Below are 72,089 nucleotides of genomic sequence, written 5' to 3' on the forward strand. Positions count from 1 at the left end.
ATGGTTGAATTGGAGTTTAAGGTTTGTATTTTAGGTAGTTAAATTTTATTTTTTTATTTTAATTTTATATATTACATGAATTTATATATTAATAAAAAAACTATTTCGTAATAAAATATGTTGTGTCATAGGAAAAGTCATGTCATTCTAGAGTGATCAAAATATGAGCAATTAAACAGTTGGATGATTAAATTGAAAAGTATTAAACTTTAGTGATCAAAATACAAATGAGAAGATAGATGAGTGACTAATGGTGTAGTTTACCAAATTTAAAATTCAGTTGTTTTAAAAATTAATTAAACCATACAAATTTGAGGTAAAGACTTAATTCCACTAATTTTAAAACTGGCAATATCCTAAAAAACAATTATACCAAAAATTTTTGGAAGGACAAGAACTTAATTATAATAGTTTCAAAACTACCGATGGTCTAAAATGTAATTAGACCAACAAAGTTTGGAGCATTGCCTCTCCCACCCATAGTTAACTGGTGGCTGATATAGTTTATCCTACAATATAAAACTCTATAGTTTGGAGCATTGCCTCTCCCACCTATAGTTAGGTGGCGACTGATATAGTTTATCCTACAATATAAAACTTTTTAGTTTTACATATATTTAAGATCATTGAATGAGTAAAAATAGATGGGAGGGTTTGACTCATTGTTTCCCCCCAGTGAATATCTTCTCATTTTCTACTGTTAATCTTAACCATCTATTTTTCTTTTTATTTTTTTCTAGTGAATATCTTCTCATTTTCTTTAATTATTTTTTTCTTTTTATTTTATATATTACATGAATTTATATACTAATAAAAAACTATTTCTGTCGACATTAGTTTTCGTCCGAGTGACGTTTATTTTATATATACATTATAAATATTATAATAATAAATATTATTATATATTATTGTAGTATTATATTAATTATTAAAATTTTACAGGCCCAAGTATAAAGCCCAAATTACAACTCGAAGGTCCAAATAAAAGATACAAACCGAAGCCCGATTATAACCAGACCCGGTTTAGGCCTAGACTTGACCCGAACAGCCCAACAGGCCCAGGAGCGTACTCAACTCAGCTAGAGTTTCCTACATGCATTTCCAGCGCCGCACAGATCCAAGCTGTCAGATCAGAGGAAGATCCAAAGGCCAGCAATGAACCAATAAAACACTAGGGTACTCATTGAAACCCTAGGGTTATTCTGGCTCCGCCATAGAGATGATGATGCCTCCGTCGATGAACTCTCCAACCGGAGCGTGCCACGATGATGCCATATCATCTCATATCGAAGCAAGATCTGGGTGCATTTAATGCACCTAGTCTCTCCACCGTACAACTCACCACCCCTAGGGTGAGTCACCACCATAGCTCTGGTGACTCACCGGGGTTCATCATTTTAACCAGTCCGAAGGATGGTTCGACGAAGGCTATAAATAGCCCAATCCTGTAAAGGAAACATGTAACACCCCCAACCCGTATCCGACCCGGATCCGAGTCTGAAGTGTCACATTGACTTTTCAAAACCTTTACTTATATAAAATAGTAAGTAATTTAAAATTTATTATTACATATAACTTCTTCAAAACCTTTACCGAACTCTTCATAGCTTATACAATATATTATTTTGAATACATGCCAACTAGAACTTTATATATTAAAATACATATTATTCACCTTTCTTATGATCTGACATTTGGTAAGGAGAACTGACCTGTCTTGCTCCACATTGCTCTTTACTCTTCTCACTTCGGTAACCTACGTGTGAAACAATCACACGCTAAGTCTATGACTTAGTGAGGCAATAAACATAAAATATAGACTATATCTTGTAATCATGCATGAACAATTACTACTATCACTCATACTCTTATTCATGTAACAAATCCCTATCACACATATGCAATATATCATTACATATAAGAACATATACACACATATATTCATCACTCATCATTTCCATCATTAGCCTTATTTCATTATCAATATTATTATCGTTTATATCACTTAATACATATCCTCTTATACCTAGCATTTTAACCAACATTTGACTCATTTAATCATACAATCCACATATCATCATATAAATCATATAATATCATTCATAGCACAAAAGCATACAAGTCGCATGTAATATATTTGTTGTTATTTCTTTATTAGCCCATGTACACATGTGAGATCTATAGATATGTGAGTCTATAGAGGTTGTGCACTAATGCTGTCACCACAACTCGTATAAATGCACTGAAGTGCCACGTAGAATTGCACCGTAGTGCCACATAGAAATGCATCGAAGTGCCATATAAGATTGTCCCTAAGGTCCACGTAGAAAATTCCTTAAGAATCATATACATATGCCAAGGATCAAGTATGTGTCTCAAAAGACCTCACACATGTTCCAAAGAATACATATATGTCCCGAAGGACCACGTAGACCCTCGACTCTTGGCATGCCAACTATACCCTAGCTCTCATGACACATAACATGGGCATCATCATTTATGTCATTTCACATTTTCACATAAACACGTAGTTCATTTTCACATAGCACGTAGATTATGTCACATAAGTTGAATCACATATACGTATAAACACATAAATCACTTTCACATTTCTTGTCACATTGCTTATATCTTATTGTTTTATCTTATCATATATATATATATATATAGTTATTCACATGTTCATATAATTTCTTATCATATCATATATTTTATATCATCATAACATAGCATATATTCACATCAACCATGAAAAACATATACAATAACATGTCAACACATACCATAACATATAACTCAGACACTCATAACAAACACATGTTCATGTTCATACTTCATGCACAATACTATAGAAAATAGACTTGTCGCAAGTCTTATTTCCCATTAAACATTATATATAAAATAATGTGCACTCACCTTGGCCTCAATAAGTTCTAATCCATTTTTATAGTTCCCTCTCTTGCGATCGAATCACAACTTGACAATCGGCCCGAGACTTGCTCGTGCTCGATATCTATATAATCATACATTGATACATATTAGTATCCAATTGATATACACTAATCTATCATTTCTTAGACCAAAAGAAAGGTATAATTCTATTTCCCTTGAAGTGCATCGATGCACTACCCATGCATCGATACACAAATCACCTTCGATGTTTTCATTTTAAGGGGGTGCATCGATGCACTCCTTATGCATCGATGCACTAATTGCATTCGATATTTCCATTTTTAATGGGTGCATCGATGCACTTCCTGTGCATCGATACGCACTTAACAATTTCTGTAAATTTACCCTTGATGCATTGGTGCACATTGAATGTGCATCGATGCACATAGCCCAGAATTTCAATTTATGCCCAAAAATCCACTCTTTTCAGCTTAATTACTTCATATATCATCCCCTTTCTTATTCTTAACTTACATACTCATATTCAAACTCATTTCTATTCATTAATCAACTTTTTAACATCAAAATCCTATTCTCCATATGTAATTCAAGATTTACACTAAATTTTCAACATGTTCCAAATCCACTTATAACACTTCATATTCCTTAATTTAACCATTGACAAGTCAAATTCAACTTCAAAATCTATTAACTCCTTCTATTTCACTAATTTACTTAAAAACTCTTCATATTCAATCCTTCATAACTCATCCATTTTTAAGTTTCAACATACTTTAATCTCTAAATAATCTTTCTTAGCACCCCAAGAATCAAAACTAAGCTTAAACCTCAAGAATTAACCAACTGAAATTAAACTTACCTTTGTCATGGAGCTTACGAGAAGAGAAGAGGAAGGAGATAACCCAAGCTCCAAACTTTTCTTTTCTTCTCACCCTTTCCACGTGTTTTTTATAACCTTAAAAGAAAGATAAAAATCTTTCTGGTCAAATGACCATTTTACCCTTTATTTCCTTTAATAATTACTAAATAACCTTCATCATATTTCCAATAAATCATCGAAATATTCAATTATCCTACTTTAATCACCAATTTCTAAAATTTATAATTTGGTCACTAACCCAGTATTGAGGATGTTACAAAACCACAACAACGAGCAAGCAAGCCAAGACAGTAACACAAACCATATAAATCATAAAATAGAGAGAGAGAATGAAGCCTTACAGTCATCAGAAATCTCATGCGCCACCGGAGAAGCCGAGTTTCGAAGGTATATTTCCTTAGATCTAATGCGATCTATAGTGTTTTGGGGAAAAAGGTTGCTAGAATTGTGTTTAGGAGAAAAGGGGGAGTGATTTGGTGTAATTAGTTGATATCCGACCACTGTGAGTGGTTATCGGCGGTGGTGGTTGACGACGGTAAACGGTTGCCGGCCGGGGATGAATTCCCTCCAGCGAGGGAATTCTAGAGAGATGTGAGAGCTTTTCTCTCTAAAGAGAGAGAAGCAAATAAGAGAAATGAGAAGCTTTAGTATTTTAGGCCTAATTCGGCCTATATATATCCCTCCCCAAATGATGTCGTTTAGGGGAGGGACCTGAGCGTAAATACGGGTATAGGTAAATGGTTCCCGGGGTCTTTGTAATTTTGTAAATGTTCAATTTAGTCATTAAGGCATGTTTCCGTATATTTTAATTTAGTTTTCAAGTTTTATTATCTTTTATTTTAGACATTAATCATATATACATATGTTTTAAGGTAAATAATGCATTTAGTCCTTATATTTTTAATTATTTATATTCCAATACTACATTAGTAATTAGGTTAAATTACATAATTAGTACATAATTTTGATATTATTTCGAATAAAGTTGATTAATTTTACTATTTTATTTTTTAATCACTATTTATTAATTATAGGATTAATTATTATAGTACTTTTATTAGATTAATCTAATCTATATAATTATGATATTTTATATTATAATAAGATTAATAATATTTATATTAAATATTATTTAGCAATCATTTATATTAAATTATTTGTAAATTATTTAAACAAATTTATAAATTTTATTGCAAAGACAAACTAATTAATAAATATCGGTACTAATTTTGGGCGTTATGGGGATACTAATCCTTTTCCATACGTAATCGACTCCCGAACTCATTTTTTTGGTAAGTAGACCCGAGTTATATTATTTTAATATTATTCTTAGGAACTTTTATTAAAACAATATGACATTTTGGTGACCAATCTCACCAAATTAAAAGATTGGTGACCAATCTCACCAAATTAAAAGATTGGTAGCGACTCTACAACTTGGTGTTTTATATGTTTCATGGAGGATAAACACTTACTTTTTCGAGACTAGTTACACCGTTCGGGGTGTACCATTTGCACTCTCCGTCGTCGGGTAGAGAAACGTCTCGACAGCTTGGCGACTCCGCTGGGGATTTTTTTTTAAAAAATGAGAGTCCGGCCACCAATTTATTAATTATTCGTCATTATAGTAAATAATAAATTTGTTTTAATTATTTTTATTATTTTACTAACCTATTGGTTTTATGTGTACAAATTTAATTTTGAGTCATTAGAATAGAATAATATCTTTTATATATTGTTTCATTTTATGCTTTTCCTCAGCCACTATGCACTGCAATCATGACATGAGCTAAAACCCCGCTCTTATCCCGTTTAAGTGAATGAGAAACTACTCCCTCGTGTGGTTTTCACCTCCGTATGGGATAGGGGACCATTCTTTGAGCTCACACCTTATGTTCCTCATGTGGGTTTCACCTCCGTACGGACATAAGGAAGTGTGTTCCTTCGAATTGAACTTAATCCGAAAGTCTGTAATGGACTAGGATTGAGGGCTTGGCAGTCCAAGGGGATACCAACAAAGGACAATTCATTGAACCTTTTACCCTAGAACCAAAACCCAACATATAGTAAAACTTAGAACTTAAGTTCAGGCAGAACCTAACCCGATTAAGTTTTTTAAGATGAGCATACAAGGAAAAGCATGTTGAGTCTTTTATTTATTTAGTATTATTTTGAATAAATACATGTGAACTAGAAATCATATGGATAGGTTTGTTGTTTTAAATAAAAACATGGAACTAGATTGCATGAAATAAGGGTTTAATTATTTATTAATTTTATGCTTTTATGCTTTTCTGCATTTTGCATTTTCATATCATGGTGTTGATTCATGACTGATTTCATATAGAGAGCTGGAAATATGGAACAAAGAGTTCAATATGAAGTAGAAGACAATGCAGTTGTTTTAAGATGGTCTGAGTAGTCTCAACTTGTCAAGGGAAATAACCTATCACCTGGATACGTGTCAGATTCGGTCAAATATACACATATCAACGTTCACCAAAATAATCTGGGTGAGTTGAAAGAAATCTGAGAAAAGTGGGAAGCAGCAGACAAGCATCTATTTTATCAGCTATATGGTGGCATTGGTTATCTTTTGGATATTCCTATTGACCGACTTCTGTTTAGAACTCTATCGCAGTTTTGGAACCTGCCTACAGTTGCTTCATCTTTGGCAAAGTAGATTTGACACCCACTATAGAAGAATATCGAGCTCTTATTCGCTGTCCAAGAATCTACGAAGACAAGGTATATATCAAGTCACCTAATACTGCTCCTTTTAAGAAGAAAGTGCTTTTATTGACCGGGATGAGTAAAGAATGGGCCACAAGAAATATTAAGAGGAAGGGTGATAGTGAATGTATTACTTGGACTTCCTTGAAAGAAGTAATCTACCACCATCCAGAAAAAAAACATATTGATATGTTGGCTTTAGGAATCTATGGATTAATTAATTTCCCAAAGATTCTGGGTCATGTGGATATATCAACTGTAGGCCTGTTTGAAAGATTGAACATGAATGCAGATCCTGTTCCTGCTATATTAGCTGAAACATTCCGTTCCTTGAATTCTTGCAGATGGGAGGGAGAGGGACGTTTTATAGGCTGTGCACCCCTATTATTGGTATAGATTCTGAATCATTTTAAACATGAAGAAAGATCTCCTAGATAGATATTTCTAGATGGCTTCTCACCTTTACAAGATTTCCTTTCTCGCAAATGGCTTAAGGTTATAATGAAGAAAAATGGATGAACATCTTTCGAAATCTCAAAGATAATGACGTATTATGGTGAGCCTCATGGAATACTTCATCAAACATAACGTATAAGTTTGGAGAACACGATTGGGTTCCCTTTCCTGGCATATGGGGTTCTGTAGGATATGCACCTTTGATGGTCTCCAGACAATATGGATCAAGGCAGTTTATTCCTACAACATCTAGTTTATCCGAATTAGAATTTGCATTCAGAAGCGATCAGTACAAGGAAAAAACCAGAAAGGTTGCGGAGGCCTGGAAATGCATTCATCGAGTAAATTTATTTACATTCAGTCAAAACTCTTACCCGAATACGAACAATGGAGAATCAATGAAAACATTCCAGTGGTTAATTTCGAGAATGTTCAACCTGTCAAAGAACATTTGAGAATTATACCATCTCCATTAGAGCTGGTAAAACAAGATTTTGAGATCAAAATAAAGCAGTAGAGAAAAACTCTGCAAAAGCTGGAAGAAGAAGTATACCACAAAGAAATTGAGATAGACATCCATAAAGGGAGAGCAAATCAAGTTTGCAGGGTCAAAAAATAGCTCAGGATAGTTTTCAATGATCTCCAGTCAACTTATCAACGGGTGGTAAAGACTCAGATCACCGAAGGATCAAGCAAACAAGAGTCAACAGGTCTGAAGAGAAAAGTTGAAGAAGGTAAAGAGGAACTCAAACAAAGTAAACACCAGACCAAGATGTTTGCTAAAGAAAAGGAGGCATTAGAGCAAAAGCTATTGGAAAATCAATCTCAAAACCAGAGACTAAAAAGCAAGATCGAAAGGTTGGAAACTGCATTACGAAGTTAAGAAAGTAACTCAGAAATTAAGAATCTAAGGAAGCAAGTAAATGAGTTGGAAACCAAAGTCCAAGATCTTTAGAGAAAGGAAAATAAACTCCTTATTGTTCCATACGAAGGAATTTTGCAATGGCGCTACCGTTGGGAACATGCTCAATGGAAAGTCAAACAAAGAGACGACCTCATTGTAAAGTATCTGGAGAAGATTCAGGGAGTAGCACAATATTTAGAGGACTTGTGATATGAAGCTACCACTTTGAGTGAATAATTAGAACTAGGAATCGAAGAATCTCATAATGTCTTTGTGTTACTTGAACATATACAACAGTTAGGAGAAGCTGCACAGATGTATTTGTAATATGTACTATATTTTAAAGCTTTGTAATAAAACTTTGTTTTAATATAAAAGCTATTCTGAAAAAATCATGATATCAACACCTTGCATTTACATATTGAGCATGAACATTTTGACATCATAGTCATTAAAAATGTTTTCTTCTTTTTTGAAGAATACTGAACCCCCTAAGCATCCATATAATACCCGAAAAAGGGAAATGGACGATAAGATCACTCAAATTGAAAGGAACCATCTCTAGATGCAAGAGAATTTCAAGAAAATTCAGGAAGAAATGCATGAACAGTTGATGAAATCCCAGAGTGAAATGATGGAAAAATTTTCATGTATGTTAAAAAGGAGAAGCATGGATCAAATAAATGCCCCAGCATATCCTCCAGGCTTTACACCAAAAGAAGATCGCCTAAAAGCTAAAGTGATTGAGGAGCCTTTATACCCTCCGGATCATACAACCTCTCATGTTAAAGTCCAATCCGGAGCATTTACTCAAACAGGGAGGATAAACATAAATTTACCTAGTGCTTCCATAAACCAACAAAAAGTTGAGAATGTTCCATATTTTGATCAGGAAGGAAAGAAAGAGTCAAACAAACAATTGGAACAACTAATGGAAGAAGTTAGGGTAATAAAGGAAGGCTCTAATGTATATGGAATTGAAGCCAAGGAATTGAGTTTGGTACCTGATTTGGTATTACCACCCAAGTTCAAAATCCCAGACTTTGAAAAGTTTGATGGTATGAAATGTCCTTCTATCCATATAACGATGTTTTGTAGGAAACTGACGGGTTATATAGGGAATGATCAACTACTGATCCATTGTTTCCAAGAAAGCTTAACAGGTTCAGCCATCCAATGGTATAACCAATTAAGTAGAGCTCATATTAAATCTTGGAAAGATTTGGCTAAATCCTTTTTGGAACAATATAAGCATGTGAAGGATATAAGCCCTAATCGAATGGTACTGCAGAACATGGAAAATAAATTCAATGAAAGTTTCAGGCAATATGCCCAAAGATGAAGGGACATAGCTATACAAGTATATCCACCCATGGAAGAAGAAGAAACAAATGTTCTTTTTGTGAACACTTTGAAAGCTCCTTTATTTACTCACCTCATAGGGAATTCTTTCAAAAGCTTTGTTGACATAGTTACAGCAGGTGAGATGATTAAAATGGCGGTTAAGAGCGGGAAACTTGAAAGTGGTGAATCTAGTAAGAAGCCATTTATGAAAAAGAAAGAAAGTGAGGTAAATGATGCAAGGAAATATGAGTCCAATAATATCACAGTTTCTCAACCTCAGGATATTGGATCTTCTATACAAAATTTCGCCAAACAAGGGACAAGGGAACCAAGGGTGAAAAAAGAGAAATTTAAGTTTGACCCAATTCCGATGACCTACAAAGAGTTATACCAGATATTATATGACAATCATATAATATCACCTTATCATGTATCACCCATACAACCCCCATATCATAAGTGGTACAATGATGACTTGCAATGTGAATATCATGCGGGAGCTCGTGGACATTCTATCGAAAACTGCATCGCATTCAAAAGAATTATTCAAAGTCTGAGAACAAAGAATATCATAAATTTTGGTGATAAAGAGCAACCAAATGTGGCTCAAAACCCATTACCAAATCATGGAGGAACAGGGATCAATGCAGTTATAGAGGAAAAAGGAAAACAGGTGATAAGGCAAGCCAGTGAAATAAAATCACCTATGTTATGGGTATGGAATCAAATGATCAAAGTTGGTTTGTTAAAATCTGATATGTCAGCAGAACAATTAAGTTGTGGAAATATATGTCATTATCATGGTTATGAAGGACATGTTATACAACAATGCTAAGATTTTTGGGTTTTGGTACAAAAAATGATTGATGAAAAGGAGATGGAATTTTTCAAGGAAATATCAGAAGAAGAAATGGATATTTGTGCATCTGAGGGATCATCTAAAGAGGTTTATAACTCTAAGAATCCTTTAATTATTACACCAAGGACTCATACACCAGATAAGAAAACTCTAAAGGTGGTTATCACTTTACCATCCCTATTTCCTTATAAAGATGAGAAGCAAGTTCCATAGAATTATGAATGCCAAATAAAGGAAACAATTGGAGGAAATGAAGAAGTAGATGAAGTTGGACATTTTACTAGAAGTGGGAGATGTTATTATAAGGAATCTGAAAAGCAAGGTCCAGTTGATAAAGAAAAAAAGGTTGAGATATAGTTAAAAGAGGATTAAAATGTCATCAATGAACCTGTAACTGAAAATGAACCTATAGAACTTTTGAAATTTCTCAAGCACAGTGAATAAAATATTGTTGAACAGTCGCACAAATTGCTGGCTCGTATATCAGTTTTAGCACTTTTAATAAGCTCTGAAGCACATCGTAATGCTTTGCTAAAAGTGTTAAATCAAACTTTTGTACCAAAGGAATTGCCTGTAAACAAATTGGATAGGCTGATTGCAAATATGCAGGCTGATAATTTACTTTATTTTTCTGAAGATGAAATTCCTTCTGAAATGAATGGTAGCCCTAAAGCTCTGCATATTACAGTTAAGTGCAAGAGACATATTTTATCTCAAGTGTTAGTAGATAATGGCTCGGCTTTGAATGTAATGTCATTAGTGAATCTGAAGAAATTACCAATTGATAACACACTTATGAGAAGTAGTTAGAGCATTGTCTGAGCTTTTGATGGAACCAAGAAGGAGGTATTAGGAAAAATCGATATTCCCTTAACTATTGGTCCGACTACATATGAGATAGAATTCCTTGTAATGGATATTATTCCCACTTACAATTGTTTATTGGGAAGACCCTGGATTCATCATTTCTAATTGTACAAAAATGAGACTCTGATTGACCCTAGGAAAAAGAGCAAAAACAGGAAAAAGGATTAGGAAACTATTTGCAAGGATCATTGAATCTAGTTTTTCCTATTTTCAAGAAAGATCGATTTGGTTTGGGATATCAGCCAATAATAAAAGAGATACAGAAGGGTATTAGAAAGAATCAAGAACTGAGAAGAGCAAAGTTAGCTGGGAAAGATCTCACATGGGAACCAATGATCTTTCCACCATTAAATGATACTTTGGTGTCTGGGGGACTTTTCAAAGGAATCAATAGAGTGAAAGGGTGATTGTTGAAAATGTTTTGAAAGAAATGAGTATCAATGTCATATATTTTCAAGAAAGATCGATTTGGTTTGGGATATCAGCCAATAATAAAAGAGATACAGAAGGGTATTAGAAAGAATCAAGAACTGAGAAGAGCAAAGTTAGCTGGGAAAGATCTCACATGGGAACCAATGATCTTTCCACCATTAAATGATACCTTTGTGTCTGGGGGACGTACTTTTCAAAGGAATCAATAGAGTGAAAGGGTGATTGTTGAAAATGTTTTGAAAGAAATGAGTATCAATGTCATAATATTTTTTAGAGTAATACACCAAAACTTTCATTGTTTCCTATACACTGGGGCAATAGTTTGATTTTGTGTAAAGGGTTAACTATGTGTTTTTGTTTTTTAATAAAAGATGCATTAGTTCTAAATGGCAATCATTTTTAAATGCATTTTCATGATTATATGTATATACTCTTGTTTATTTTTTTCTTTCAGGAACTCAAATATCAATGACATAGATGCTAATGAACTTGGCCCGGAAGTTGAGTTTGAGTAGCCTGTGTGTCTTGAGGAAGTCGAGGATTATGGTGAAGGGTATGATTTACTCTTTGAGCTGTTAATAATGGTAGAAAAAGAGGATAAACAAATTCTACCTCATAAGGAACCTATTGAGATCTTAAATTTAAGGTCTAATATGAATAAGAAGGAGATAAAAATTAGTAGCGCTTTATCTAATAAAGGGCGACGGGATTTGATTGAATTATTGCAAGAATACAAGGATGTATTTGCTTGGTCATACAAGGACATGCCAGACTTAGATACAGAATTGGTAGTACATAAGTTTCCAATAAGATCAAAATATAAAACTGTACAACAAAAGCTGTGAAGAATGAAACCCAAAATTCTACTCAAGATCAAGGAAGAAGTAAAAAAGCAATTCGATGTTGTATTTCTTAAGGTAGCCAAGTACCCTGAATTGGTAGCAAATATTATCATTGTAACAAAAAAGGATTGTAAAGTCTATGTGTGTTGATTACTGATATCTTAATAGAGCCAGTCCAATGGATAATTTTCCTTCGCCATACATAGATATATTAGTTGACAATAATACTGCTAAGAATTCTTTATTCTTATTTATGGATGGTTTCTCTGGCTATAATTTAATCAGAATGTACCTGAGGATATGGAGAAGATAATGTTTGTCACCTTATGGGGAACATTTTATTATAAAGTGATGCCATTTGGACTTAAGAATGCAGGAGCAATATATCAAAGGGATATGGTAACATTATTTCACAACATGATGTAAAAAGAAATAGAAGTTTATGTCGATGATATGATTATTAAAGCCATGTCCGAAGAAGAGCATACAATGGTTAGACAAATCATGAGATTTGAATACTATTGGTCAACTATGGAAACGGACTGCATTATTTATGCCCGAAAGTGTCACAAGTGTCAAATCTATAGAGATAGGAAGCATACTCCTCCTCATCCATTGCATGTAATGACATCTCCTTGGCCATTCTCTATGTGGGGTATAGATGTTATTGGACAAATTTTTCCCAAAGCTTCAAATGGTCGTCGCTTTATTTTGGTAACGATAGAGTATTTTACCAAATGGGTAGAGGCAGCTTCTTATGCGAACATTACTCAGGCCGCAGTCTGTAAATTCTTGAAAAAAGAGATCATTTGTCGATATGGTCTGCCAGAGAGAATTATTACCGACAGTGCTTTGAATCTGAACAACAAAAATGATGAAAATTAGTTTGTGAACAATTCAAGATAAAGCATCATAACTCCACCACTTATCGCCCAAAGATGAATAGAGCAGTTGAGGCAGCCAATAAGAATATCAAGAGGCTTATAGAGAATATGACTGAAACTTATAAAGATTGGCACGAGAAACTACCATTTGCTCTATTAGCTTATCGGACTTCAGTACGAACATCGACTGGGGCAACTCCTTTTTCATTAACCTATGTGATGAAAGCAGTCTTACCAATTGAGGTAGAAATTCCTTCATTACAGGTTCTATCATAAGTAAAGTTACTTGAGGTAGAATGGGTACAAACCAGATATGACCAGTTGAATTTGATTGAAGAAAAAAGGATGAAAGCAATTTATCATGGTCAGATGTACCAAAAGAGGATGATACGAGCACATGATAAGAAAGTTTGCCTTCGAGAATTTTACGAAGGGGATCTTGTGCTCAGAAGGATTTTACCTTTTCAAAAGGATCACCGAGGAAAGTGGATGCCAAATTGGGAAGGACCTTATGTTGTAAAAAAGATTTTTTCTAGAGGAGCGTTAGTCCTTACTGAAATAGATGGACCTAAATTACCCTACCTAGTAAATTCAAATGCAGTTAAAAGATATTTTGCATAGAAGGAAGGGATGATTTGAAGAATTCCATACCTTCATCATAATTTCGAGATCCTTTTGACAGAAGCTACACTCAAATCACTTTGCAGTATGCCAGTTCAAAAGCATTTATGTTGTTGGTGTTTGAAGATACCTACCTTGTCTTTTACAAATAAAGTTTTCCATGTAAATTCTTTGCATGAATAAAAAATATTTTCTTTTTGCAAAGCATCTTGATTTGAAATTTTAAAACATGTAGTTTAATTTGAAGTACATAAAATCATGGTGTATTACTATACAAAAAGTCTTTGAAGAATACTGATATTCTGAGGCTAACAATAATTCTAACATATGATGACATTATACATGAAACATTGAAGCATATAAGGTTTCAGATACTTGATGATGATCTGAAATGTTTGTTATCAAGAGAATGATTGTCATTTGTAGTGGTGGAATTCAAGAAGAACAAAGACATGTTTGGATTCAACCAAAAATGATCAAGATAAAATGATTATGTTTGTTGCACCTATGATAAGCTTGAGTTAAGAGTGGATAGCAAAAATGGGTCCTCATTCAAGAAAAATAAAACACCTTGAAACTTTGCAATTGCACACATTTTAGGCATAAATAGGATCATGACATTTCTAAATGCATGATAATAAGCACAAAGTAACATTTGCAAGTTTTTTCCAGAAATTTGATCAATCCCGAAATTTGATTTCCACGGAAGAGTAGTGGAAGAAAATCAACCTTGAGTCTGATCTTCACGGAAGAGTAGTGAAACAGATTCTTTAATTAAGTCAATCCGATCTCTACGGAAGAGTAGTGGAAACAAGCAATGCAATCAAGCCTTCACAAAAGAGTAGTGAAGCAATTCAAATTCATTCTTCACAAAAGAGTAGTGAAGCAATGCAAATTCATCCTTCACAAAAGAGTAGTGAAGCAAGATCATATCAAAAGTTTGATCTCCACGGAAGAGTAGTGAAACGGATTTTTATCAAATAAAAAGTTACTCGACAAAAACTTCTTGTCTTTTTATCTTTGATTTATTCTTGTTAACACAAAAATAAGCAAAGAGGGGCATCTGTCGACATTAGTTTTTGTCCGAGTGACGTTTATTTTATATATAGGTTATAAATATTATAATAATAAATATTATTATATATTATTATAGTATTATATTAATTAATACAATTTTACAGGCTCAAGTATGAAGCCCAAATTAAAACTCGAAGGCCCAAATAAAAGATACAACCTAAAGCCCGATTATAACCAGACCCGGTGCAGATCCAGACCTGGTTCAAGCCTAAAATTGACCCCGAACAGCCCAATAGGCTCAGGAGCATACTCAACTCAGCTAGGTTTTCCTACATGCATTTCTAGCGCCGCACAGATCCCAGCCGTCGGATCAGAGGCAGATCCAAAGGCCAGTAATGAACCAGTAAAACCTTAGGGTATTCATTGAAACACTAGGGCTATTCTGGCGCCGCCATAGAGATGATGATGCATCCGCCGATGAACTTTCCAACCGGAGTGTGCCACGATGATGCCATATCATATCACCCCTAGGTTGAGTCACCACCGTAGCTCTGGTGACTCACCGATGTTCATCCTTTTAACTAGTATGAATGATGGTTTAACGAAGGCTATAAATATCCTGATCCTATAAAGAAAACCACAATAACGAGCAAGCAAGCCAAGGTAGAAACTTAAACCATATAAATCATTAAACAAAGAGAGAGAAGGAAGCCTTACAGTCATCGAAAATCTCATGCGCCATCGGAGAAGCCAAGTTTCAAAGGTATATTTCCTTAGATCTTATGCGATCTAGAGTGTTTTGGGGAAAAAGGTTGCTAGATTTGTGTTTAGGAGAAAAGGGGGAGTGATTTGGTGTAATTAGTTGATATCTGACCACCGTGAGTGGTGGTCGACAGTGGTGGTTAACGACGGCGATCGGTTGCTGACCGAGGACAAATTTCCTCTGGAGAGGGAATTCTATAGAGATGTGAGAACTTCTTTCTCTAAAGAGAGAGAAGCAAATAAGAGAAATGAGAAGCTTTAGAATTTTAGGCCTAATTCGGCCTATATATCCCTCCCCGAACGATGTCGTTTAGGGGAAGGACCTGAGCGTAAATACGGGTATGGGTAAATGGTTCCCGAGGTCTTTGTAATTTTGTAAACGTTCAATTTAGTCATTAAGGCATATGTTTTAAGGTAAATAATGCATTTAGACCTTATATTTGTAATTATTTATATTTCAATCCTACATTAGTAATTAGGTTAAATTACATAATTAGGATATAATTTTGATATTATTTCGAATAAGGTTGATTAATTTTATGATTTTATTTTTTAATCACTATTTATTAATTATAGGATTAATTATTATAGTACTTTTATTAGATTAATCTAATATATATAATTATAATATTTTATATTATAATAAGAATACTAATATTTATATTAAATATTATATAGTAATCATTTATATTAAATTATTTTTAAATTATTTAAAAAAATTTATAAATTTTATTGCAAAGATAAACTAATTAATAAATACCGGTACCAATTTTGGGCGTTGTGGGGATGCTAATCCTTTCCTATACGTAACCGACTCCAGAACTCATTTTTCTGGTAAGCAGACCCAAGTTGTTTTGTTTTAATATTATTCTTAGGAATCTTTATTAAAATAATATGACATTTTGGTGACCAATCTCACCAAATTAAAAGATTGGTGGCGACTCTATAATTTGGTGTTTTATCTGATTCATGGAGGATAAACACTTACTTTTTCGAGACTAGATACACCGTTCGGGGTGTACTATTTGCACTCTCCATCGCCGAGCAGAGAAACGTCTCGACAATTTCGTAATAAAATATGTCGTGTCATAGGAAAAGTCATGTCATTCTAGAGTGATCAAAATAGGAGCAATTCAGAAGTTGGATGATTAAATAGAAAAGTATTAAACTTTAGTGATTAAAATACAAGTGAGAAGATAGATGAGTGACTAATGGTGTAGTTTACCTGTTGAGTTAATCGATTCACGGAATCGGCCAAGAGGGGGGTGAATTGGCAATTAAAATTTTGTGGAAGCTTTTGTAGAAAATTGAAAGTAATTGCACAACGATTTAGAGTGGTTCGACTTTATCAACTAAAGTCTACGTCCACTACCTTAGCTATCCACACTAAGGATTTTCCAACAAATTCACTAATTTGTTCTTTCTTTTGAGTCCAAAGAGATAACCTTACAACTCCCTCAAGAATATACCTCAATTCTTGAGAACACTCTTTTCTCAAAGAGAATATTACAAATATACAAACTCACAAGAAAAACCTCACAAGGAAAATATGTTTGCACTATTCTAGAATAAAGGAAGAACACTCAAGAATAAATACTATTGAGCACAATAAGTGTTCTTGAAAGAAAAATGAATATTGAATAAAAAATAGGCTTGAAATACTCAAACTTGAGGTTTGATGCTTTCTCTTTGATTCTCTCTTGATTCTAGTTGCTTGATGTTTCTTGTAATTGATCAGTGGCTTCTAAGCTTGTTTAAATGCACCTTGAATCACTTCTGAACGTTGGGGATGATTAGTGGAGTCAATAGAGCCGTTTAAGTGTGAAAACAATTAATTAAAGTAGTTGGGAGAGTCAGTGCAGCGATGCATACCCATGGTGCATCGGTGCATCGGTGCATCAGTGTAAAATTCATATATTTTGACCGTTGGACCCTTAGTGCATCGGTGCACTAAGAGTGCATCGATCCATCAAGTGCATTCGATGTTTCAAAATAGCCAGAGTGCATCGATGCATGACTGGTGCATCGATGTATCAAATGCATTCGATGTTTTCATAACATCCTCGGTGCATCGGTGCATGGTATGTGCATCGATGCATGAAATGCATTCGATGTTCAATTTAATTCATGGTGCATCGATGCATGAATTGGTGCATCGGTGCATCACTCTGAAAAATTGATTTTAGGCTTGATTTTGGTTCAAAATAGTTTGTGAAAATTGTTTCAAAAATATATTAAGTATAAAACACAATTTTACACATTTACTAAGGTTTGAAATTGATCTTAAAAGACTTGGAGTAATAATTTGATATTCGAGTAATTAAATCGAATATACTTTTAGAAAATCATTTGTAAAATCTTAAAATTCATTTAACTTAATTTGTTATATCGAAACATCAAAATGTTTTCAACAATCTCCCCCTTTTTGATATAACAAAACTCTTGAGTAATTTTAAGATTTTATTTGAAAATAAGTTTTGAAATCAATTTTGAAAATTACTCCAAATTACTCCCCCTTACTATAACACTTCTCCCCTTTAAAACTTTTAACACTTAACACTTCTCCCCTTTTTGTTAAATAAAAAAGACTTAAAATCGATTTAAACAAGGTTTTGAAAAACATAGTCAATTGATTAAATATATATATATATATAGCTTAAGCTGCTAAGATCACAATCAAAAGAGAGATTAACCATTAGTTTCATAATCAATATTCATAATAAAATGTGAAATGATAAATTGGTCATATTTCAACTAAAAAGTAAATGATGAATATATTGTGACAAACCAAAATATATATGAAATAAAATTTCAAATATCCATCAAACAGTCATCCAACAATCAAAGAAAGACAATCCAAAATGTTTTAACAATTTAAATTCAAGTTCAACCCAAAAACAATCAAAGCAAGATAAGTCTATTCATCCATTAAAGGATCGGGAGGAGGAGGAGGGTAACAAGCTCTCATCTCAAGCGAGAGTGCATCCAAACGATCATTCATATCTTGTTATCGAGCTCCCAAGGTAGAGAACTGGGACTCAATGAATGTGAAGCGCGAATCCATGGACGCATACCGTAAATCAAATGTCTCCAAAAATGAAAAAAAATACGGAGGCATTTGATCTTCTTGTGGAGATGGTTCCGGTGCAGGTTCATCATCAGGTACGTGATCATCGATGTCTTGCATAAGTTGTTGAAATTCAAGATCATCGTCATTAGCTGGAGCCGAAGGAGCACGAGAGGAGCTAGGAGCAGTTCATGAGGAACTAGCTCCCGGAGTTTGTTTTTCGGGTCTAAAAACCCATTGACCGATTACCTCATCTTGTTTCTAATCCACTTTCTTCAAGGATTTGAGATTGATTTGATTTTGGAGTGGGATAGGATTGTCGAGAGAGACATCTATAAATCAATGTTTCAACATGTTTTGAAGGAACAATGTTTTCGTTGTCCACTAGTTGACTAAATATAATGTGGGGTAGATTTATTTTGATTTTATTTTTAATACAATACATCCATCATAAATCCCTAGCACGAAGTGTGGAGTACCTACCTCCGGATGGTCTAAACCACCAGGAGATCATCAAATGGAGAAAATGATCATGATGGGATCGTAGAGTACTAACACTGGAGTTTGGATCATAGGGATATTCCACATTTTCATTCTCATTATATACACCACTATCATCTAACCCAAATCGGACAGCTATAGTCTCGGGGTTAATATTAATATATTGGACTAAAAGATAGGATCTAATAGCTATAGTTCCACATTGAGTTTCATTTTGAATACACACAGCATTAGAATAGAAAATGCGGACCAATTGTTGATAGACGATAAGTTTATGCTGAAATAACTTATCAAACTTCCAAGATTTAAGAGTCAGAAGGTATTCGAAGTCAATGTCAACCATGGTTTGAAGCAAAGGAATACTCTCTTCGTGAATTCTATAAGTTTGGAAAGAATTTCTGTACCTAGAGTACAATTCGTCTCTACGACGCTCAGGCATGTTAAAACAAGATCCTAATAGAGATGAAGGTGGAGGAGGAATGGGATTAGGAGGTTGGTTTGAACGAGAATGACTAGACGAAGTTCTAGGGCGTTTGGGATTAGACATGATTAAAGGAAATCGGAATAAGGAATATCACCTGCAATTTGAAACACATGTATGCACAATCAATCCCAAAACTCAAATGAGTCCTCAATAATTCAAGGTTCTCTAAACCATATCCTAATGGGCATGTTTTGAAAACTATTTAAAAATAATATTTGATAATCATAATATAGTTTTCATGAAAACAAAACAATCAAGTCTAAAAATTACTAATTTTCGAAGTCATAATTTTTTTTTAATTTCGAAATTCAAAGAAGAATCTTGAAAAATTATTTGTTTTTGACGAAATTGTTAGTAAAATCTAGTTTAGAACCAACAATCAATCAATGCCCGATATAATGTACATTCTATAACTAATTAAAACTAGTTCTAAAATCAAAAATTTGTAAAATAGAGGTTTTTAGAAAAATACCTTGAAAATTCGGATTGAGAGGGATGAGGAGTTGTTTTGCACGATTTAATGATTGAAGTAGGTTTGCAAGTTGAAAAGCTTGAAGATTCTGAAGAAAAATCATTGATTTTGAGTAGGAATGGAGATTTTAGAGTGAGAGGGACGAACGGCTTGGAGAGAATAGATTTTAAGTTTTGAGAAAATGAGGCATTTTAACCCAAAACCCGACGGATGCATTGATGCATGACCCCGTGCATCGATGCACATTCAAGGCGTGCATCGGTGCATCAACATGATTAATCGATGCACATTCAAAGGGATGCATCGATGCATTGTTAAGTGCATCGGTGCATGAAGCACAAAAATATCCAAATATCTGGTTTAAAAACTCAAAATGCTAAATTAATTAGCTCTAGTGGTATTGGCAACTCATATATTGAAAATTAATCATGTTCAAACAATCAAATTAATCTTTAAACTATATCTGAACATAAAGTTGATTTTCATCAAGAATCATAAACTCCCCCTAACTAATAGCAATGAATGTAATCAAAAATTACTATTCTAAGCATTTTTCATTTAGTCTTAAAAGTGCAAAAATTATTTTAAACACTAAGTGAAGATAGGTTGGTCAAACCTAATTCTCTCCTAAGTGTCCAAAATCTTTCCTTGTCTAAAGGTTTTGTAAAGATATCCGCTAATTGGTGCAAAGTATCAACAAATTCTAGAACTACATCCTCCTTAGTGACATGGTCTCTAATGAAGTGATGTCTTATTTCAATGTGCTTAGTTCTAGAGTGTTGGATGGGATTTTTAGTGAGACAAATAGCATAATATTGTCACACTTGATAGGAATAGTACATAATTCAATTCCATAAACAAAAAGTTGTTGTTTCATCCATAAAACTTGTGCACAACAACTACCGACTGAAATGTATTCCGCTTCAGTGGTAGATAATGCAACACAATTTTGTTTCTTTGAAAACCAAGAAATCAACATATTTCCAAGGAATTGGAAAGTAAAAGAGGTGCTTTTCCTATCTAATTTGCATCCTCCATAATACACATCAGAAAAAGCATGCAAGCTAAAGCTAGAGTCTCTAGGATACCAAAGTCCTAAACTAGGAGTGTCCTTAAGGTATCTTAAGATTCTCTTAACAGCTAGTAAATGTGATTCCTTAGGACATGATTGAAATCTAGCATATAAGCAAACACTAAACATAATGTCTGGTCTACTTGCAGATAGATAGAGCAAAGAACCAATCATTGACCTATATAACTTAACATCCACACATTTACCTCCTTCATCCAAGTAAAGCTTTGTAGAAGTGCTCATTGGAGTGTCATGAGGTTTCCCATTTTTCAGTCCAAACTTCTTGAGCATATATTTGACATACTTAGCTTGATTGATGAAGATGCCATCTTTTCTTTGCTTGATTTGGAGTCCCAAGAAAAATGAGAGCTCCCCCATCATGCTCATTTCGAATTCGCTTTGCATTAGCTTAGAAAATTCTTGGCAAAGAATATCATTAGTAAAACCAAATATTATATCATCAACATAAATTTGAACTACTAAAAAATCTTTACCTTTATGCTTCAAAAACAATGTAGTGTCAACCTTCCCTTTTGAAAAACCTTTTTCAATTAAAAAGTTTGACAATCTTTCATACCAAGCTCTATGAGCTTGTTTTAAACCATAAAGCGCTTTTGTCAATTTAAGAACATGATCTGGAAATTTTGAATCTTCAAAACCTGGAGGTTGTTCCACATACACTTATTCTTTTATAAAACAATTTAAAAATGCACTTTTAACATCCATTTGATATAATTTAAATTCATGAAAACATGCAAATGCTAATAACATTCTAATTGCTTCCATCCTAGCTATGGGAGCGTATGTTTCATCATAGTCTATGCCCTCTTCTTGAGTATACCCTTGAGCAATAAGTCTAGCCTTGTTTCTCACTATATTACCACTCTCATCAAGCTTATTCCTAAATACCAATCTAGTACCTACAGTAGATTTATTACTAGGCCTTTCAACTAATGTCCATACTTTACTTCTCTCAAATTGATTTAATTCTTCTTGCATAGCCATAATCCAATGTTCATCTTTTAATGCTTCTTTAATATTCTTAGGCTCTATGCATGAAATAAATGCAACATAATTATAAATATTTCTAAGAGAAGATCGAGTTGTTACCCCTTTGGATGGATCACCTATAATCTCACCATCCTTGATATAGTCGTACTCTCTTGGATAAAATACTTCCTTTTCTTCAATGGTTGGATTCTCAAGAGGATCATGAGTTACCTCATCTTTTGTTTCTTCCTTTGATGATGGTTCTTCAACGTCATGTCTAACTTCATTTGTATTTATAATACCTACATCATCATTCACACAAGAATCCTTCCTCGGAAGGGGATTATCATCGAAAACAACATGTATAGACTCTTCTACAAATAAAGTTCTTTTATTAAATACTCGATAAGCTTTAGAATTTAAGGAATAACCCAGAAAAATTCCTTCATCACTTTTAGCATCAAATTTGCCAAGGTTTTCTTTACCGTTGTTCAAAACAAAACATTTACATCCAAAAGGATGAAAATAGCTAATGTTAGGCTTTTTATTTTTGAAAATTTCATATGGATTTTTCTTTAAAATTGGCCTAATCATTACTTGATTTACAACATAACAAGCGGTATTTATGGCTTCCGCCCAAAAATATTTTAGCAAATTATTTTCACAAAGCATGGTTCTAGCCATTTCTTCTAAAGTTTGATTTTTCCTCTCAACAACTCCATTTTGTTGAGGGGTTCTAGGTGCTGAAAAATTATGGCTAATACCATTAGAATTACAAAACTCAATAAATCCAAGATTTTCAAATTCAGTGCCATGATCACTCCTAACACTAGTTATAGAGTAACCTTTTACATTTTGGATTATTTTTGAAAATGTGATGAAATGTTCTAATGCTTCATCTTTAGTGCTTAAAAATAGAACCCAAGTATATCAAGAATAGTCATCTACCAAGACAAATGCATATTGTTTTCCACCCAAGCTAGCAGTCCTAGTTGGCCCAAAAAGATCTATATGGATCAATTGTAATACTCTACTAGTTGATACGTCATTAATGGATTTAAAAGAAACTCACTTTTGTTTTCCTTTAGCACAAGCATCACAGATTTTATCATTATCAAATTTAAGCTTAGGCAACCCTCGAACTAAATCACCTTGAATTAGCCGTTGCAAAACACTCATACTAGCATGTCCTAGTATCCTATGTCATAACCAACTATCATGTTCATCCTTAGCAACTAAGCACAAATTATCATTTATTCTATGACCAACAAGCATAATCCAATTACATGCAATGTCAATGACTTTATAACCATTAATATCAAACATGACATTGAATCCCTTATCACAAAATTGACTAATACTCAATAGATTATGCTTTAATCCATTCACATATAAAACATTCTTAATTTTTATGGAAGAGGTATTACCAATAGTACCAGTACCTTAAATCTGACCTTTTGAATCATCACCAAAAGTCACTTCTCCTCCATTTTTGGCGTTAAGCTCAATGAACCGGTTTTTATCTCCGGTCATGTGTCTTGAGCATCCACTATCAAGGTACCATGAATTTGGATTTGTTTCCCGTGCCTTGTAACAATGCTCCTTTTCCTACAAACATAGATTAATTTCTAATTTTTGGTACCCAAATTCTTTTGGGTCCATATTCATTAGTTTCCAAAATCCTAGTCCCCTTAGGTATCTATTTGTGTAGGATATCCTTATCTTTAGTAGTAATGAGCTCTTTCGGAACCCATATACTTCTAACAATTTTTCCATTAGAGGTTCTTTGAGGACCTCTATAATTGTAGTTTTTAAAACTTTTTCTAACAAAGATGGATTTTGAATTTTCTCCATTTTCAAAACGTTTTGTTCCAACTTTATCAAAAGAAGCTTTAAGATCATCAATTTTATTTTGATGATCATCATTGACCTTTGAAAGTAAATTTTTCAAATCCAAAATTTTCTTTTCAAACTCTTCTAGTTTGATTTGTAAATCTTTGATTTTACTTTCAAGATCGTTGTTGGTTTTGGATATGAGTTTATTTTCATTTTTCAATTTTGAAACATCCTTTTTATATTTAAAAAACAATTTCTCATAATCTGAAGCCAACCCATTATCCTCTAATAACTCATCATAGGATAAATCATCAAAATCAGATGAGTTAGAGGTTACCTTAGAATCTTCCCCTAATGACATCAAGCACAAATTTGCTACTTCTTGTTCCTCTTTATCGGAACCTTCTTCATTGCTCCATGTAGCCACATGAGCCTTGTGCTTATTCTTTGATTGACCCTTTCTCTTCAATTGTGGGCAATCATATTTGGCATGCCCCGGCTTTTTGCATTCATAGCAAATGATTGGGTCTTTCTCTTTTGGTTCATTTTTGAGGCCTTCATTTCGTTTGAATTTTCTTCCTCGGTAAGGTCTCATCATTTTTCTGAACCGTTTGGCAAACAATGCCATTTCCTCGTCATCGTCATCTTCATCCGAATCACTCTCATCTTTCGTGGATTTGAGAGCAACTCCAATGTTTTTCTTCTTCTCTTTCTCCTTTGGTGTCTCTTCAATCTTATCGAGGTCCACCTCATCTTCAAGCATCATTTCATGAGTGAGGAGTGAACCGATTAGTTCTTCAAGAGTTAAGGACGTTAGGTCCTTAGACTCGATGATTGCCGTCTTCTTTGATTGCCATGATTTAGGAAGGGAGTAAACTAACTTCCTCATAAGCTTTTCATTTGAAATGATCTCTCCATATGATTTGAGACCATTGACAATCGTTGAGAATCTATCCGTCATAGCTTTGATATCTTCATTTGGTTTCATCTTAAAATTTTCATAGCTATGCATTAGAATACTAATTTTGGATTTCTTTACCTCATCGGTACCTTCATGACTGACTTGAAGTTTGTCCCATATTTCTTTGGCGATTGTACAAGATGAAACTCTTTCGTATTCATCTGGTCCAAGAGCACAAAATATGATATAGAAGGCTTTGGAGTTGAGCTGGAACATTTTTGTCTCTCCTTCACTCCATAATCTTGGATGAGTGAGAGGCTTGAAGTATCCTTCTTCTATGACATTCCATGCTCCCATGTCACTTGCTTGAATGAAGTACATCATCCTATTTTTCCAATAGGCATAGTTAGCCCCATTGAAGAAAGAATGCTTGTTGACGGGCATCGAATCGAGACTAGAGTCGAAGTTTGAAGCAGAGACCATTGATTACATTGATTATCGATGTAACTCTTCCCGAATCGACTCAAGAGGCGATTAAACCTTCAAATGAGTTAGGCTCTAATACCAATTGTTGATTTAATCAATTGACGGAATCGGCCAAGAGGGGGTGAATTGGCAATTAAAATTTTGTGGAAGCTTTTGCAGAAAATTAAAAGTATTTGCACAGCGATTTAGAGTGGTTCGACTTTATCAACCAAAGTCTACGTCCACTACCTTAGCTATCCAAACTAAGGATTTTCCAACAAATTCACTAATTTGTTCTTTCTTTTGAGGCCAAATAGATAACCTTACAACTCCCTCAAGAATATACCTCAATTCTTGAGAACACTCTTTTCTCAAAGAGAATATTACAAATTTGTAAACTCACAAGAAAAACCTCACAAGGCAAATATGTTTGCACAATTCTAGAACAAAGGAAGAACACTCAAGAATAAATACAATTGAGCACAATAAGTGTTCTTGAAAGCAAAATGAATATTGAATGAAAAATAGGCTTGAAATACTCAAACTTAAGGTTTGATGCTTTCTCTTTGATTCTCTCTTGATTCTAGTTGCTTGATGTTTCTTGTTATTGATCAATGGTTTTAAGCTTGTTTAAATACACCTTGAATCACTTCTGAACGTTGGGGATGATTAGTGGAGTCAATAGAGCCATTTAAGTGTGAAAACAATTAATTAAAGCAGTTGGGAGCGTCAGTGCATCGATGCATACCCATGGTTCATCGGTGCATCAGTGTAAAATTCAAATATTTTGACCGTTGGACCCTTAGTGCATCGGTGCACTAAGAGTGCATCGATGCATCAAGTGCATTCGATGTTTCAAAATAGCCATAGTGCATCGATGCATGACTGGTGCATCGATGCATCAAATGCATTCGATGTTTTCATAACATCCTCGGTGCATCGGTGCATGGTATGTGCATCGATGCATGAAATGCATTCGATGTTCAATTTAATTCATGGTGCATCGATGCATGAATTGGTGCATCGGTGCATCACTCTGAAAAATTGATTTTAGGCTTGATTTTGGTTCTAAATACTTTGTGAAAATTGTTTCAAAAATATATTAAGTATAAAACACAATTTTACATAGTAAGGTTTGAAATTGATCTTAAAAGACTTGGAGTAATAATTTGATATTCGAGTAATTATATCGAATATACTTTAGAAAATCATTTGTAAAATCTTAAAATTCATTTAACGTAATTTGTTATATCGAAACATCAAAATGTTTTCAACATTACCCAATTTAAAATTCAGTTGTTTTAAAAATTAATTAAACCATACAAATTTGAGGTAAAGACTTAATTCCACTAGTTTTAAAACTGGCAGTGTCCTAAAAAAACAATTATACCAAACAAATTAGGAAGGACAATAACTTAATTATAATAGTTTTAAAACTACCAGTGGTCTAAAATGTAATTAGACAAGCAAATTTTGGAGCATTGCCTCTCCCACCTATAGTTAGGTGGTGACCGATATAGTTTATCCTACAATATAAAACTCTTTAGTTTTACATATATTTAAGATCATTGAATGAGTGAAAATAGATGGCTAGGTTTGACTCATTATTTTTTTTCCAGTGAATATCTTCTCATTTTCTACTGTTAATCTTAATCATCTATTTTCACTTATCCAATGGTCCTAAATCTGTGTAAAAACTAAAAGAATGTTACATTGTGTAACAGGATCTTATCTCATACATATATCTAGGAAACTTCTATAGCGCATGTCGCATACCTTAATGTACAACTAAAGCGACGTATCGAAACACACCACAAGCAAATTTGTCCTTATTATATAAATATTAAAAAGTAAAAAATTTATTTAAAATTAATCATTTATTAAAATTTAATTATAATTTTAATAGAATTATTATTAAATTATAATTTTAATAGAATTATTATTAAATTATAATTTTTAGGGTAAACTACATGTTTAATACCTAAACTATCACTTTTATTTCAATTTAGTACCTCAACTTTCATTTTTTTCAAAATCATATTTAACATTTATTTTTTGTTTCATTATAGTAACCCTCCGTTAAAGCGTTAACGACACAATTGAGGTGGTATTTTTTTTATTTGGTTAAATTGCATGATTCATCACTCGCCTATCTTCTCACTTCTATTTTGGTCACTAAAGTTTAAAATTTTCAATTTAATCATCAAACTTTCAAATTACTTGTATTTTGATCTCTCTTTGATGATGTGGATTATTTTTTTATTATTTTTAGTATGACATGAAAAATTTATTATTATTAATGTCAAATTCAATTTAAAATCAAAATCAAAATCCTTAATCTTAATCCCGAATCTCCAAACTCCAATGCCGATCTAAACCTATCCTTAACTTCATTTTCATGAAACAAAGAATACCCAAAACCCCAGACTAACCCTTGTTTTTTCTTTCATTTCCTTCTCTTCACTTGCATGAGGTAGTGCTACAATTGAGTGAAACTACACAAAAAATGAAAAATAACCTTGTATTCCATATCAATCTTTATCAAGTTCTTGTTCCTTTTTTTCTCATTCATTTTGATTTTATTGATTATGCCCGTGAAAGTAAAAAGGGGGTAATGTTGCTTCTGTTTGGTTGGTGATCTAGTGAAATTAGTTATCTTTATTTTGCATGGAAAAATGATGGAAATTGTAAGAAAATAAGTATAAGCAGAAACCTAGATTTTTTGTTTTGTTTTTGTTTCATACTCTTTATCTCTTTTTTATTTTAGTTTTACTTTGACTGGAACTACAACATTTTAAGAGGAATTAAGGAAGCATGGATGATTGTTTCCTTCTCATCCACTTCATGCATTTTCCCTTTTATTGTTATTTTTATTTTCATATAAAAAAATTTGAGCTTTTTGTTGTTTCAATTATGGGTATTGAGCAATGTTTACATTTTTCTTAACTTGTATTTGTGAAGGTGATGATGGTTGTTGTATTATTGACACTTAAATTTTTTTCTCTGTGTTTATTTGTTTGTGGTTTGCAAACAATTTTTTAAAGGATTCTTATGTGGTGGTTGAAGGGTGATGTCGGTGGGGATAAGGTTTGGATCGACGATTGGGGTTTAGGGATTAAGGGTTGGATTAAAATTATAAATTTTTAGTTTTAGTTTTATTTTTATTTTAAATCTTATTTGATGTTAAATATTAATTAATTTATCATGTCATACAAAAAAGGTAATAATATAGTCCACATCATTAGGATGATCAAAATAGAAGCAATTCAAAAGTTTAATGATTAAATTCAAAATATTTAAACTTTAGTGACCAAAATAGGAGTAAGAAGATAGTTTAGTGATGAACTGTGTAGTTTACTCAAATAATAAAAATACCATTGCCATTAACTTTTTAATGACGGGGTACTAAAATGAAACAAAAAGTAAATGTTAGGCATGATTTTGAAAAATTGAAAGTTGAGGTACTAAAACGAAATAAAAGTAATAGTTTAGGTACTAAACGTGTAGTTTATCCTTTTTTATTAAAAATAATTGGGTGACAACGAACTAAGCGACGATAAACGAAAGCGCTAGATGTTGTCGTAGTTGATTTTTCGACAAGTTAAGGTGATCGTCGACAATGATTGATGCTGATGGTTGGTTCTAACTTATATAACTAAAAAATCTTAATTTTAAACAAACTAAATTACTTAAATTAATTATTATTTTTAATATAAAATTATAATTAAAAAATGATTAATTTTAAATAAATTCTTATATTTTTTAATATTTACATAATAAGGACAAAATTACTTGTGTGTTCGATACGTCACTTTAATAATACGATCAGTATGCGATGTGCGTGTAGACTTACCCTATATATATATATATATCCATGTTAAAGTATCGATTCCCTTATACAGTAAAATAAAGTTTTTTCGTCAAGGTTTTTCTTTTAAGATTTTTACTATAGTATTTAGTTAATTAAAATCAAAATTTAATAAAGTAATTGAATAATTTAATTAACACTATTTAAAGTAGTTTAATATTTTAATAAATTAGTATTGATTCCCTTAAAATTATAGTTGATTTATACAATTACTCAAGAGTTTATTTACATTATTTAAATTCTTTATTTTTAGCTATTAATTAACAATATTTAAAGTAGTTTGAATAATTTGATGCTTTATTATTTGTATTATTAACTTAAGGGAAAATAATACTTCCTTTAACTATTGAGGTCACTCAATGAATTTCGACAGAAATTGTGACAAAAGTATTAAATAATAAAAATAAATTATCATATATTTTAGATATTTTTTATTGATATTGTATTTTTATCTCCTTAAATTTTTATAAGTTCATTATCTCCTACAATTTTAAAAGTTCATCATCCAATATAAAATTATATCTCCGTACATGTTTTTCAAGGAATGAATCCACTATACAACATTCATCATTCAAACTATGCCAACACAATCAATTTAGTACAAGGATATAATTGTAGTCACATAGATAGTAAGATTGTATACACTCATTCTCAACCCTCGAACCCTTTATAAAGAAGGCTAAAAACAGTCAATAATTGGTACATTAAATCCTTAATAATCACGATAAAGTATCTTAAATGGACAAAGTAGTGCACCATTACAAATTCGTCTGGAAAAAAGAGAGATGATTATATAGATTATATATAAGAGATGAGATGAGATGAGATTTAATGTAATTAAGTATCGGTTATCTTTACTAATGAATAAACAATAATCTACTATAAACATGGAAAATACATTGAGCATAAATACATGAAACTTTTTGTATTAATAACCTAATATATATCCCAAAATCCGATATACCCCAAGATCGTTATATATTACAAAAATTAGTACTTTACCAAAACTTTGATGCATATCAGTAAAAAATCTATTTTTACGACAAAGAACAGAAAAGGTGCCCAAAAAAATTAGACCTCTCCAATAATTTCTACTCACCATAGCTAAATGGGTTTTTAGCGGCACTTTTAGCGGCTTTTTTTTAACAAACGTAAACGCCGGTATACACTTGTACTTTAGCGGTGTTTTTTATATAAACGTCGCTAAATACTGTACTTTAGTGGCGTTTTTGTATAAATGCCACTAAATATTGTACTTTAGTGGCGTTTTAAGCACAAACGCCGCTAAATACTATACTTTAGTGGCATTTGTATACAAACGCCGCCAAGGAGTCATACTTTAGTGCCGTTTTTATACAAACGCCGCTAAAGACCCATACTTTAGTGGCATTTTTATACAAACACCACCAAAGACTCGTACTTTAGTGGTGTTTTTTGAATAAACGCTGTTATTTATCAGTACATTAGTGGCGTTCGTAGACAGTTTCTAAGTCCCGTTCCCATTTTAACCCTTTTTCATTTTTGCTAGAGATGATCATGGAATAAAAATTCAAGATGATGAAACCCCAAGATCCAGCGAAAGAAGCCTACGGACCCCAAAAAACTAAAGGGGAGTACAAAAGGGGCAAATTTTATTGGCTTCTCCTTATCCTCCGTCCAAACCCTAGAAGAAGAAGAAACACCTAAAAGTTCTAGCTTTCTTCTTCTGCTTGCTTTAGAATTCTCTCAAACTTTCTCTGATCTACCATTTCTACCCTTTTACTCTCTTCAATTCATTTCCAGTTCCCTTCCCTTCCAACCTTTTTCTCTCGCTCTTCATTTCACTGTTCAATTTCTCTTCTCTTCTTTTTTTTTTGTTTTAAATTTCTGGTTTTTATTTGAATTTGACTATTTTTGTATTCTTTTTACTGGTAGAGAAGCGTGAGTGAGTTGAATATAAAATGCAGGTTGGATGAAGGATCGAGAGAAAGTTCAGCTTCAGTTAGGTCTCGTTAAACCTTTAGCCATGATTCGTGAGGTAACTTCGAACAAACTTTTACCTTTCTCCCATTGTTTTGACTTGGAAAGCTTAAAACTTTAAGACTCAATTTCTGCAAAATTCAGAGTTTAGAGGCTCACATAGTGATGGAAATTCGTGATCTTGGGATGGATTTGAAAATTATGGAAAAGGGTGTCTCAAGTTTAGCATTTTATGTGTTTTCCTCCATCACAGCTATTAAAGAGTGCCTTATAAAACCATGTAAATCTTTCAGGAGCTTGAAGCACTGGCAGATCCCATGAGAAAGGAAGTTGTCGTAGTGAGGAAGAAGATCATTCAGTCAACAAAGAATTGAAACCATTAGGGAATGCCTGCCAGAAAAAGGCACAAATTCACCACACTTTGAGACATTCAACTTTTTTTTTCAGAATTCATCGAGAGTAATGTTATTCTCCCTAAAGCATCTTTGAGTTGGAATAGCTGTGTCCTCAGTTTGTATACAGAGAGTATTAAGTATTTAAGAGCCATGGTATTGAAATATGTTACAGGAAAGGGAATACAATGAAGCTCCGGAGGTGTTTAACGATAAGAACAAGGAGAAAGTACAACTCCTCACCAAATTAATGGAGGTTAGTTTCTATATTGTAATGTCAAAACCGAATTCAAAAGATGAAAAAAATAATAAATAAAGTAAAAATTTGTTGTTCCCGATGACTGACGAATGATCTCACCTTGTTGGTATATGTTTTAACTGATTGAACAACTGGTGAGTGAAAGTGAGGATTAAGAAGTTGGAAGAACTCAGCAAGAACATATATTCAATACATTAATCTAAGACCCTCATGTTTTTAACTGACTAGGTTTGTGTGATGTATCTAAGGTTACTTTTATATTTACATATGGTTGTGTTACTTTTTGTTTTGGTGTTTGACTGTATAGTGAATCTTTCTTTTTATTTTTTCAATTAGCATTTTTTTTGGTCATGCAGGTTAGATGAGTTATTTTTGTCTTATATATGCTTGTCCTAAACTCCTAATATAGAGGTGTTCATGGGCTTGGCCAGATTCGAGCCTAGTTTCTCATGTGGTGAAAGTATATTGTTTGTTTCAGATGGAATATGCCATGTATATGTTAATAAGTCTGCTAATATGGATATGGTGAAGAGGATTGTTTTGGATGCAAAAATAGATTATCCAGCTGCTTGCAATGCAATGGCAACTTATTGTTCATTTGTCTATTTATTTATGAAATTTATTCTTTGAGGCTCTATTATGTTTGAATATTTTCATATCATGTCCAGCACATTGCATAGTTCTTTAATGTTTCACTTTTACTTTAGGAAACTCTTCTTGTCTACAAGGATTTCAATCTTCGTTGCATATATAATTTGTTTATTTAATTTTCTAGATTTCTCTCAAATATGTGATATTGATTGCGTAAGATGTTCTTTTTGTTTCTTCTAATTTTAGTTTTTGCTTCACAGATATCAGCTTAATATATCACACGATTCATGTGAAAGGAACAATCAAACTCTACGTGGCCTATAATGTGTTGGAGTTGAGAACAAACAGCTTAGCCTAAGAACTATGAATGCATTTAAGAAGTTCATATCACACGCTGAATATTTACCATGAACAAAGCTATGGATTGTCTAAGATTTTGGTGCTTCATGGACTTAGAGTTTGATCTTTGACTAGAGATGCTAGATCCTAACAGACTCAAGGTGTTTACAATGTGACACCTCGGTGGTGTCAATGATTGGAGTTCAAATTGGTTTTTCTAATGTAAGGGGATACCAACTTTAGGCAACTGAGTGACGTGTTTTTAGATGTTGAGAAGTAAATATTCTTTAACTTATATATTGAAAATGAGAAATTTAAGCTCTCACCCTCTTAATCATTAAACTTGATAAGTGAATTTTGCTTAAACAATTGCCTATTATATCTGATAGCCTGTAATTAGAATAGTGCTATTTAACAATGTCTTTTAAAGTTGTGACTTGGGAAATTTCTCTTCTGAAGGAGAAAAACATAACTTTTAAGTGAAGAATATCTCAAAGGAAAAGATTATGGTCGTGGATTTGGAGTAATTAGTATGGCTTCTTATGCTTAAAATAAGTTATTTTCGTTTGTAGCACATCATCTCTTGTGTCCATAGGCAGATATTTTTTCCTCCATTTGCAGTGCACATACTAATTTTATCGTTACGGAAGACCGGGAAACTACAAAAGTCTTCCTTCATCAAATCACAGGTAATATCAACATGTATAATATTATACATACATGCTAAAAAAAGAATAAGAGAGAAATCCCCAATCAAAATTTATCATTACAAACTTTCAACAGTAAATTTTAACTATGAATTTATAATTTATTCTGAAAGTTATATATGCTATTATTTATCTTGTTTTAGCAATTAATACAAAGGTATGGTCAATAGTTTAACTGGGGGAATGTAGGTTTTAAAATTAGTGGGTCGATTTCCTTATACTAAATCCATATGTTTGAGGCTATTGGTGCTTTGATGTGATCAATGCAAATATTAATCCTGGCTTTGCCTCTATTTTGCATTTTGATCTAAAAACAAATAGTCATCTAATTTCCAAGTTGACTTTCATCATATTTACTTCACATATCTTTTTCCCAAATGTGGTAAAAGTATGGTACTAGTGATATGATTGTTTTAATATAAATAAATTATAGAAAAGATGAGGGGGGAAAATTAATTGCTACATTGGAGAACTATATTTGATGTGAAAGTTAGCATAGGAACTGTAAGCTGCCTATTAGTTTTACAAGTGTGAAACAGAAGGGCAACAAAGTGTAGAAGAGATGTACTTACCATATGTATGCATGCATTTTTAGTTTTAATATGTTATAGCCTTTCTACACTACGTAGAATGCTGCATGTGAATCTTTGTTTAACCTTTATAGATGTTTTGAGTCGATATTCATGGATATTTTCCTTGACTTTTAACTAAAAATTTGCAGTTTATGATGATACCACTACAACAAAATAGAGTTTTAGCGGCGTTTTTAAGCGCCGCTAAAAGCATTTGTGGAGATTGGAAAAACACCGCAAGAAGCGCCGCTAAAACCAACGCCGCTAAAGTTAGCGGCGTTTGAGAACCAAAAATGCCTCCATAGGTCAAGATCTATAGCGGCGTTTTTTTTAAAAACGCCGCAAAAGGTCGATATCTATAGCGGCATTTTTTGAACAAACGTCGCAAAAAGTCTATATCTATAGCGGCGTTTTTGGAACAAACGCCATAAAAGGTCGAGATCTATAGCGACGTTTTTGGAACAAACGCCGCAAAATGTCATATCTATAGTGGTGTTTTTGGAACAAACGCCTTGAAAGGTCGAGATCTATAGCGGCGTTTTTGAAACAAATGCCGCAAAAGGTCATATCTATAGCGGCGTTTTTGGATACAAACACCGCAAAAGGTCATATATATAACGGCATTTTTGGAACAAATGCCGTAAAAGGTCGAGATCTATAGCAGTGTTTTTGGAACAAACGCCGTAAAAGGTCATATTTATAGTGGCGTTTTTGGATACAAACGCCGCAAAAGGTCATATCTATAGCGGCATTTTTGGATACAAACGTCGTTGATTACCTTTCTTTGGCTAAGATTAATTGATTTTGCATATTTTATTTCTGCTCTACATCACCTAAATTTAATATCATGTAGCTTTATCTAATTAACAATAACCATACAATTTAATTAAAGCACAAGTTATGCAGAAAAATACTTAAGAACAAAATAACTTAAAATTTATAAACATCAAAATTAAATGTAATGTAGTTTGACATTGTTCTCTATTATTTAGTATAGGTTCTTTCACTTTCAATTAAAAAAATATTGTTCACTAGAATTTAGTCTTCATTGCTCTTTCAATTAAATCCACTAGCTCCGGTTCACTATATACTTTAACACAAAGAGAAGTTGTTGTGCCAAAAATGGCCTCATCGTTAGTTGCTTTCAATTACTCCTCCCTCCTTGCCTACATATAAACACAACACCAGTTATGCTAGAGCAACCAAACTATTTGTCTCCCACAAAACAGAAATAACATACATACAACATAACAGGTATGCATGAACATCAATTGAAATTTAAAACAAGGACAGATGAAAAGGAATGATGCATCACCTCTATGGTAGAAAACTAAAGGTTGCAAAGTGAACTCGGATATATAAATTTATAAGTGAAGTACATATTCAATGAAAGCAGCTTTAGCGTCCAAAAAACTTGAGGGGAAACCAATAAACTTCATTTTATGTCCAGCCTTTATTAACTCTCGACAACAAGTATATATGAATTATGATTTACCTAGATCAAATGCCCGATAGTAATACTCATCATTACTTATGAGGTTTAACATCTAATACCTGTTAAATTTTATATTAAATAGCCAAATCTCGCTCCAAATATTCATATTACAGAACAATGTAAGCATTGAATCCAACTTTTACTTGGGCCACAACTAGAGTTTTTCCATACACAATACAAAATATTTACTTACCTTAGATTCAATTTTAGCATAGTACTGACAAAGAGCAGTTTGAAGATTTAGCAGTTCAACATTTTTTGCATGTATTATTCTTATAAAGTTTGCAACCTTCTCATTCATATCGTCCATTTTTTTGATTCTTCAGATTCCTAGATAATATTGCCTCTGATGGACATAAATACAATCCAAGACTAAACTTTAGTGAACAAATTGATTGTTGAGACCAATGAAGAGACTGATTGTAATAGACTCAATGAACGACCGATAACAGAAAACAAGCATACATATTAAATTGAAAGTACTATATTAGAGGCAATTAACTTCTCAAGTCCTATTGCTACTTGAAAATAATGGGGGTCCAAAATTTTAATTCCAACCAGCTACTTGAAACATAATTTAGAAAAAGCCACATCACCATTATTAAAGACTATTATTATTGTGAGATGTAAAACTTGAAACTAATAGAATTCACAATGAGAAAATGAAAAGACAGTCGTCAACACACATATGCAGTGCAAGGAAAGGATGATAAAAGCAATCAACATCATCAGCAGGATTCTGAAACGTTTGGTTAGAACTTTGAACTTGAGCAAAACGTAAGCTAAAGAGGAGAATATAGATAGTGAAAATCTATTACTTTTATCACAAGAGGCTGTACTTGGGGCTGTGGACATACCATAACAATATCTTGGGGATCCACCTGTTAAAAGAAGGATTCGAGTTGTTATTGATGAAAATTCAATATTAGCCTAAATAAGTTCACACCTAAATTAATTTGATGTCATTGCTTACATCAATTTAGTTTTGATGTCATTGCTTACATCAATTTAGTTAGGTGAAAATTAAGTATTTTTCTTATATTTTAATTTCAAGGGTTTAGATCATTTAGTGCTTATTTTAATGAGTGGTTTAGATTGTTTCTTGTAACCTATAAATACCCTACTTGTATTTGAGTTTTATCATCCAACAATCAAAGCTTAATTATAAGCATTTGAAACCTTTCTTAAGAGTTCTTCCCTTTTGCAATTTTGTGAGATTATTCTAAAGAGTGTTTTTCTTCTTCTCGATCAATTAGAGTTTTTACGCTTTTTGATTCAACAATTGGTATTCGAGCCACGTTTTTAAGGTCTCTTAAAATTCTAAGTATGCTTTGTGGCTGCAGTTTTTAACTGATCTTCCATTTCAGAAAATATTTTTTGAGATTATTGTCGGGGTTATTACAAACCTTGTGAAGATTCTTTGTGTCTAGAGTAATTTAGTACTCTGCACGTTTGTTACTCAAACTTGTTCGGTATAGTCAAAGCCTTGCCATTAAGATGGGTGATCTTCAAGTAGTTGGAGGAATCAAGAAGCTCAACAACAAAAACTACAACACGTGGACAACATGTATGGAGTCATACTTACAAGGTCAAGACCTTTGGGAGGTTGTCGGTGGTGGAGAAGTTACATAACCGGCGGAAGAAGATGACAATGGCATCTTGCGAAAGTGGAAAATTAAAGTAGGCAAAGCAATGTTTTCTTTAAAGACCACAATTGAAGAAAAAATGTTGGAGCACATCTGGGATGCTAAAACACCAAAAGAAGCATAGGACACTTTTGTTACACTCTTTTCGAAGAGAAACGATACAAAATTGTAACTTCTCGAGAATGAACTTCTATCAATGGCGCAACGCAACATGGCGGTTGCCTAATACTTTCACAAGGTGAAATCGATATGTCGCGAAATTTCAGAATTAGATCCGACAGCTGCTATTGGGGAAGTCAGGATAAAAAGAATAATTGTCCATGGTTTGAGACTCGAATATCGAGGGTTTTTTTCCGCTGTACAGAGATGGTCGACACAACCATCGCTTGTTGAGTTTGAAAATTTACTTGAAGGTCAAGAAGCCATGGCCAAGCAAATCGGAGGAGTCTCGCTGAAGGGTGAACAGGAAGCGCTCTACACCAACAAAAGTAGAGGCACTTTTCAGCGGTATACTGGCAGTGGATCTAAAAAGAATGGTGACAAGGTGAAAAATTACCAAGGAAATGGAGGCCGTCATTCAGAGGGAGCTTCCAAGAATCACGGTAATAGTAGAAAGTTCGATGGCAAGTGTTACAACTGCGGGAAGATGGCTCACATGGCAAAAGACTGTTGGACCAAGAAAAATCTTGTTGAAAGTAACACTGCTACTTCCAATTATAAGGAGAATAGTGAAGATGGTTGGGATGCTGAAGCATTATTTGCTACGGATCGTAGATTGGATCGTAGATTTGGGTTGCTCAAATCATATGACGGGTGACAAACAGAAGTTACAAAACCTGTCTGAGTACAATGGAGGTCATGTGGTGGTGACAGCTAATAATTCAAGGTTACCGATAACTCACATCGGTATGACGATAGTTACACCTTGATATAATTCTAACTAGGTGCAACTTCAAGATGTTTATCATGTCCCAGGAATGAAGAAAAATTTGCTATATGTGGCTCAATTAACATCATCAGGCCATTATGTCTTATTTGGTCCCCAAGACGTGAAGGTTTATCGTGACGTCAAAATATCAGAAACACCAACAATGGAGGGATGACGTTTGGAGTCAATCTACGTGATGTCAATAGAGTCTGCATATGTAGACAGGACAAGAAAAAATGAGACATCAGATCTATGGCACATGCGGTTAGGTCACGTTAGATATTCCAAGCTAAGTGTGATGGTGAAGAAGTCGATGCTTAAAGGGCTTCCTCAACTAAACATGAGAACAAACACCGTCTGTGCGGGATGCCAGTATGGTAAAGCACACCAATTACCATATGACGAGTCAAAGTTTATAGCAAAAGAACCGTTGGAGTTGGTTCACTCTGATGTGTTTGGACCTGTTAAGCAACAATCAATTAGCGGTATGCGGTACATGGTAACATTCATTGATGACTTCTCCAGGTATGTGTGGGGTTTCTTTATGAAAGAAAAATCTAACACATTCTCAAAGTTTAAAGAGTTTAGAGACTCAGCTGAAGGAGAAGTGGGAAATAAGATATGTTGCTTGCGCACAGATAACGGAGGAGAATATAGATCAAACGAGTTCTCTCAATACCTAAGGGAATGTCAAATACGTCATCAGTACACTTGTGCCAACATACCACAACAGAATGGTGTAATGGAAAGGAAAAACTGGCATCTTGCAGAAATTTGTCGAAGTATGCTACATGCAAATAACGTACCTGGAAGGTTTTGGGCTGAAGCAATGAGGACTGCATCCTTTGTGATCAACAGACTTCCTCAACCAAGGTTAGGATTTGTTTCACCCTTTAAGAAACTATGGAACATAAAACCTACAGTTAGCTACTTTCGAATATTTGGCTGTGTATGTTATATGTTTGTTCCTGATCATTTACAGAGCAAGTTTGACAAGAAAGCTGTTAGATGTATCTTTGTGGGATACGACAGCCAGAGAAGGGTGGAAATATTATGATCCAATTAGTGGAAGATGCTACACGTCACGAAATGTGGTATTTGATGAAGCATATTCTTGGTGGTCCTCAGAGAAGGAGGTGTTGCCAGATTCGAGAGAATTTGGAGACAAGCTACAACAAAAGATAGGGGAGCATGTTGTTCAACTCCAAACAAGTTCAGATAAATCAGAAGATCCAAATGGCGATGATGTCGAACAAAGAGTGACTCAGAATCCTTGGAAAACTGGCATGTATCAATAACCAAATGAAGAAGGTGGGCCTAGTGAAATAGAAGAATCAATTCCACAATCTCAACTCCGAAGGTCAACAAGAATACGAAGGCCAAATCCCAAATATGCTAATGCAACTATAATTGAAAAATCAACAGAGCCTGAGACGTTCGAAGAAGCATCACAGAGTTATGAGTGGATGACAGCTATGAAAGAAGAGATCGATGCACTTCAGCAAAACCAAACTTGGGATATTGTGCCAAAGATAAAAGATGTGAAACTCATATCTTGCAAATGGGTTTACAAGATAAAGCGTCGTCCAAATGGGTCAATCGAGAGGTACAAAGCACGATTGGTAGCTCGTGGTTTCTCTCAACAGTATGGACTAGACTATGATGAAATATTTAGTCCAGTGGCAAAACTTACAACCGTACGAGTCCTACTTGCACTTATAGCCAACAAAGACTGGAACTTGTGGCAGATGGATGTGAAGAATGCTTTTCTATATAGAGAGCTAGATCGAGAGATCTACATGACCCAACCAATGGGTTTTCAAAGTCAAGATCATCCTGAATATGTGTGTAAGCTACGAAAAGAACACTACGGATTGAAACGAGCACCTAGGGCATGGTATGGTAAGATTGCTAAATTTATAACGAAAAGTGGTTATTCAGTAACACCTGCAGATTCTAGTTTGTTTGTCAAAGCCAATAAAGGTAAGCTAGATATCGTGCTAGTGTACGTGGATGACTTAATCATAACCGGTGATGATGAGGTAGAAATTCTTCAGACGAAGGAGAATTTATCTGTTAATTTCCAGATGAAGGAACTTGGACAACTTAAGCACTTCCTTGGTCTAGAAGTTGATCGCACACACAAAGGAATATTTCTGTGTCAACAGAAATATACTAAAGATTTATTGAAGAGGTTTGGAATGCTCGAATGCAAGTCAACTTCAACACCAATTGAACCAAATGTCAAAATGTGTTCACATGAAGGATTTGGAAGATGCAACAATGTATCGACAATTGGTAGGTAGTATGATCCACTTAACCTTGACCCGACCTGACATTTCTTATGCAGTTGGTGTGATGAGTCGGTATATGCAAAACCCAAAGAAGCCTCATTTGGAAGCAGTTCAACAAATATTGAGATATGCGAAGAGTAAAATTGACTATGGTCTTCTGTACAAGAAAGGTGAAGATAGCAAGTTAGTTGGTTATTGTGATGCTGATTATGCAGGAGATTATGACACTAGGACATCAACAATTGGGTATGTGTTTAAGCTTGGCTCCGAAACAATTTCTTGGTGTAGCAAGAGACAACCAACGATATCATTGTCAACCACTGAAGCTGAGTATCGAGCAGTAGCAATGGCAGCTCAAGAGAGTACATGGTTGATACAGTTGATGAATAATCTACATAAACTAGTAGATTATGCAATTCCTTTGTACTGTGACAACCAATCGGCAATTCGGCTGGCGGAGAATCCTGTTTTTCATGCAAGAACTAAACATGTGGAAGTATATTACCACTTTGTTAGTGAAAAAGTTTTGCAAGAAGAGATTGAGATGAGGCAAATCAAGACAGATGAGCAAATTGCTGACTTGTTTACAAAAAGCGCGAGTGTTGGAAAGTTTGAACATTTCCGTCGTCAGCATGGCGTGATTCAAAGAATGGAGGCTAACATTGAGGGGGGTGTTGAAAATTCAATATTAGCCTAAATAAGTTCACACCTAAATTAATTTGATGTCATTGTTTACATCAATTTAGTTTTGATGTCATTGCTTACATCAATTTAGTTAGGTGAAAATTAAGTATTTTTCTCATGTTTTAATTTCAATGGTTTAGATTATTAAGTGCTTATTTTAATGAGTGGTTTAGATTGTTTCTTGTAACCTATAAATACCCTACTTGTATTTGAGTTTTAGCATCCAACAATCAAAGCTTAATTATAAGCATTTGAAAGTTTTCTTAAGAGTTCTTCCCTTTTGCAATTTTGTGAGATAATTCTAAAGAGAGTTTTTCTTCTTCTAGATCAATTAGATTTTTACTCTTTTTGATTCAATAGTTATTTTATATTTTGGATTGCAAATGAATTTATGTACCAATGAAATAACAGAAAAGTAAAGGGGTCAAAAAGATGCCAGACAACAAATCTCAAAGGATAAAAAAGGCTACCTGGAGGTCACTGCATACAAGAGTAATACCATCATCCAATATCATATCTGTGTCAGGATCTGAATAATATAAGTGAGTAAGTATTTTATTTTTGAAAGGAGTCATATAGGCTGCTAAATATAACCATGGTATCAATCAATGAAAAGTAAGCTGCAGAAATGAATTTCAGGATTTCATCGAAATGAAAATAAGAGTATATCAAAATCTCAAAGAACAGAAAGAAATTCAGCAGTTTTCTCTGTTATGTTCAATCAACAATACTAAAATAAAGCAAACCACAAATTATTAAGGCAAACTATAAAATAGAATGAGAAACAAACAAAAAAATGGAAGGAGAGAGGAAATAAAAGCTTGCCTTTATATCTTTTATAAAGCTTATGGGGAAAGAAAACATCAACAACTTCTTTAAGATTCCAACCACTTTCTTTCAATGCTTCAATAGAAATTTCTTCACAACAATTAAATAATCATATATAGGCCTGTAAACGAACTGAACGCACACGAACGAAGGTATGTTCATGTTCGTTCATTTAAAAAATAAACGAACATAAACGAACACGAACATAAACGAACAAAATTTTTTTTTGTTCATGTTCGTTTATTAAGGAATATAACTTGTTCATATTCGTTCATTTAATAAATAAACGAACATAAACGAACACGAACATAAACGAACACGAACATAAATGAACACGAACATAAACGTTGGAGACCCTACCTTCCATTGTTCTTTCATGAAAAATAGTCGACAATGCAAATCAACCAAATCTACAGTGATAAATAGCGTAAGAGCTTATTAGCAGTGATGAAATGTTTGAAGATATCAAATATTTCGATCGATCTTTTAAAGATATTAAATGATTCACACGACTTTAATTTAATGCTATAACATTTATCTTAGTGTTCCATGATTACATATGAACAATCATTTTCCGCTATTACACTCTTTTTCAGAAATTGCATAGAAACCTTTGTTTTGTTTTCTGGCAAATTCTTTATATTTTTCTTTTTACTGATGCTCATATACTTCCGATTTTTACCTTTATCTTCCCATCTATTTCTAGAAAGAAGTATTATGTTTTCTTGAGTTTTAGATGTGAAGATACCCACAATAACTTTACATATCAACTATTAAGTCAAATAAAACAGAGAAAGAGATGAAAACAGACCTGTAAAACTTCATATTGCACTATAATATAACTTGTTTTAAATCTTTCAGAGATCGTCTCCACTCTCCAGTGAACAATAAGGTTTGGGAAAAAAAGGGGGAAAATGAATATAAGTGCGAGGTGCCTCACAGGTTAACATATTGGATTTAATCTCCAAATAAAATTGGGTTAATTATGGAGTTGGTCATCAGAATATCAGATTAATATTTTTAAGATACTTACAAATTGGTCACCAAAATTGATTTAAGAAGATTGTGTTAAACATAAATGAATGAACATAAACGAACATAATCGAACGAACATAACCAAACGAACATAACCGAACGTTCACGAACGTAAATGAACGAACGAGACATATGTTCATGTTTGTTCATTTAATTAAACGAATAAAAAATCTTGTTCATGTTCATTCATTTAATAAATAAACGCACATAAACGAACTTCCCGCCGCACGGTTCATGAACGGTTCGTTGAACGTTCAGTTCATTTACAGGCCTAACCATATAAATAAATACATGAACTAAGAAACTGTAAAGAGGGCAGCAAACCACTGATACATTCAATATAGTTATAGACAACAAAACCATAATTCTAAAGATAACTGGAAAAAATGACATTGATGGAAATGGGAAGAGACGTGATTAGCCTTACCAACAGGTTTTTATTGAGGTACCAAAATCAATCATCTCTATCAAAACACATCCATTGTTCCTTTGTTTTCATCTTTGCACATGAACCATTTTTTCCTGATCCATTTTTAAAAGTAGCTCTATGTTAATAGTGATTTCAAAAGTAAATTCTAGAAACACCCAAATATTAACAGTGAAATCGCAAAATAAGAAAAATTAGGCTACCTCATTGTAGTTATCGACATGAACTGCAGGACTTTGATCCCATGACTTCCCTCCAATTTATGTTGTTACGAACAACAAAATCATATTACATGATATAATAACATTTTCATTTTGTAGTAAATTTTATCTGTAATAATAACATCTCATATGTAGAAAATATACCTTAATCGTTAATAAATGGAGGAAAATGGTTGGTACAGAGTCGAGGTTTACAACTAAGATAAAACATACAGAGTTAGAGCGCCACCAACTCAGCCATATTTTTTTTTGAATTCAGTAAAATGCAAACGTTTAATTTGAGTTAGCTTCCTCAATTATCGTTTTATTGAACTTAACTTCTTGGATTTTCTTCCATGGCAAATATTATGAGAGAACAGAGAAATCAAAATTTATAATAACCAAAAACAACTTCTATGAGAGAAACAACAATCGAAGATAGAAAACAATCTGGAAGTTATTCTTTAAAGAGAAAGCAGCTAACCAAATTGGAGTTTACTGTGTAAAACTAAAGAACCCCAAAATCAATAGTAAATTGAGAGCAAAAGTTGAAAGATGTTGCACTACAATCCAGAGACAGAGGGAAGAAATAAACCGTTGTTTTTGGCTTCCAATTTCTTTCTTCTTCTTCCTCTCATTCGTTTAAAAAGGAAAGAAAATATGTGTTGTCTTAAAGGTTTTGAGGGATGGGTTTTCTCAGAAGAAGTCGAAAAAATGGTGGCTTTTGATTCCGTGAAAACATTAGAGGTCAAAAACCAACTTTTAAACAAAGCTTGTGTTTAGATTCCAATTTTGTAATTTCTTCCTCCATTTTCTTGTTAGCCAGACATAACCCATTTCAAAATTCCAACTTCGAATTCTCAAAAACCAAAATTTAACATGGGAAAGAAATTAGCGAAACATAAAACATAATGCGAAACACAAAAATGCTTATGCCTGAAAACAGAATTGCAGGATACAACTAAGTAAACATCAAATACAAAAGCATTAAACTAATAATTCAAGAATCAATTATAAATTTTCAAAAAGATGAATCAGATGAATAAATGCAAACAACATAGAAACATGAGATATACATCAAATGTATAATCACTAAGTTGCAATGACTACGAAAAAGGGAAAATCTAAGGTAAGATAAGGATACTTAGAAGTCAATAGAATCGCAAAATCTCATACACGCTAATAACTTCCAAAATAAAATCCCTAATCTTTTATGGTTATACTTTCTTATCATACACTAAATTATAAACATCTTGCTAAATTTAACAGATAATACTACTTGATAAAGCGAAGAATAATCAGTTTGGGGCATTGATTCTTTAGAAAAAAAAAGAAAAAAAAACAGCGGCAATGGGAAATGTAATGAACCACAAGAAGTAGCTAAGACATTAACAGAAAAGAGACTGTAAAGACTTTATATCATATTATCGTAACCTTGTATCAACCGCAAATAATCAACAGCGCCATTTTCCCCATTCTTGGATTTACCCTCTCTCACCCCATGCCTCTCAGACCTCCATGACTCCCGCGGCAACGAGTAGCACCAGTTTTGCGTGGATGGAAAAAATGGGAAAGGGATTTGAAAAAATAGATGTAATGGCGAGAAAAAAAGGCTTTCATAAGTGAAAGAAACTATGTTCAGTGGAGATGGATAAGAGGAAAAAGGGGATCGTGGGAACAGATGGAAAAAGGGAATGAGATTTGAACAATTAAATTTATCAAATATTGCGGCGTTTGTTGACAAAAATGCTACCATTTAAAACGCCGTTAAAGTACATGTTTTTTACGACATTTTTGTAAAAAACACCACTATAGGTGAACCCTATTGTGGCATTTTATAAAAATGCCGCTAAAGTTCTAATTTGTTGTGGCGTTTGTCGAAAAAATGCCACTATAGATAGACCTATTGTGTCGTTTTTATAAAAACGCTGCTAAAGTACTACTCTTTTGTGGCATTTTTCGAAAAAAACGCCACTACATATGTACCTATTGCGACATTTATATAAAAATACCACTAAAGTACTACTCTATTGCGACGTTTGTTTAAGAAACGCCGCTAAAGTATCATTTTGTGGCGTTTGGATTGTAAACGATGCTATATGTTTAAATTTTTACGGTGTTTATTTTCCAAACGCCGCTAAAAGCGACGCTACAGAACAATTTTACTGTAGTGTACATATTTCATCAATCATTAGCACATGGATCCTGAAGGCAAGAAATTTGGAGGAGGTAATATTGTTTAGAATCATACTTTTTCTAGTTTATCTTCTTGTAATATATTGTCTCTAAATCCATTGTTTTCATTGTTGTTTAGAATCATGCTTTTTCTAGTATATCTTCTTATTTGCAGGTACTTGCAGAACAACCAGTTTACAGGCACTATTGATGTCCTTGCTAATCTTCCCTTTGACACTATGTGGGTAACCCATATTTCAGTCTTTTGTTTCCTTATATTGTAAACAACCCTGTAATATTGACCTTTATGGTAATTCTATAGAACAATGCTAAACTACATTACATTTAATTTTAATGTTTATAAATTTTAATTTATTTTGTTGTTAAGTATTTTTCTACATAACTTGTGTCTTAATTAAAATGTATGGTTGGTGTTGATTAGATAAAGCTATATGATATTAAATTTAGGTGATGTAGAGCATAATTTAAATATGCAAAATCAATTAATCTTAGCTAAAGGAGGTAATTAGTGACGTTTGTATCCAAAAACGTCGCTATAGATATGACCTTTTGTGACGTTTGATCTAAAAACACCGCTATAGATATGATTTTTTTCGGCGTTTCTGGAACAAACGACGCTATATATATTGACCTGTTGCGGCATTTGTTCCAGAAATGCCGCTATAAATATGAATTTTTATGGCGTTTTTAAACAAATGTCGTTATAGATATTGACCTTTTGCGAAATTTGTTCCAAAAACGCCACTATAGATCTTGACCTTTTGCGGCGTTTGTTCCAAAACGCCATTATAGATCTCGACCTTTTGCAGCGTTTGTTCCAAAAAGCCTCTATAGATCTCGATTTTTTGCGGCGTTTGTTCCAAAACCCCTCTATAGATCTCAACCTTTTGCGACGTTTGTTCCAAAAACGCCGCTATAGATCTTGACCTATTGCGACATTTTTTGTTCATAAACGTCGCTAACTTTAGCGGTGCAAGTATGGTCGGTGCTTCTTCCGGTGTTTTTCCTATCACCGTAAGTGTTTTTAGCGACGCTTAAAAACATCGCTATAGAACTAAAAAAACTCTGTTAAAACTCTATTTTACTGTAGTGACTCTAATAATTCTAAAAGTTAAGATTTATTTTATGTTTATAAAAAAAATAAGTCACCAATAATTCTTTCTCAGTAAGAATTCTTACCTAAAGAAACTTTATCACTAAATAATCTTCAGCAACTAGAACTACAACAAAATTTGATTTAATTATCAAATCGAATTGAGTCAATACATAATGATTTCCCCATTGACATAAATTCTATATGAGTATTAGTTTTCAAGTATTCAACAACTTTAATTCTTATGTTGTAAACTATTAGTTTTTGTAAGAATTATTTGCTTAGGACTTGCACATCGATATTCACAAGCAGCTGGTGGCTGACCCACCTAAGGTGTTTTTTGAGTTGACCCGCTAAGTTAAGGAGCTCGAGAAAGTCTAAAGCATGAAGGCTTTTCTGATGGGTGGATCATCCAGGTAGAGTAGGACAGCTTCATAATTGATTAATTCATTGCGCAGTACAATTAAGAGGTCTAGATACTCTAGAGGATCACAAAGGTCTTCATCCGATCAGTCCTTAAGGTCGAGATATGATTCAAAACAGAAAGGTGGATTTGAGTCTAGTAGAAGGCTATCAATGAGTGCATCTGTTGCGAGCACAAGTGGTTTAAGTTTGCTCCCTCATGTTTGTGAGTATTCTGATAGAAGGCATTTGGGCATGTGCCATTGAGTATCGAGGACTTGGTATGGTTGTGGCTTTAGAGGGCACTTTATCGGAGACTACCCAGACACTATGAGAGTGGCTTTCGCGTCACCGTAGAGATTGAATTTGTTAGTACAATAGAGTCGAGGTACCCCAGATATACAACTAGACCAGAGATGAATGTGGCATCCATATAAATGTAGTGAGGTATTGTGAGGGTGATGACATTATAGATGATGTCATATGTATACTCTAATTCTCTATAGTTTTGTTGCTACATTAGTGGAACTCGAGTCCACTCATCCATGCATTTGTGTGAGAATTACTCGATGGAGAGATGTTTCTATGGATGATTTTAATGTGTGAGTTCGTGTGTTTGGTTTGTTGAGACTTATCAGACTTGTAGGCGAAGTTTATCTTGATGAGTTGCCATTTCGAGCAGTTTTTTGATCTTGGGTGTGAATTGATAAATTTTTTTGGTCAGATTTGAGAGTCTGGACATTCTTTAAGTTGTCTTGAGATAAGTACAACCAGCTAAGGGTTAAAAGGCCAGTATCGAGAAGATAGCTTTTAGGACGCAATATGGTTCTTGTGAGTTCTAGGTGATATCGATCGAGCTCACTGATGTGCCAACGTGTTTGTGTATCTACAGACTTATGTTAGATGTGGTTGTCATCATTGTCAGTATAGTGGTAAGTTTGCAGTTAGAGGATTATCGAAATGTTGGATGAGCTTTGAGATGCAACAGAGTTGATGGGTGAGGTAGGGGAGACTCGAGAGTCAGTTAATATCTTAATAGTCGCGTAAAGTTCAGAGAGATGATAGTTTCCAAAACAGTTGGTCAAAGAGTCAAAACGAAAGGATTCGATGGATTTAGGATAGATTGAGAGTAGCATTTGACACTCAAATTTAATTTTTAAGGATAAATTGGTGGTGGTTAGTTACAAGGTATTATGATGGATTCATGAGAACCAAAGAGGCTAGATAGTGCCAATAATCATATTTGCTTTATTTGGGACCATGAGCATCAAGTTGAGCTCATCATCTTCTTCAATGGTGTTCTTTAACTCACTTGGGGTTTTTGAATAACTTAAGTTCCAAGATCTTCCTCCAATGATTTTAATTTGATTTTCAAGTAGAATAATTGTTATTTATCAAGCTAAGAAAATCATTTTGGTGTTAGATTCTTTATTTTGGCCATTAGTTTGCTATGTAGTCAGAAGAGTCCTCCAAGAGTAAGATTAAGGAGAAGTTGGTTATTGGTTGAGCTAGAAGGGTCTTAGGTTGTTAGGAAGCTAAGGTATTATCTTATAACTCTTTTCTACTACTTGTCGCTCATAATATTTAGTGTTGCTTGCTTATATGGAGTGGAAAAACATGTTGGTGGCTTGGGTTATTGTGGATTGTTTGTAGATGATTTTAAGGTTAGATTTACGTAAAAATAGCGTTAAATGATTCCTAATAACTTTCGTAAGCTTTAATAACAAACTTAGACATTAAAAAAAGTGTTTAAAATGAGTTTAAGGGTGATTCATGAGTGAAATAAGAAATTTTTTAGTTTAAGTATCGATATCAAATGGACTAGTATCAATACTATTCTTCGTAGGGTAAAATTTGGGTTTTTTGCAAGGGTAGTATCGATATCATGTTCTTTAAGTATCGATGCTACTCCTCTAGTATCGATACCAGGATACTTTTGGAGACTTCAAAACTTGATTGGTATCAACAACCATGAGTTAGTATCAATACTCTAGAGGTTGGTATAGATACTCAAGGTATGGTATTGATAGCAAAAGTACTTTAGGGAACATCAAGGGAGTTTTTGGTATCGATACTCAAGTAGTGTATTGATACCCATCAGTTGAAATTAATACTCACATAAAGGGATCAATATCATTAATGATAATTAGATAGTGAGCTTGATATATTGAAAGTGACTCGAGAGTAAGGGGTATAGTAGCGAGTGAGATCGTTTAATAAACTAAAATGTAGGGACTTGCTAACGAGAACTCAACAATAAGAACTTGATAAATTGTAAAAAAATGATAATTGGAATGGTTAATAATGAGAAGATTAATCGCGTGTGATTGATAAGAATAAGAAAACTATGATGTGTGACTCCATAAAACTCATCTTTGTTTGATACTTGAGAAACAAAAATGACACCTTAGTTACTTGTGTATATCAATCGTATAGTATCATGTTAAGGTTTATCTTGATATCCCAAGGATTATGCCAAGACACATTAAAGTTTACTAGTCGGATGTAGATCTAATGCTCTTGTGAGCTCGACTCATTTGTATACTCTATAAGAGTAGACTAGTCATGTGTATGCTCCTAATGCAGATGTGACTTTAGTTTCATTCGTGGTACTTGATTATTGAGGGGCCACTGGATGTATGTTCTCGATGCGAGAGTGACATGAATCTTATCCAAAGTACCAATGTTAGTAGGCTAGAGGGGTATGCATCACATGATTCATGTGTAACCTTGGACTACATCATGATGTCTACTTGTGTATTGTGGATGGGTGTTTGAGCTTTGTGACATAAACCTCATCGTTGGTGTTATGTTGTGATTGTGGATATGCATGACATTGATAACATTGCTTCTCTCACTATACTCATCGACATGCTTATGTTATGAATGCATGTAGTATAATAGAGTTATTTGTGTGGAGCTTGTGAGATCAAAGTTCAAAATATATTTAAGTTCGCACATATTTAGGTGAAGATCAAAGGGCACTATCTTCGATAGAGTTCCAACTGTTGTTGATCAAAGAACGTTTGTATATAATAGACCTTACTTGTATTTAGTCGCAACTCTATTTTATAAATCTATTATGATTATTCGACTTTTGTACTATTGGAGAATTGAGTTTGTACCTTAAATAAATAAATTATATTTATCTACCTTGATATTTTGTTTATTAATGAGATGATTTGATTAAATATTTTCGAGAAAAATTATTAGTCACTTCGATGATTTTGTGTGACATTTGAATCATTTAGATGTAGAACGGATCATATCAGGATGTTACAATATTTTGTTCTATAAATAAATAAAAAATATAATATATTTTTACTTTAATATTTACAATATATTTAAAAAAATAACATTTTAATAACTTCCTCGGTGAAACAACCTATACTCTTATAAAAATATTACTATTAAATTTATAGTTATACTTTTACACATGCTTTTTATTTGATGTGAATCTTCTAAGGACACCAATTCCGTGAAATTATTGAACAAATAAATAAAAAATAAAAAATAAGAGAAGATAATTATGTCTTCTTTAAAAATTATCATAATTTTATATTAAAAAAACACTATTTACTTCTAGAAAACCTGTCGACTTATCTGGAAAAAAAGTTCGCCACTTAAAAACTTAATTCAACTATGTATTCGATGCATTCAAAACTAAGTAATTTTAGTAGTAAAGAATTGTTGTTATTCTTTGATATTTTGAGTTCGAACATCATTAATGCTAGGAGTGTGAGTATTTAATGTTAAATTGTTGAGAGTTATTTTTCAATAAATACTATATTGTATTTATCCCAGATTAATAAAAAACATATGTATTCAAGTAACTTCTCATTGTTAAAAAAATGGAAAAAAAAGAAATATTGTCATCCTTTTACCTATCATAACATAAAATTTATATATCTGAATTTTTTTTTTCAATTAGGGTGTTATAAACTTTAATGTGTATATGCTTGTTTACTACTGAGTTTCTTATTAATCACGTACTAATTTGATTTCAATCTAATTAAAAAATAAAATTTAGCATATAATTATGTGAATATAAATTTAACATATAGTTATGTGTATGCCAGTTGTTGTATCACTAGTCGTCGATCACCGTCAATCATTGCGTATATTAGTCGTTTAACTCCAAAACACATCAGCAGATTCACTTCGACCTCATAAGCACAAATCTTGCCTTGGTTTCACCAGAAAAAACCTCAAACTTGACAAATCGATTTTGAAACTCTTCAACTTCTTTACCTTCTGATTTTTTTTGTTCACCATCAGATCTTCACCATTTTGAAATATATCGATCTTCTAACCAATGCACATATCCTCACTATCCGGATCTGTCGTCTAAGCATCGAAGCCATTGTCATCGAAAACCTAAAGGTAAAACACTCTACTTTTCATTTTATTTTCCCATCATCCGAGCATCCGACCTTAGTTTTACCAAAAAAAGCCCAAAACTTGACAAATTGACTCTAAAACTCTTTGCTTTTTCTCCCTTCGATTTCTGTCATTCATAATCAGATCTTCACCGTTGTGAAATAGGTCACCCTTCTCAACAATGCACATCTCCTCACCATCCAAATCTATTGTCCGAGCATCGAAGCCACCATCGTGAAAACCTGAAGGCAAAACACTCTACTTTTCATTTTATTTTCCCAATGTCCAAGCATCCGATCTTGGTTTCACCAGAAAAAGCCCCAAACACAAAATTAGGGAAATAATATGTATTTAAAAAAATAAAATTATAAATTTTATAAAATAATATAATTATAAAAAATAATATTAAATAAATGATACTAATCTAAACTACCATTTAACATATATATTATTTTTGTTAAGATTATAACATGTTCTTAAGCTAGTTGAGTGATTCTAAAAATACGACGTTAGGGTTTCTTAAGCACTAAAATAGTCGCATCAAAAGGGCATTATTTTGGTGAGGCAACCACATCAATAACGTCACGACGCGCAGTTGCCACATCATCATCCTATTAAGTTATTAACGACTCGTGACATAATTACACTTAACTACATGTTAATGTTAAAATTGACAAAATTGAAAGTTTGATGATATATATGAGTTAGCGCTTAAAATTTGATGGTATCTGAAGTAGTTTTCCCTATTTTTATATGTAATATAATATTTTATCTAACAATTAAATGATGTAAATAGAGATTAATATCGAATTGGATAAGATCATAGAACGATAACATTCTTTCGTTAAATACTTAATGGAAGAAAATTTTCATCTTTATAGTCCTATCCTATTCAAAGAGAATAATCTCTATTTAGATTGTTAAACAGATAATTGGATGACAAATTTCCAACCCTTTTGAACATTAAACAATCAGCCTCGAGTTTCTTCTTCTCCTCCCTTTTTTTCGCGTCATGTGACTGACTATTAGCGGTGTCGTTACCGTCTTTCGGGTGGTCTCAGAATCGGGTTCCGACTTGAATTGAAGTGATGGAGCCGCTACCACTCATTTTAAATTAGGTTGATCGAACACCTTAACTTACCGTTTATCTAATCCATGTTTTACCATAAATTAATTAGATTCGGGAGTCGATTACAGTCAAGGAAGGATTAGCACCCTTGTACTGCCCTTTCTGTACCAATTTGATTTCCCATTTGTCTTAATTGTAAAATTGAAAGTTAAAAATTAAAATTTAAGTATTCGATCCAAATTACTTACATTTGACCGATTTAAAATTGCCCTAAGAAAAGGTTGAATTAATGTTAAACAATAAAATAAAACAAAACAAAATAAAGTAAAAAGATTAAATTGGAAAGAATACAAAATTAAGGGTTAATTTGATGTTAATTGCAAGCTGCAAGAAAAATATAAAACATTAGGGGGTCAATTTGCAAAATATAAGAAATATAAATAGGGATTAAGTTGAATTAATTCAAAATTTAAAGGCAAAATTACAACAAGTGACCAAAATGAATTACTCATCAAAACTGTAGGGATCTAAGAAATAATTTAAAATTTTACTAATTACACTTCAGCCCTCCTTATAAATAGCCCAAAAAACCCCAAAAAAATCATTTTATCCACATTTCCTTAAAAAAATCGTTTCTCTCTCAACTCTCTCCATTCAAAACCCCAACTGGCCTATAACCGACCACTCACCGGCGAAGCTGCCACTGCCTGGACCACCACTCTGACCAGCGCCACCAGTGACTGGAAAAACCTAAACTACCCTCTTTCGACTCGCCTCAACACCCCGTAAACCAATCTAGCCTCAAAATACTGAAATAGCACCTCAAGCGAAGTAGATCTAGGATTTAAGTTTCGCTTTTTACCTATTTCCGATTAAGCCTCTTCGTTTTTCAACAACTATTCCTTTTTCCACAACATTGCAACGTGTTCCTAGCGACCTTGAAGAACACTCTTCAGTTTTCTTATGATTTTTTAAAATATTCGAATATTTTTTGCTTAGTTTTTTTCTCGGTTTTTGTTGGATTGGCTGATGTGTTCTTCGATTATTTTGATTGTTTTTTCTTGTATTTTCGTCTTATTCACCTGTGGCCTTTTATAGCCTCCGAAAATGGGTTAGTTCCCTTCAATCGAGTGTTGTAATCTCGATTTTTTCAGGATTTTGGGTGTGGCCTATTCTCTCAGCAGGTTGTTGCTGAAAAATAGGGGAAGTTTTCCCTATGATCTATTCATGTTTTGCTTCAATTTACTCTTCGATTTTGCTATGATTTGTTGTTTCGGGTGCATATTGCTCCCTTACCGGCACGTGGTCCTCATGTGCCATATCCGACCCTTGATATCTTGATCGTGCGGTGCCTATATCATTTTAGGGCTTACAAAACTCTAACCCACTACTGGACCAGGCAGATGGGCTTATTAGGCTGGATCTGGTTAGACTTGGACCTAAAATTAAACCTGAAATAATTAATTAATTAATATAATATAATAATACTATAATACATTGCATAATAATAATATTTTATACTATATATACTATAATATAAATATATGTGTACTATGATATATGATATGTAATATATAACTAATATAATATATACATATAATATATAATATATATAAATATACTATAACATATATATATTATATTATATAGTATATTATTATTATATATAGTATATAATATATATAATATACTATGTTGTATAATAATATACCATACTATACTATATAATATAATATATATATACTATATAATAATATACTAAATGTGTCTAGACAAAAATAGGTGTCTACAGTTGCCCCTCTTTGCCCATTGTCGTGCAACGAGAATAGGGCAAAGATAAAAGACAATATATTCATTTACCACGGATGGGCCTCACAGTCCAACGTCCTCCATTGTGGATTTGAAATTTAACTTGAAGGTTTCAGTTAGAAATAGCTCCCTGCTATTAAGTTGAATTACGGGTGACTCATTCGTCATGTAGTTGAGTCGATTTTGAAACATCTTTGAGAACGATATCCTTTTTCATGAAGTTAAAATCGTGCTCGATGCCTGTGTTAGGTATTAATTCCTCGTCATTTATTTGATCTTGGGCTTTCTTCTAGTCCAATGTCCTTCATCGTGAAGTTGATATTTGACTATACGACCTTAGTTGGGAAATAGTTTCTTGTCATTGAGTTGAACTATGTTGTAGATAATTCATTCTCCTTGAAATTAAGTTGATCTCAAGGGTCTTGGGCATGGTATCCTTCTTCACGAAGTTGAAATCGTGGGTGACTCATTTGTCGTGAAGTTGAGTCCATATTGAATGTTCTTCTGAGCTGGATATCGTTCGTTGTGAAGTTGAAATCCAGCTTTGATAAGCTGAGTGTTCTTCGAGTTCAATATCCTCCGTTGTGCAGTAATACGCAATTATCTTTTTTCAGGGGGTGAATAAATCATTCTTATTTAAATTCAATCTACCATGCTTAAAAAATTTGAAAAAATGGTCATATTTATTTATTAGCAATAAAAATAAAATACATGGTAAACATTCTGAAAAGAGAAGATATTCAATAAGACAAATAGGTGCCCTAGATCACGATAATGTGGATGCCTTTGAACTGGCACACCATTAGATGACTTTGAGTGTAGCTTTTGTCAAGAGGACTTTGAAGATTGTGATTATAACACCCACAAACCGATACGGGTGACTCGATCCGATTCGGGGTGTCACATTAGGGCCACTAGAGCGACCCACAATAAAAATCCAGGGAAAATTTAAAATTTTTTGTTAGAACGCATAAAATCATAAAACAATTTATATATAATAAAATTCAAAAAACCATTCATATGTTATAAACAAAATTAAAATCATTAAAATTTTCACTCTAATATAAAAACATAAAACAATCTACATGCCCCCTAATTACATGCATCGTACTTCGCAAGCGACACCGGTGGAACTCCTTTACTAATGTCGATAGCTGAACTGGTACGATTCTTTTAACTTGAAATGGTGAGTAAAGGAGTGAGCTTTGGGAAGCTCAGTAATACATAACTACCAAATGATGCTTAAGGACATGCAGTTAAAAGGAACATCATAAATTTTCCTTATTGACTTAGTCGTCTGTAGGTTTTCCTAATGAGATGAGGTTCCACTGATATTTCATCGAGTCAAAGCCATAAATATTTTAGTTCATAGATAACATTCAGAGTACCAAGTTTTCAGGAGATCGGAATAGGATGTCTAGTGTGTTCCAACGAAAACCAATGAAAAGATATAGATTTTTTTAAAACATTAACAGTTTAAAACATACTTTTAAAACCATAGTAGAACCCTCTAACCGAACACCTTTATGTAGTTTCCCTAGAATTGCATCCATAATGACTTATCCTAAGCACACAACAAAGGAGCCACCCTAAGGGAGTGCCTTGGGGCCTAAGAGCCTACCCAAGAAAGTTTCTTGGGGCCTCGGAGCCTACTCAAGGGTCATCTTAGGTCTGTAAGGAATTACCAGCTCGATCAGTTTGAACCTATATAAGGGACTACCAGTTTGACCGAGCTGAACCTGCATACTCCAGTCTACCCATACAATACTCAGTAGAAATCAGATTGAGCAGTAACTCTAATATCAAAATGATCCAGTAGTATATAGTAAATATGATCATGTAGTTATTTAAATCACATAAATTCCCTCCACTATACACCATATGCAGTCCCATGATTTACCTAAGGGAGTGCCTTGGGGCCTTAGAGCCTACCCAAAAAAGTTTATCGTGGCCTTGGAGCCTACCCAAGGGTCACCTTAGGTCCGTAAGGAATTTCTAGCTCGATTGGTCTAAACATATATATACAATTACCAATTTGACCGAGTTGAACCTCTATACTCCATTATCCTACCTAGATAATGTCCCAATAAAATAGTTGAAGTAGTAACGAGTAGATTCCATGATCCATAAATTAGGAACAAACATATTTTTCAGTGAAAACAGGAAACCATATAACACATTTCAGGTAACCATAGTTCATAAAGCATTAGATTCCAAGATCCATAAATCAGGAATTATTATATTTTCCAGTGAAAACAGGAAACCATATAACACATTTTAGGTAACCATAGTTCATAAACTAGTAGATTTCATGATCTATAAATCATGAACTATTATATTTTCAGGGGAAAATAGGAAACATATAACACATTTCAAGTAACCATAGTTCATAAACCAGTAAATCAGGAAATTAGTGATTTCGAAAAATCACATTTTAAAACAGTTAAAACATTTACATGTCACATATGGAACACACTAGAGGATCCAGATATTATTCGGAGATACTTGGTATTTACCAGGTAGGTAACCATGAAACTTTTATAATTTAATAGGATTTTGAAAATCAAGATCATACAATATTCAAATATTTTTGGAGGCAATTGAGTATCAGAAAGGTATTCAGAATCTTTTACATCAGAATTTTTGAAGATTTAGACATAACATGAGTGTTACCATTATTCAGTAAAGTCAGAGGTATTTTAGACATTTGATTCTTTGAGAATTCTCAGTAATTTAATCTAATAAGAGTAGAGTGATGATTTGTGGTATTTAAGAACACATATTGAATTATCAGGATTTTGAGTCCAATTGAACCAAGGATCCCAACACTGCGATACTTATCAATCATTCGGATCATGATACTTTACTATTATTCACTTCTTATTACTAACTACTCCAGCTGATCTGATCAATATCAAAATCATCCTTGATCAATTCTTGAGGAGACAAATAGGCATTTCATTGGTATATTTATTTCATTTTCATGTTGTAATAGTATCCAAAATGTCCGACGACTTGGGTCATGCTTCATAACCTTTAGAGGCAGTACATCATTAGGTTCATGGGTGATCCCATAATTTATCCAAATACATTCACTTGATCCAAGTTATAAAGGTATTTAGGTCATCTTCATATTTGTGGGTATTTTAGTCATTTTGGGGTCCACAAACCTTAGTTATTTCAAAACTTGAGAATAATCCATCAGTTCAATACTTCAATGATTTGTCACACTTCTAGTAATCTACTCTTCAAATGATCATTAAAAAAAGGGATCGTCATATTAAGAATTTCCAAATGTAGAAGTTTATTTTTAGGGTTTTTCAAATAGATCATGAATTTAAACGCTGATTCCAAGATTCAAGTGAATCAAAATTTGAGTTCTCGTGTCATCACCATTATCATAGCCATCCGTAGTCCCTTTTTACATTTTAAGCATATTAACGTCATTCCAATCAATTTTGTCAGTAGATTACCTTCTATAAATTAGGCTTCAAAGTATTCTAGTTCCTTTAGAGTTTAAGGTACTTTGTTCATTTGATCATTGGAAGCTATTTTTCACCATCAGGGGAAGTCTTGTCTTTTACAATACAAGGGTATTTTCATAATTTTACCCCATAGGGCTATTTTTGGTAATTTCTTATCCAAATAGTCCCGATATTTAACCTTTAAAGAAATTAATCAAAATTTATAGATCTTGAAGTCAATTCATTTATTAATGAATCATTGAACTTATAATTATTTCTGATCGATCTTCCAGTTTCTTATGCGAGCCATTTGAGTCATATATATTTTACTGTCTTTTATTGAAATTTTGTTCGAGTCCAAAAATAATTAATTTCACCCAAAAGACCAATCATTTCATCGATGCAGTTACCAATTATCAACAAGTTCCAGAAAGCATACAAAAGGTAATAATATATTACCTCGGTTTTTATGCTCCACCGATAGAACATTTAAACTCCATTCGACCACTCTCGAACTTGAATTCAACGTCCAATAATTCCTTGGATAATTAGCGACCAAATTTACGTCAAAAACTGAAATTAATCAGAAAACCAAATTTGATGTCGAAGATAAATCACTGAAAATGGCTTATTGGGTGCGAATTTGGCAAAACAGACTTCGGATTCGGACTCAGGACGTCGAAAAACATAAAATATGACTTTTGTGGCAAAGGTCAAAATCAACGATCAACGGTTCAAGTCAAGGTGAACGGGTCGGGTCAGATTAACTCGGTTTAGGTCAACATAGCAGTTTAGACCGGGTTGGGCCAGTTCAGACAGTCTGTTTAGATCGGTCCAGATTTATTGACAAGCCCCACGTGCACACGGTGGTACATGGTGGCACATGATAGCGGCGGCAGGCTCGAGGTGGTCGGTCGATTACTCAACTAACAGTTGCACACCATTTCAAACCAAAATTAAGCCAAAAAACTCAATCAAACCAAGCCAACATAATCGGAAACATTTGGGACTTACCCATATCGGTGATAGAGGGAAATCGGTGGCAATAGAGTGATCCAAAGGCTGTGTTTAGAGCAGACGATGATAGTGAGTCTAATGGGCTTGGCGGTGAGGCGAGATGGCAACAGAGGTTGCCAAAATTGATGAAAGAACAAAGCAACAAGTGGTTTATTCGACGCATCTTCAACCTCTCACTCACGATGAACGACGGTCGATTTAGTCTCTGACAGTTGGGGTATGGTTGGGGTGAAACATTGGTTCGATTGGTGGTGATAGCACACATTAGCGACGGTCGGATCGGAGTGGATCGGTGAGGGGGTATGGTAGCTAGGGTTGGGACTTGGGGATTTTTTGGGGGAAAATTGGGGTTTACCCATTTTTTTCCACTGCCTAGAAAAAATGGGAAAATCCAGTGTAAGTCTCTGAACTTCCCAGAGTTTCAAAACCAATATGTAGGTTTTTAAAACTTGCAATTTAGTCCTTTAAATTACTTAAACTAATAAAATCTAGCCCTTAAATTGGGGTGTGGCAATTCTCCTCCCCTTAAAAGAATTTTGACTTTGAAATTCACTCAAGTCATAGAAATCCATAAGTGAAACTTTCTGCAATTCTTCATTATCTTCAAGTAGCTTTTAAAGAAGTACTGGTCCTTTATTAATCTTTAACCAGCTGAATATGCATTCTCTTCAAGACTCTCCCTCATCCTAATAAAATAATTTAAATATAATTATCCTTGTGGAATCAATTCAATCTTAGCTACGAGGTTAGGTTCATAGAGCGGTAATATATCCTGATTTCATTTCTGGAGTCAGGTCAGAATTTCTCCGATGAAAAACTCTCACATTACTAGAGATGCACTTTACTAAATTGGACAAACATTACTATATTCCTTTTATGAATAGGTTGAGCCCTAACAGATAGAAAACTTAGGTTAGCTCGTTACAAAGAAGTAGTCAACCTTGGAGTTTCGGCTTAAAGAAGTACGGTTATAGTCTAGGGGCATGTACTGACCAGACATCATATGACATTCGACCGACCGGTCTACCCAGAAAACTTGATTAAACTTAAGCTTTGATACCACTAAATGTCACACTCACAGACCGATGCAGGTGGCCCGATCCAATAAGGGGTGTCACATTAGGACCACCGGAGTGACCCACAATAAAAATCTGGGGAAAATCTAAAGTTTTTGTTAGAACGCGTAAAATCATAAAACACTTTATAAATAATAAAAATTAAGAAAACCATTTATATATTATAAACATTATTAAAATCATACAAATTTTTAGACTCTAATATAAAATAGAATACAACCAACATGCCCCCTAATCACATGTATTGTACTTCAAAAGCAACGCCGGTGGAACTCCTTTATTGATGTCGATAGCTGAACTGGTACGATTTTTTAACCTGAAATGGTGAGTAAAAGAGTGAGCTTTGAGAAGCTCAGTAATACAGAACTACCAAGTGATGCTAAAGTATATGTAGATAAAAGGAATATCATAAATTTTCCTTATTGACTCAACCGTCTGCAGGTTTTTATAATGAGCTGAGGTTCCACTGATATTTCATTGAGTAAAACCCATAAAGATTTCAGTTCATAGGAAACATTCAGATTATCAAGTTTTTAGGATATCAGAATAGGATGTCTAGTGTGTTCCAACCAAAACTAGTGAAAGGATATAGAAATTTTTTTAAATAGTAATTGTTTAAAACATATTTTTAAAACCATAGTAGAACCCTCCAATCGAACACCTTTATGCAGTTTCCCCAAAAATACATCCATAAGGACTTACCCTAAGTACACAATAAATGAACCACCCTAAGGAAGTGCCTTGGGGCCTAAAAGCCAACCCAATAAAGTTTCTTGGAGCCTTGGAGCCTACCCAAGGGTTACCTTAGGTCCGTAAAAAATTACCAGTTTGATCAGTTTGAACTTATATAATCAATTACCAGTTTGACCGAGCTAAACCTACATACTCCAACCTACTCATACAATACCCAGTAGAAATCAGATTGAGCAATAACTTTAATATCAAAATAATGATACAATGGTACATACTAAAAATGATCATGTAGTTATTTAAATCACATAAATTCCCTCCACCCATTCACCATATGCAGTCCTATGATTTACCCAAAGGAGTGCTTTGGGGCCTGAGAGCCTAGCTAAAAAGGTTTATCGGGGCCTCAGAGTCTACCCAAAAAAGTTTATCAGGGCCTCAGAGCCTACCCAAGGGTCACCTTAGGACAGTAATGAATTGCCAGCTTGATTGGTCTGAACCTATATAAGGAATTACCAGTTTGACCAAGCTGAACCTCCATACTCCAGTATCCTACCCAGATAATGTCCCAATAAAAAGTGAAGTAGTAACTAATAGATTTTATGATCCATAAATCAGGAACAATCATATTTTTCAGTGAAATCATGAAACCATATAAAATGTTTCAGGTAACCATAGTTCATAAACCAATAGATTACATTATCTATAAGTTAGGAACTATTATATTTTCTAGTGAAAATAGAAAACCATATAACACATTTTAGGTAACTATAGTTCATAAACCAGTAGATTCTGTGATCCATAAATAAGGAATTATTATATTTTCAAGTGAAAATAGGAAATCAGATAACACATTTCAAGTAACCATAGTTCATAAACCTGGAAATCAGTGATTTCAAAAGATCACATTTTAATATAGATAAAACTTTTATATGTCACATAAGGAACACACTAGAGGACCCATATATTATTCGGCGATACTTGGTAGTTATAAGGTAGGGAACCATGAAACTTTTGTAATTTAGTAGGTTTTCAAAAATAAAGATATACAATATTCATATATTTTTTCGGAGGAAATTTTGTATAAGAAAGGAAATTAGAATCTTTTACATCAGAATTTTTGAAGATTTAGACATAACATGAGTGTTTTATTTTTCAGTGTCCAAATTCAAAACTTCAATTTTCTCTTCATGGGGTAATATTTGCTTGTCTTTCTTTTCAACAATTCTTAATAACTCAGAAGGTAAGTTGCACTCTTATTCATTTTCACTTTCATTGATTTCCCCTAGACACCTGAGCTGCTCAAAATCGATCTTTGGGTCATAATCATCATTATCCACATCATTATTATCCAAAAATCTGAAAGGAAAAGAGGGAAATATATCCCATATAGAACGTAGAAAAAATATATTATATATATATGAAAGAAGAAGTGAAAGGAAGAAATGTTCGCCAGAAAAGAAAATTGCATGTTTTATTGAAATATAAATAAAATAGTTCATTAAATTGTACAAAAGATCACCTATTGCCCCGATTATAAGCAAATAGGGAAAGTTTGAGTATTACTCTGAAAGAGATTTGAAAATTACATGTAATTCTTCAACAGCCTAGTTGTTAAGCACGAACTGCAGTAGTAATGGATAGAATCCAGATCTATCAACATCCTCAACGTCATTCGTTGTTATGGCATTGATACTCAAGTCTTTCAGAGCTTTCTTCAGATCAGGTAAGGACATCATTGTTTCTTCTTCAAACACATAACCACCAGACGTGAATGTATTGTGAACATGTGGAAAAACCATTGGTTCCCATTGAATTTCTTCCCTAGTCAATCTTGTCATTCTTTTTTTTGGAACCTCTTAATCTCTTTCCTTTTTGTTGATGAATGAGTAGATATCCAAGCCCAAACTAATCTAGTTTGGTAACATGCAAAATAGGGTTGATTCTTCCTTGCAGAAAGCTCCCAAACCCTCTTCCTAACCTTATACCTTTCCCCAAAGTGTGCTTGATTGCCATCTTGGTGCATTATGAGAGTCTAGGCTTAAAAATCTTACCCCTTTCAGCCACGAAGGTGGCATTGACAAACTCTGGCGAGCGAAATGAACACTCCAGGTCTTCCTCATTTACATGAATGTAGGGGACATCAGTGGTCACGCTTGCCACTATGTCTTATTCAGCAATGATGATTACAAGAGCCTGTCACTAACAAACTTCACTTTCTATTGGAGTGTTGATGGTACTGTATTATCTTGATAAATCCATGGCCTTCCAAAAAGGCAATTATATTAAGGCATAATGTCCATCACTAGGAATTCTATGTTATAAATGGATGGCCCAATGGTTAAAGGTACTTCAATTTTGCCAAGTATCTCCCTTTTCCTCCCATCAAATACTCGAACAACACTTTGGCATGTTCTCATGTGGGTGTTATCCATTGGTAGCCTTTTAAGGGTGACCAAAGGCATTACATTAAGGGTGGAACCATTGTTGATTTATACACTTGGTAAAGAATGCCCCTTACAATGAGTGGTAATGTGTAATGTTTTAGCCTGACCTCTTTCCTCAGATGGGATCTCATCATCAGAAAATGAGATAAGATTATTAGCTTGGATATTATTAACCAGTCTCTCTAACTTATTGACTGGTACGTATTTTAGGACTAATGTTTGATTCAGGACCTTCAGTAATGCCTCCGAACTCAGTAGTAAAGCCAGCATTGAGATACGAGATGGTAAGCTATGTAACTATTCCACAATATTGTATTCGCTATGCTTTAGAAACTTTAAGAACTCCACCGCTTCTTTTTCTTTTATTGGCTCGTTCACTACTGGTTCATGTCCTTTGAATGGCTCAAGCATTCTCTGGGGTAAGATTTTTGGGAGTAGCATTTCCCAATTGAATTCCCCATTTCATTTAAATCTTCTTTTACAGAGCTCAATTGGCATTCATATTTCCAAGGAACTTGTTTTATGTCTTTATAAGGGAAAGGTCTTAGTATTACTATCACCACTTTTGTTGATGCCTTATCTACTATCCTTGCCTTTGGGGTAATTATCAATGGATTACCCACACCATATCCCTTTTCAAATGCATATTCAGTTGCACAAACATCCACTTTTATAGTGTCCTTGCTTTCCTCGTAAAATTCCAACTTTTTTCTATCCATAATTAGCTATATCAAGGCTCTAAATTTGATATATTCTTGCACATCATGTCCATCCTTGTTCTGATAACAACAATGACTACCATCTTTGCAATATGATGTGCTAGGGTATAGTGCGAGAAATCCCTCATTTATCATTTTTCTCCATACCCAAGCCAGAGGTGACTTCACTTCAAAAACTTTGGTCTTGACCTTCTTGCCCATCTCCTCGGTAATTGCATTGATCCTAGTCTCCTGATGATTAGGCAAAGGATTCTATGCAACATTGGGAGACTATGAATTATTGAAATAAATCAGTTCTTGTTACACATCCTTTGAATAATCCTTTTAAAGGCGAGGTAATTTTCAATAGCATGCCTCGGGATAGTGCCATGATATTCACAGTGTATATTCTCATCATACCACCTAGGGTATGAGAGTTTTAGAGGTTCTATTGGGTATGGTGACACCACATGTGTGTCGAAAAATTGTTGGTAAAGTTCTTTATATGTCATGAGAATAATATCAAAATACTCATTTTCTCTTTCTCTCATTGGTTCCATCGAATCATGTCTAGAAGTACCTGACGATACAATTTTAGTTGGTTTTGATTTAGAGAATGTAACGTTTTTACTGGTGTTGAAAGCGTTGATGTTGTTAATCTCTCCTTCTGTCTTCTTTTTGGGAGGTGTTCTACTTGACTTACCTCTCTCTATATTTCATTATCTTATGGTCATCTCCACCATTTCTCCAGCCATAACTAAATCAGAAAAATTCCCTAATGTGATTGAGACCAAGTGTCCAAAGAAAAGAGCCTTCAAAGTATGTACAAAGAGCTTCCTTGTTTCTTTTTCATCCAAATGTGGATAAACCTGCACTGCTAAATCCCTCCACCGTTGTGCGTATTTCCTAAAACATTCGTTATGCTTCATCTCCATACTTTGTAGCATAACATGATCTAGGCTTATGTCATTTACATGCATGTATTGCTCCAATAATGACTTGCCAAGATCTTTCCATGTCTTGATATGAGAACGGTTCAGTTGATTGTACCTCCGGATGACTGAACGTACCAGACTCTCCTGGAAGCAGTGAATCAGGAGTTGGTCATTCTTGACATATCCTGTCATCTTTGTACAAAACATGGAAATGTGAGCTGAGCGACAACTATTCCCATCAAACTTCTCGAAATCTGGGACTTTAAACTTAGGAGGAAGAATCAAATATGGGACCAAACTTAGTTCAAGAGCGTTAACTCCATAATAACTATTCTCTTCTCTAGTTGTCTTCATTTGGTCTTCCAACTGCTTGATCTTTTCATCAATTTTCTTTGCTTTGGCTTCCTCATTAAATTTCAGAATATGGTAATCATCTGGATTATTTTAAGGGTTAGTTACCGAGGCTTGTGCTTTTGAAGCAGATGAATCCCCTTGATGTCCTGACAAGATTCCAAGTTAAATAACCAGCTATGGAGTATGTGGTACAACCACCCCTTCAGATGCCCTTGCCCCAGGAGCATTCATTTGATTGAGGCCAAACAACCTTGCAACAATCTGGTCAACTAATGAATCTTGGTTTCTAGTGATTGAATCCAAGGTATTTTGTTGATTATGACTTATTTTCTCCTCAAGCTCTTTTTGTAATCTCAACATGTTTTCCTCAAGTTGAGCAATCTTTTCTTCCATCTTCTTTTTCTTTGTACGAGTATTGTAAGGATGAGGCGTGTCCAGTGTTTGTTCCTTTTTTTGATGAGACATTTTCTGTTAGTTAATTTGAATGTAAAGAAATTAAAATGCAAAAATGCATGATGCATAAAATTTTTGAGGCATTGATCCAAAACATGTATGTTATTATAAATAGTCTTTATTGGAACAAAAGTGTTATTTCTAAGAGACCAAAAATAATTCAAAGGCACATTCTAGCTAGATCTTCTAGACCCTGAAAAACTTCTAATAAGTTGACAAGTCTTCTTTCTTATTCCGTCACTGGCTGAATACCTTGTCGAATTACCTCGGTTTCTCTTTCCAAATCATGCAAGTGGCGTGCCACTTTCTTTACCTGCTCTAGGAAGTCCTGAATGGCTACATCTCTAGCTTTTACCTTTTGCTGATCATGTTCCCAACAGAAACGCCACTGGTGCCATCCGCCAAAGGTAACTATTTGGAGTTTATTTGCATACTTCTTGAAGTTATCTACGATGACCTTCAGTTCAGCTATAGTTTTTCCATCCCGTTCCTGTTGCCTTTAAAGGGAATTTTCGAGCACATTTACCTTGGTCTTCAACCGCTTGTTTTGTTCTTAACTGGTTTTTCAGTGCTTCCCTATCATCTTGTCCTTCAAATTTCCTTTTTAGGCTGTTGACTTCATCTTTCCAATACTCATAATATCTTTTCAAGCTGATATTTTTTTGAACATGTTCTTGATATCCTTTTCTTAAATCTTCTTACTCAAAGCAGACTTTTTTATGTTCATTTTCTAATATATCTGCTCGGTCTTTTTGAGTATCAATGTTTAGCTTCCATTGGAACTTTTCAACTTATAATTCTCTCAATCTTTGTTTCAGTTCCTCTTTTTCATTCTGAGTCTTTTCTAACCATAGTCATACTTCTGCATTTTTACCTCTTGCATTATAACCCCTTTGTCCATTAATGCAAACTGTTTAAGTTTTAATGAACCCTTTGCGGATCAACACATCTTTTAATGATGCAAATTAAAAAAAGGAAAAAAAACAAAAAAGAGAGGAAACAAGTTATTACAATAGTAATAATAATCAAGATGAAAAATAAAAGAAAACAATTCCTACCCCACATGATATTTACCCAGCCATGATCTCTATCTCGCATGTTATTTTCTTGAACAAATCCTAAACACATATATTTCTAATTCACATGCTTTGACCAAAAATAAAACAAGAAATAAATCAAGCATCCTAGGTTTTGGAAACTAGTTTCGGCGTGGACCCTAATTCCTTATAGCATCACTGTTTGGTTCTAAAAGGGGTACCCAAGTTCTCCTTGCTGGTGCCCCCTTGAGCCTACCAAACCCTCAGTCCTAAGCCGATCAGGCTCATGTGGACAGAGTTAAATTCGATAGGACACATTCCTTTTTGTCTGTACGGAGAATAAATTCACACGAAGTCATAAGGTGTATGAAACACGAAGGTTACTTGCTAGGCCTATATGGAGAATAAAATCCCACGAAGGCGTCACTTTTACCCCACTTAAAAAGGGTTTGGAGGGAATAAAGCCTGAGATGAATGATTTTTGAAAAAAAAGCTGAAATTATTAAGAAAACATCAGTACAACTATTTATTTGAAAAATAATAATCAAAGGTAAATATAAAGGATTGAATGGATAAATTATAATCCAAACTTAAAATTTCTCTTAAGAATACAACTGAAAATCAATTTTGGCCCCTCTCTCTTACCTGTCCCCAGCGGGGTCGCCAAGCTGTCGTAACCGTCCTTCAGGTGGTCCTGGAATCGAGTTTTAACTTGAATTTATTTGATGGAGCTGTCACCGATCATTTTAAATTAGGTTGATCAGAAACCTTAACTTACCATTTATCTTATCTTCATTTTACCATAAATTAATCAAATTCGGTAGTCAATTACATTCAAGGAAGGATTAACATCCTTGTACTGCCCTTTCGGTATCAATTTGATTTCCTGGTTGTCTTAATTGCGAAAATTGGAAGTTAAAATTGAAATTTAAGTATTTGATCTGAATTACTTACCTTTGACTGATTAAAAATTGTCATAAGAAAAGGTTGGATTAATGTTAAACAATAAAATAAAATAAAACAAAACAAAAATAAAAAGTACTAAAAAATATTGAAAAAGGATTAAATTGAAAATAATAAAAAAATTAAGGGTCAAATTGATATTAATTGCAAGGTGCAAGGAAAATATAAAAAGTTAGGGGTCAATTTGCAAAATATAAGAAATATAAATAGGGATTAAGTTGAATTAATTCAAAATTTAAGGGCAAAATTACAACAAGTGACCAAAATGAATTACACATCAAAACTATAGGGATCACTAAAATAATTTAAAATTCTACTAATTACACTTTAGCCCCCCTTTAAATAACCCAAACCCCCCTAAAAAATCATTCTATTCATATTTACTTGAAAAAGACTCTCATTTCTATCTCAACTCTCTCCATTCAAAACCCCAACTGGCCTATAGCCTACCACTCATCAACGAAGCTGCCACCGCCCGGACCACCACTCCGACCACCTTCACCGATGGCCGAAAAAACCTAAACTACCCTCTTTCGACTCACCTCAACACCCCAAAAACCAATCTAGCCTCAAAATACCAAAATAACACCCTAAGCGAAGTAGATCTAGGATTTAAGTTTCGATTTTTACCTATTTCCGACGAATCCTCTTTATTTTTCGGCAACCCTTCCTTTTCCCACAATGCTACAACGTGTTCCCTGAGACCTTGAAGAACACTCTTCAATTTTCTTATGATTTTTTTAAATATTCGAATATTTTTTGCTTGGTTTTTTGCTTGGTAGCTTGTTGTGTTCTTCAATTTTTTTTATGTTTTTCCTTGTGTAATCGTCCTGCTCACCAGTAGCCTTTTATATCCTCCGAAAATGGGTTATTTCCTTTGAATCGAGAGTTGTAATCCCGATTTCGTTGGGATTTTGGGTGTTGCAGATTCTCTCGACAGATTATTGCTGAAAAATATGGGAAGTTTTTTGTTTGATCTGTTAGGGTTTTACTCTGATTTGCTCTCCGATTTTGCTATGATTTTCTGTTTCGGGCACATATTGCTCCCTTTTTCCAATGAGTGGTCCTCACACGCCATATCCAACTCTTGATATCTCGATCGTGCGGTGCCTATATCATTTTAGGGTTTACAAAACCCTAACCCACTATTGGATATGGAAGATGGGCTTATTGGGCTGGATTTGGTATGACTTTGACCAAAATTGAACCTAAAATAATTAATTAATTAATATAATATAATAATACTATAATATAATACATAATAATAATAATATTATGTACTATATATTGTAATATAAATATATATGTACTATGATATATAATATATACATATAATATATAATATATATAAATATACTATAATGTATAATAATATAGCATATTATACTATAATATATATATATATATATACATATAATATACTATATATATATATATATATACTAAATGTGTCAAGATGAAAATATGTGTTTGTAGGCGGATTTACAGTGTGTCGAGGATGGATATTGAAATCCGAATAACTTTGGTTATTTATTTATTTTATTAATAGCTTTCATCCTGAAATTTTATTTATGTTCATCCCATTTAAAAATTTTGTATTGTTAAAAATATATATATATATATTAAAAAATATTTCTGATTCTGTTACTCACACTATAAGAGTGATAATATTCTCTATATTTATACCCAAGATGAAAGCTAATGGACAAAATCGAGAATCATATCCATCTAGATTTTCAAAACTCATTTTTTTACATCAAATTGTAAAAGAGAAGTTTCTTTAGGGACGAAATTATCTTAAAGGAGGATCTCTGTTTAGCATCGTGAAGTTAGGGTATCCATATATATTAATAGTATTTTGTTGGAGAAATGTTTAAATTATTGGGGTTGTCGACACCCATTTTTTCCTGAAGATCGTTATTATTATTTATATTTATATTTGTATATTTTTATTTATTTTTTGCAGACCCAAAATTATAATAACCCAATCGGCTCAAAATTACAACAAGCCCAATTGGGCTCAAATTACATCAACCGACCCAATTAGTAAGCCCGACCTATTTAACCCAAAGAAATTAGGGTTTCTAAACCCTAACCCCTATTCTATCGCCACCCAATCCACCTGTTGTTGTCGTCGCCGCTCACGCTACCCATCGTCGAGGAGTCACTCCAGCCACAACGCCGCTACTATTGCTAAGACATCCCAAACCGCTCTATCTCGCATCAACAGTGAGAAAGGATCAGTCAAACCAAATAAAAAAAATCAAGATCCAACTAAACACATTAAAAAAAGATTAAATCCCAAAAATCCGGGATGATTAATGCACCAACATCACCTCTCTGCCAAATCTCATCAAACAAGATAAAAAATGAGATTTAAGCATGCAATAGAGGTCATTCGAAGAGGGTTTTTGGTTTTGAAAGTATAGGAAAAATCGAAGAGAAAAAAGGGATTTTTAGTTTGAAAATAAACAAAAAAAGAAAACATAAAGAAAAAAAAACACAAAGCTAAATAAAGGAGAATACGAAAAAAATGAGCATTTTACCTCTCGGTTTCAAACGGTTTCACTTCATCGGAGACAATGGGACCTTTTAGGCACTAAAGGTAGCCCCTATCACTTTTGGGTTTTGGTTTTTCATAGGGAAAAGGGGTAAAATAAGGTTGTGAATGCTTGTTTAGGCTCGAAGGCTGAGATGGAGTAGTAAAGGTGGTCGTTTTCCCCTCATCAAGGCCGTTTCGGGCAGCCGGAGAAAGATGCTTGTAGCTCAATTGAGATAAAATGAAAGGAAGGGGTGAGAAAAAAATGACTGAAGAAAAAAAATGGGTTTAGGTTCTCCCCAAAACCTATAATGGGATATATAAGGGGAAGCCCAAACTACGTAGTTTTGGCTCTAGGGCAACTATTATTTTTGCGGATGGGTAAATTACTCGAGAAAGGTCTCCGATTTTAAGATGTTTCATTTTAATCCATGTGTGAAAGTTTTTAGAGATTCTAATTTTGACCTCTTATTTCACATGTGTTACAGTTTGGTCACTTTAAGTTATTTACTTTTACTTATTTTAATTTCTAGCCATTAATTTTGAATACTTTCGTTTTGGTCCCATTGGCTTATTAATTGTGCTTCAGTTTCTTTTAATTTCTGGTGCGTTATTTTGAATACTTTTATTTTATTTCCAAATACTTATGGTTTATTTTCATTACCTAGTTTATGTATGTCATGTTATTTCTGTTTAGATTCTTATCCTAGTTAAACATACAATATTTATGGTTTATTTTAGTCTTTGTTTTAGTTTATTTATGTTAATTTCAGCATGTAATTTTATCCTAGTCTTTGTTATGGTTTATTTCAATTCCTTTTTATTTATTTAATCATAAGGTTATATATTGGATATGTATGCTAGTTCATAAACTCATTATACTACTTATATTTATATGATAATACTAGTATAACATGGTTATATATATATATACACTAAAATGCATATTATGTTATGTTCCTTACATTTCAAAATTACTTGTATATAGTATTTTTTTACTTTTATTTTTACACATTATTTGTATATAATGAAATTTATATTCATCTTTTTTAAAATTATTATTTTATACTAAGGTAAAGTTTGAATTAATTTTTATGAAATATTTTTATGTAATAGTTTCCCATTAAGTATTATGTATTATTATTATTATTATATTTATGTGATGCATGTTCATACTGGTTTAAGTTTTATTTCAAATTAAATTGTATGATATCCTCACAATCATTTCTTGATTCGATCAAAATAAATGATTGAGGGTTTGGCAGCCCAACGGGCACCGACAAGGATAATTCAAGAACCCTTTACTTTAGAGCCGAACCCAACATATAGTGACCTAGAACCCGAACCTAGGTAGAGTCTAACCCATACCTAAGAATCCCTTCAGGAGGGTACACAAGGTAAATCTCTTTTGAGTTTTTTAATATTTTGTAGTATAACTTTACTTTCTGAATAAATGTATGAGAACTAGAAATCATGCAGTTAGGTTCATTTTTTTTCAAACAAGCATGCGAAATAGATAGCATGAGGTTAGGATTTATATGTTGAACAAAGCACGGGGGTAGAAAACATGTATGGGTAGAACTGTTATAAAAGAATATCAGGGTAGATACCATGTTATGTAGGATATTTTCTTTCCGTAAATATTTTTGTTTTTTTAATTGAGTGGTACTAACAATTTCTTTTGTTTTATCTTATTTTTCTTTGTCTTTTGTTTTTATTTTCATTTTCACATCATAACCAATCAAGGTGTTAATTTGTAAGTGATTGACCAAATTAGAAGGTCTTCATATTGACATAAGAGTTCCATAACTAGGTAGTCAAATCCATAAAGGCGACGACTTACAAACAAAGTTGACCAACGAAAGAATAGCTAAAAGTTCATCAAAGACTCCTATTAAACGAGATATCAAAGCCGCTTTCCTCTTGGATAATCACACGAAA

General features: G+C 33.5%; 1 pseudogene; it reads left to right on the forward strand.

Moving 5' to 3' along the window:
- The first annotated feature begins 31,121 nt into the window (after positions 1-31,121).
- LOC120165356 lies at positions 31,122-32,114 on the forward strand (annotated as a pseudogene).
- Positions 32,115-72,089: the final 39,975 nt, after the last annotated feature.

Source organism: Hibiscus syriacus, unplaced genomic scaffold (assembly GCF_006381635.1).
Source record: "Hibiscus syriacus cultivar Baekdansim isolate YM2019G1 unplaced genomic scaffold, ASM638163v2 tig00111582_pilon, whole genome shotgun sequence".
Lineage (NCBI taxonomy): Eukaryota > Viridiplantae > Streptophyta > Magnoliopsida > Malvales > Malvaceae > Hibiscus > Hibiscus syriacus.